This window comes from Pholis gunnellus (genome assembly GCF_910591455.1).
Source record: "Pholis gunnellus genome assembly, chromosome: 20".
In the NCBI taxonomy this organism is placed as follows: Eukaryota; Metazoa; Chordata; class Actinopteri; order Perciformes; family Pholidae; genus Pholis; species Pholis gunnellus.
This window is the reverse complement of record NC_136547.1, coordinates 5,516,375-5,588,463: the sequence shown is the minus strand read 5'-3', so window position 1 is coordinate 5,588,463 and position 72,089 is coordinate 5,516,375. Positions and strand designations below refer to the sequence as shown.

Here is a 72,089-nt window from a genome sequence, read left to right as displayed (position 1 = left end):
AATAAGAAAGTCAGCAAATATTCACTTTTCTAAAGAAATAGCTACAGTTGTTGATACATGTTCTGCCGATCGCCTCGACTGATCGACTTGCTGCGGCTCTATTCAGCAGCATATGAATCACAAACTATGTCGGCATCATAAATCCGTCATGTCTGAGGAATTTATTTACAGTTTCTGCTTCACGGCTCAACGTCGACTCTCTCTCTCTTTCTCTCTCGACGGAGGTCGTCGAAGGCAACAATGAAAACCTCCAGGGTCAACTTTTTTCTGACTCTGAAGAGGATAACACGTGTGCTCTTGAGGAGCGACCGTGGCCGCAACTCAACAATATGATTTATCGGCTCAACTGAGCTGTAACCAGGGCGACCTGGATTCCAATCAGTTTGTGACCTATTTTCTGCCACACCGACATAGAAACACAACAGAACACAACCCTAAAGAGGTCCCGGAGACGCTTTGAATCACGGTGATTCTCAAGTGGAATCAGCAGAAACCGTTAAAAAGGAGAGTTTAGGATTTGATTGCGCCTCGCTGTCGGGTCTGTTTATGTAAAAAGACTCTTTAATAATTCTGAGTGTTTTTGTGGCGTCGTCGGGGGAGCGACGAAGGACGTATGACTTGGTAATGATGCAGAGTGACCGAGCAGCAGCCCCCACCAACGCAACATGCCTGTGGCCCACTGGGAGTCAGTGAACACACACACACACACACACACACACACACACACACACACACACATGTTCCCTCAGGGCCTCCACAATCAGCCGAGGAGAAAGTGCACTCGTCCTCGCAGACAGAAGTTAAAAATAACCACCACAGCCAGAAGTACACACACATGCAAACACACACACACACACACACACAGCTCCACCCCGCTCGATATAATAAACTATGGAAACAGCAGTGGGGGGGGGGGGGAGTAAAACGTGTTCATTTGCAAACCCGGAGGTGGTGTGAAGCAGTGAAATGTCAACGAGTCGATGATGTCAAGGTGTGATGTCACTGCTCTTACGACACATCTGTTCGTTGTTGCAGCACGTTCACATGGAGCAGGTGCAAAGTCAGCTGGTACGACGTCAACTCAGCTGCAACATCTGGACGACATGTAGAGCCCGAGTGATCCCGGAGTACTAAAAACATACGTGCATGTCATATTTTAGTATTACAGTTTAAAAGATACAACACGTATCTATCAAGCGTTTAACTTTATACTTGACTTTGGAAACTTTTTTTGTTGGATAGATTTTAATCACAATTGTTTTCTTTAGGGTGTGGTTGAAAGCTCCGGGGGAAAAAAGCTAATAAGTGGACCTTGAGTTAAGAACTTCACCAGAAAATGACTTACTATAAATAATAAAATGCACAGTGTGAACAAAATATGACCACTTGAATAAAGCGATGGTTAATTCTACGTACATTATTTATTGCTGTTATTTACTGTCTTCATTGGGCCAAGAACAAACGCTGACACTGATGCAGCTGTGAAAAGCCAAAATCCTCTGATAACAGAAGTGATTGTGATAGAAATACTCGTCATTGTATATCGCTTTGTGTATTTCTGCGTACTGTACTTTTTACCAAATTCTCCTCAGATGATTTTCCATAATAATGAATAATAAATGTAGACGTATATATGGTGAGGCCGGGCGATGAAACAATCAAGAAATCTTCGACGATAACGATGATAAATAAATTCATGTGATTCATATTCGATATGTATTTCTGCTCCGCCGTTCAGAGCCTCATCGTCGCTTTCAGAATTTGATCAATTCGTTCCAATGACATTTGGAAAGTTAAGAAGAAACGCACCGTTTAATTACTTAGTATTTACTTGTTTATTTTGGTCTTTGTGTTCATGCCGCTGTGTTTTATGTGTGTTTAAACGTGTACATAACCAACGCACTGGGGACAAATTCGGTCTTTGATTGATTGATTGATCGATTCTTTCGGGTTCTGTCCTCAGGATTTATCACTATTATCATTAACTCAACATTGATCAATTGTGGTTTTTGGCAATATCATGCTGCCGTAGAGGACGATATTTGTTTATTATTTATTATCACATTCAGTTTGTCAATGTCAAATCTGTTCTGATCCCAAAAATAAATAAAGATGGAGGTTTTAATCCCCTTTTCACGACACATTTTTTTTCTCCTCTTGCAACCCGGTGCTCTCACAGACTTGGCAAGCCAGAGGTTGGAAATTTGGATGCAGCTCCTACCTGGTCATAATAATAAATCCTAATAAAAATAAAAAAAGATGGTTGGAGTGACGCCAACAGGTCCTTGGCTCACGGCCGAACATTCAACTAAACTTTATTGAAATCTGTTGGCAAGCTTTGGAGATATCTATAACAACCAAACACACAAATAAAACAGGACTAAAGATATCCAGAATATGCCGTCCTTTATTCAACTCTTTCTCACGCCATCGTTCCCTCAACAGACATTAAAACTGCAGAAAAGGTAACAGGATAAACCAGAAGCAATAAAAACTGATCTGCTCCATTTGGAGTCCCTCCGTGTGATTTGTGGCTCTCTCCATTTACGCCCCAATGTACATTCACTCATTTAAAAAAATGACAGATAAATGCATTGTGCTGTGACGCATGTGCTGACTTTATGCCAATTGCTTGTCACTTATGCCTGCTGAAGTATTAAATGAATCAGTGAATAAACGCTGACAGAACAGACATGTTTCAGCCATAGGGATCTTTGCAGCATCATAAACGTGTTCTCGTCTTAAGTCCTCACTGTGGGCAATGTGCTGAGCCAGCATTTGCATATAGATAGTTGCTGTGCCCGATTATCCTCAACCCACACACACATTTTGGAAGTGAGTCAACATTTCTTCCAGAGCAGATTTAACACAGGAGCCGCCGAGGCTAAAGGGCAACAGCAGCTGCTTTTTATGCAACGTGTGTTAATCCAGAACTCATCAATTAACTTTAAACTGCGGCACATTTCTCATACGTTTCATGTTAAACTGCACAGGCGAGAAGGACAGAGAACAGTCCTTGACTAAAGGTTACAGCGTATGTAGAATACTTTCTTCCAAAAGGGGCTGTGTGAGGATAACGTCGTGGTTTTAAGGTTCAGTTGAGGACAATTATTAGAGATTTGGCTTTTCGTTGTGGGTTAGGGTCTGAGGAAAGCAAGTACTGTGACCAAATTTAATTAATCATGGAGTCGTCGCAAAAGGAGGGGAGCGTATCAATGCTCTCCAGCTTAATATCCTCGTTATGTGACACATTAACGAGGTCTTTCAAAAGGGGTTTTATGTTCCCAGCAATGTTTCTCAAAGTCAAATGTTGAAATCACCCCCAAACAGCTCACAAACTCTTGATGTGACTCAGAGAAACCTACGCGTGTATATTGCACCAACATAGGACCATGGGAACACACATATAGGGATGACCCCAAAAAGGAGACGTCTCCGAGATCAAATCCACTTGAACCTTTCGCTTCGAGTGCAAAACATGTCATTACAAACTGTGAGCCGTTAGCTCTCTGTGCACACAGTCAGCTCAATGAAGAAATGTTTTCTGTTTACTGGTCTGCACAGAACCATGACCTCATCCCCATCCAGCAACACCTTTGGGTTGAGCAGGACCGACGACTGTGAGCCGGACCGGATCGCCCAACATCACTCACGCTTGTGGCTGAAAGGGAGTAAATCCCTGCAGCTTAGGCTGTGATAGCAGCAGATTAATGCTCCAATATCACACATATGTTCATAAAAGTGAGCGCTTTTTTTTTTGCATATTGATGCATTGTGCGTGTGTGTGTGTGTGTGTGTGTGTGTGTGTGTGTGTGTGTGTGTGTGTGTCAGCACAGATGGAGTCCCTGATAGAGACCTGTGCAGCCGACCACTGCAGGACACATTATGGCAATTTCCAGCTTGAGGAGCCAGCGAGCGTCAGCTCTGCCAGAATGTGACACCGACTCCTGCACCGTCCAACCGCAGGAGGTGAGTGGAGGACAACGGGTGTTTGTCCAGTACGTCTCTCCAGGTATTTGGTTTCATTCTCTAAAGCTAATATTGGACTACAGGAGAGTTACAGTTAACAACTATTCCACCAGGGAAGATAGGCAGGAGAGGCTAGTGCTGATTGAAACACCTCTCTGGCCAGAGTGTCCTCAAACACGCAGACAGTCACCAAAAAGGTAAACTAAAGGAATAAAACTGAAGAAGTTTAGAGTAGCGCCCACAAAACGTAGAAAAGTTGACTTCAAATGAAGAGTCAGATTCTCTTATTCTTCGGTGAGATTGTGATTCAACTGATCTTTTGCGATATTCAGACTGTAGCAACTTGTAGGCTAATTTATTCATTCAATTTGAGGTTGTATGTTTATACGGCTACATTTACTGGAAAATGTGTCTAAATAAACAGTAACCATCTTTCATTTGCTTCTTTAAAGTTGCCCTATTTATGTATATTTGTATATATTTTCCAGAGATTTGAGTGTAGCTTGTGTTTGTGTTTGTGTACTCACACACCTGTGTGCATGTGAAGCTCCTCCGCTATCCCCTCAATCCTCAGCGAGGTCACGCAGAGTCCAAAAAACTCTCATCAGCAAAACAAATCCCCGCTCTTTGATGAAAGGCATCTTCTACACTGAGAAAATTGTGCCACTTTCAAAGCAGATGAAAGAGGTGAACGCTGCGATTCGTGCCGCCGGAGGCCTGATCTCCATCTGCAGATTCAAATAAAGATCCCGGAGTCCTGAGATAAAGGCGAAGCTCGGCAACTCTGCCCAAAACTTCAAACAGCGCTGACACTTTTAATTAAGCTACGAGGCTGCTTATGGAGCCTATGTAAATGAGGATTATTGAAAAAACGGTGACAACGGCGCTGTCAACAGTCCTGAAAAGTTCAACCAATTTGAAAAAGAAAGACGACTCTTTCAAACATCTCCTGAGCGAAAGTGGTCTTCCTCATGACTCATAATGTAATGCACTTTTTTCCTCTCATGCCAGAAATCCTTTAAGAGCAGGTCTCATTCCTTCAAATGGAGTACATCCTGCTGGGGAATGAAACACTTTGATTCACTTATTAAATAAAAGACTTCACCTCAGAGAGGGTGATAAAAATGTGCTGCTAAGGACAGACATCAGGGCTCGGGTCCTCCAGAGGCTCGAAAAACTTGTCTTTTTTTATGGAGTATGTGAGTATGTCGACCGGGGCGTCTGATAGGAGGGCGGTAAATAAGAACTATTCCTGGCGAAGGCGGTTGGTTACCTGAGAAGACGGGTTTTAACATCGTGCATCTTTTCTGCGGCTGCTTCGTGTCTTTCTGACGCAGCGAACGCAGCACGAGCCCTTGCTCTGCCGACTGAGCGCGAGATCATTCGCACATCAGCAAGCAGCACAGAGGGAGTGTGTGTGTGTGTGTGTGTGTGTGTGTGTGTGTGTGTGTGTGTGTGTGTGTGTGTGTGTGTGTGTTACTACAACCAGACAAACTTGAGTTGTGAAGGAGCTGGGCAGGAAAACGTTCAGGGGGAATAAAGAAATAATAAAAGAAATTTAAAAACACTTTTAGCCCGATTAGAGATTTGTCTGTCTGCTGTTCAACCTGCACCTCAACTCGCACTCACGGCGACGCTGCGAGCGAACGCTTTCAACGGTCTCTCAGCCAATTTGAGATCTGGCATGTTGCTAGGAGACAGACGTTGTCATATCACTGCTGTTTTGTCGAAAACATCGCCTTGAGGAGCTCTGGGGTGAAAAGAAACGAGGTGCCGAAGCAGACACATTTTTAGAGTCGCCCCTCAAACTGTTTCATGTCTCCTCGTCAACCCCTCGACTCTTCAGAGTCTCTCTCTGGTCACTTTGGTGCGATAATTATGGGCAAACCCCCAACGAATGAGGCAGGGCGACATTGTTTACCGCTCAAAGCGATCTCTCCCTCACACGTCTGAATAACGGAGGCAAAGAGAATCAGTAGCACGCCTGAGGACAGCAGCTTCTTTTATATATAAAGGTGCCTTTAACGGTTTCTGACAACTTGATTTCATTTAACGTCTCGATTACTGAGCAACTTTTTACACGCAAGAATGTACTTCAGAACTGTGTGGAACAACTTCTGAATAAAGTGTCATTTAGAATATAACGCTGCACAAAAGTTTGAAGGCTACTTAGAAATCTGTTACACAGTTTGTATAAGTTTTAAAACCTTGACTTATAACTTTTAAAGGCACACTGTGCTCCGTTTTAGGAAATTCTAAATGTTGCAGGGAAAAAGAAGTATCTCATAACACAATGTGTTTCTTCTTCATCTTTCTAAACTAATGAGCAACTTTAATGAATTAATTTGTGATACAAATATATTTAAGTATGTCATTTAAAGGCCTTAATTCATCTATAGTTAGGCTACAGTTACTGCCACTCTGCTAAGCTAGTTAGGCTAAGGCTAGTTAGCATGTAGCAGGACTTCTTAATCTGGTGTTAGTGTTTGTTTGTTTCATACCCATTAGGTTTTAGCGACTGCTTTATTTTAGTGGTATAAAAACTCAATTACCGAAAAGTTTTGGGGATAAAATAGATATTTTAACAACAGGAAACAGGTAAAAGAGGCTAAAATAGCTTTAGCCAAGGCTATCTCACCCGGTAGCTTTTGTTTTCTGTACCTCTGTTTTATAATTCTTGAGAATTTTATTCCCAGTTAAAGGTTAGGAATGTTTTCAGAGCTGCTATATGTCATTTTAGAATTTAAATGTTTTGAAAACGTGTTGAAAACCTTTATTCTCAGGGTAAACAACTGGTTTCAAAGTGTCTAAAAACAATATTAAACAGAGCATAACATTAAACATACAAAGGCACCCAGACATAATGACTATTAGCACCATAATGCACATGTTTTCTTAGCCTTCATAGTCAGAAAGGAGCACATATTGAACATCTGGAGGACAAACACGGTTAACAACTAGAAAAGCCTTGAAATCCCACGAGAACACAAAGTCTAATGAGCTCTCAGAAACAATTAGCGCAGACAAGGAATGCATGTTTGAAATGATCTCATTAAGACGAACAATGTGCGTCCTTCAATACCAACAAACTATGATTTTACCCCCCGATGGTCCAAAACAAACTCACCCAGACTGGAACAAATTCAACAAAGTATAAATATATATATATTATCCAACAACGTGAGGACGGCAGTGTCCTGCCTTTAGAGCGTGAGCCTGACAAGCTCAAGAGACAACACACGAGACGACACGTCCACCATGAACGAACAGCCGGCCTCCTCCAGGTCGGCTATTGGAGGCCTGGGGCTGTTAGAAAATGTTCAAACCTGTTTTCTCTGCAGCAGAGTGATAATTCATTCAGCTCCGAGCGTCTCAGGGGCAGAAACACACACAGTTTAAAAGAAAAATCTTGGTGCAGGTTGCAAAACTCACCCTGTATTTTGATTTGTGTTTAATTAAATTGATTAATCAAGGAAGTAATTAGAAGATTAATCTAAAAAACGTGTAATTGCAACACTACCTGTGAAATTTTCAAGTCAAGAATAACACATTACTATTTACTTTAAAAAGTGACATCATATGGTGACCTTTCACTAAGAGACGCATGATTCATTAGAGCTCATGCATTCACTTCCTCCCTGGTGAAAGTAATATTTTAATCCACAAGCTTTGTCAAAACCCCACTAAAGCAGACTACTTCCCATTTAATGCACTTGTGTTTTAAAATGCAGATTAAACAGGAATATCATTCTTTGTAACATGAAAAGAGCAAAGTATGTGCTGCAGAGTTCAAAAAGTCTCACTACCAACACTGAAAACAAGATTTTAGAAAAGTAAAGCCACACAAACATGCAGCGTCCTCTCTCAATGACAGACGACGTGTCCAGTAATCCAAACTGTGTCAACACCGTCTGCTTATAGTCATTGAAAGGGACGCAGGAATCAGCACGGAGAATAAACAATCAGCCTGCTTACTTTCCCATCTGAGATAAGCCGCATCAAGAGGATGCTGGCGCACAATCTGAGGACGTTAAAGATGTCTCTCGGGGCTGTGAATACCTTATTGCCTCATTATTCAAGTAGATTGTGGTTTATGGTGTTATGATTTGATCAAAAATGTATTTTTATGCATCTAAATGATTGATTTACATGACTTTTGTTCATGTCTGTCACATATAAAAGGTGAGATTAACTTACTTCCACTAGTATTCATTGATATAACTGGTAGGCTGAGGTGATGCTCTCTGTTTATGACTCAGTTTAACCACCAAAGTGTGAAATAAAGTTGTACTGCCGATAGTTATCGGCTGATATTCACTCTAAATATACGATTGGGAGATAATCATTAATGTTCTTGGAAGTTATAATTGTTTGCTTTTTTTTTTACAATCTAAATGATCATTCCATATAATTTAATGTTAAGACTCCAACCTCATCTCATGAAATCCCTCTGAATTAAGATTTAGGAGCTTTAGCTGATTTGTTTAGGAGAGAATCCCAAAACATCTGAGAGCTGATTCTTCTTCTTCCCCTCATGATCAACGAGGCATCAGTGACATTGCTCCACATTTAAGACTCCACAATAATAATCTATCAATGGTGTTTCTTAGCAGAGTGATTCTGCGTTCGCTTCTTTCTTTGTCCTTATAATTGAAGAATTTTTTTCTTCTCATAAATCCATCTTTTAAGCAAGTTGAAATACTTCTTTATTATAATCCCAAATCATTTGAGAATAACCCAATTAAGAGCATTTAATCCCTCTTTAATAAAGGGCAAATTGAAATCTTAGAAACTGAAGGAAAGCAGGAGTGTAGATAGCAGAAATCATTAAGGAGCAGCTGTTGTTACAGTAAAGGACGTTTAGATGAAAGCCGGTAAAGCAAAGTATAAAAATCTTTTCTGTGTGTGCTGTAGAAGTCAGAATGGAGGTTGACGGCTGCCGGGCCACCTGCTGCTACACTTTTGACTTTGAGAAATGTCTTCCATTGGCTATTTACACTCTCTCCTCCCTTCCTCCCTTCCTCCCTCCCTCCCTCCCTTCCTCCCTCCTCATCTCTTTGAGTGAGACAGACAGCGGCGAGGCTGAGGACACGTTTGACGCTCGGCCCAGGAGAGGAATATTTCACAGAGACGGATGTCGGCGCAGACACCTCCGGCCGATGGAAACACAAACGGGTCGATACTCTGATTGGCGAGCAGCTCCAGAGTCACGGGTCGGGTCCTCTTCTGACGGACTGAGACGAATCCATCAGGACGGACCACATGCTGATACTGTATAGGTGCCGGCTGTCAGCCACCTATGCTAATTCACTTTGTCCACAGTGGTGACCTCACAGTCAGTGTGCCGCTCGGTACGGTGGCCCTGAGAGTTCAAAGCACCGCGGCTTAAGAGAATGAGAAAACACGTGCACGTTAAGAAAATATCTTCTACAGACAAAGACACAGCAGATGATGTTAACCATCACAGTGTAGATAAAGTTTGACTGACGATGGTTCTCCTCCAATATTCAGTAGAACATGTGTTTCTAGTCTCTGATCTCTGATAATGTTTCATTGTAAACAACCAATCAGTGTTTAACAGGAGGAGCGCTAGTAGCGTTAGCAGCACCGCTAACGGCTAACCAAAGGAGGTTCACTTCAGTTACATCATGATGCCTTCATATGGGGTCAGATCATTCTCAATAATTGCAAATGCACACAGATAGACTCACAAATGCAAACAGAAAGATTCACAAATGCGCACAGAACAATTCACAAATATATTCGATTTACAAATGCACACAGAAGGATTTACAAATATATTCGATTTACAAATGCACGCAGAACAATTCACAAATACATTCCAATGCACAAATAAATAAATTACGATTTATATAAATGTAAAAAAAAAAATCGCAAATATATTTCTGCATTTGTATGTATTTGTGTGTGGATTTGTATGTATTTGTGTGTGGATTTGTATGTATTTATTTGTGGATTGCACTGCATTCATTTGCAAATCGCTTCACATTCGTGTACGGATTTTTGAGACTGTTCTGCCGTCGCTGGATTCACAAATGCGTTTTTTTCAACATAGACCTGTCTGTAGCCAATCAGATGTCAGCCTCATTTTCAACCAATCACATGAGCGCAGCTTCATACATATTCATACATATTGTAGCCGTCTGTGTTCACCCAGAGCTCTACGATACCTCATATCAGTAGAGACCGGACCAAACTATGTGTGTGTAAACCATATGGTACAAACAATGAGGCCACTAGGCTGCTAGCGTAATGCTGCGGTTCACACCAAACACGATTCGCGCCGCGTTAATCGCGCCGCCGTTCTCGCCGGGGGACTATTTGTGTTCATTCGCGTGAATCGGTGAATCGCGCTGGACACGCCGGTGAGGGAGCGCGGCTTATCGCCCTGATAGCCGTTCAACTGTCCGCCGTCAACTGTGGAAAAAATAACCTCTATTTCTGCTTAGTATGTGTTGTGGAAGTCCCAGATATCACGGGGAACCAAACGCCGTCATGTCTGGTTCATAACATAGTCCGGAGGAGCTCCGTGGATTTCATCGAACTGTATTCTGTATTCCTCATATCAGTAGAGACCGGACCAAACTATGTGTATAAATGTTATTTCGGAGTTCCTTTTTGTTGGTTTATTGCCGTTAAATCATAGCCAAATCAGTTTATGTTGTGTTCATACAGCTATGGTAAACAGCCGACGTGTGGCTTGCTAGACACAGTGAATACAGTTCGATGAAATCCACGGAGCTCCACGGAGCTCCTCCGGACTATGCCGCGCTCCCTCACCGGCGCGTCCAGCGCGATTCACCGATTCACGCGAATGAACACAAATAGTCCCCCGGCGAGAACGGCGGCGCGATTAACGCGGCGCGAATCGTGTTTGGTGTGAACCGCAGCATTACGCTAGCAGCCTAGTGGCCTCATTGTTTGTACCATATGGTTTACACACACATAGTTTGGTCCGGTCTCTACTGATATGAGGTATCGTAGAGCTCTGGGTGAACACAGACGGCTACAATATGTATGAATATGTATGAAGCTGCGCTCATGTGATTGGTTGAAAATGAGGCTGACATCTGATTGGCTACAGACAGGTCTATGTTGAAAAAAACGCATTTGTGAATCCAGCGAGGGCAGAACAGTCTCAAAAATCCGTACACGAATGTGAAGCGATTTGCAAATGAATGCAGTGCGATCCACAAATAAATACATACAAATCCACACACAAATACATACAAATGCAGAAATATATTTGTGATTTTTTTTTTTACATTTATATAAATCGTAATTTATTTATTTGTGCATTGGAATGTATTTGTGAATTGTTCTGCGTGCATTTGTAAATCGAATATATTTGTAAATCCTTCTGTGTGCATTTGTAAATCGAATATATTTGTGAATTGTTCTGTGCGCATTTGTGAATCTTTCTGTTTGCATTTGTGAGTCTATCTGTGTGCATTTGCGATTATTGAGACTGATCTGACCCCATACCTTCAGGCTCTGCTCAGTGATGAGTATTGGGCGAAGGTACATTATAACGTTATCATGATGTGTTCACATGTAATCTGTAAAATGTAGTAAAATCCACTTGTTTCAAGGAGATGTTTTCACATTAATATTAAATAGATATTAGAGATGAACTGTGGGCTGTTTACACTACCTCAGTTTATAATTCATCATTAAAACTACTATTGACAACATTTGTTTGAATCAATAAAAATACAATCTTTTATTTCCTTATCATTTGAACGAAAGCGATAAAGTAGTACTCGTGTATATTAGATATGAGTTTACAGTTAATTATAATTCGTCCGCGGCATTTTGGAGTTTGTTTTATGGCGTTTTGCTGCTTACACTTGTTGACTTCTTCACAGTACATTTTCTTTGTTCGCCTTCTGGTATTTGGGAGAATAATGCGATGCAAATAATGCAACAGCACGTTGAGCATAAACTCCTTTGTGCGTGCTCGTAGCTGCCTCGCACCAGAATAAACAAAAGCTTATGTCTACAACAATGCACTGTGTCAACTAGTGGGTTTGATAGTCGACTAAGGACTATTGTGTGGAACCCCTGGTGTCCCCTGTGTGGTCTCATCACTTTCTACAAAAACAAACAGCCTTAAAGGCTCTTTCTCCAGACGAAGCTATAGTGTGAAACAAGAACCCGCTGCTCTGCGACGTATGGGGGACTTTTTAGCCTCTTTATAAAGAATTTAAAATAAGACTTTGAAGGATGAAACCTTGGCACTTTCAGAAAGGACCGCTTTCAATAGTTTCCTTTCCAATCATCCTCCAGAAAATGTCCCCAGATGTCGCCAAATAAATAAGCTTTGATATTCCTACATAACTCATCCCTGCGCTGGCAAGCTCGAGGTCTTTAAAGGGAGCGCGGCGGCGCTGCGTCTGACAGCTGAGCGGGACCAGGCGATGCTGGTAGCGACACGAGGGATGACAACAGAAGCTCCCACATCAAAGCCCTGCAGCACTGACACACATATACGTATATGTATGTATATGCAGGAATATGTGTAGCACATTACAGAGACCAGTTATTCATCAGCACTTACACCAGCTAGGTTACCAGTCAGAACACGTATACACACACAGAAACACACAGCTCATTCGTACACTAAGAAGAGAAAGAGAGCGTCTCTCAGCATCCTATCGACGCTCACTTAAGATAATGGGGCCTGTTGGGGAGGCTATGGATTGGAGAATGAATCTCGAAGCTTTGTGCGTTCGTGTGTGTGTGTGCGTGTGTGTGTCGGTGAATGGACAGGCGAGGCAGATAAAAGGGCTTTAGAAAGAGACTCTGCAGTAAATCGTGGTGGCAATTTGTCAGGATTAAAGCCGCATGGTGGCTGTCATTTGTGTGTTTGTGTGTCGCAGCGTCAGGTGTTTTCCTTTACTTATTTTTATAAAATTCTCACACTTGATAGGTACGTTATCATTTAGTCTTATTGCTGAAACAACTAGACGAGTGATTAATAAGTGATGGACAGCAAATTAATCAACAGCCATTTATATAATTCATTCAAATTGATTCATTGATAAGTCATTTACCACGCAAAACTTTTTCTGGTGCCAGTTTTTATATCATTTTTGAGAAAAAACAAGACATTTACTGATCATTGCTGCCGACGCAATAGTTCCTTCCTTCCTTAGCCAGTTTTTGATGTCATTGCAGGGTAAACACAGGTGTAATTGATCGAATTGATCCCGTTCTATTTTGTGTGTCACAGCCATTCCAGAGAGCTGCAATAACATGTCAAAGTGGCGGCTGTGAAAAGGGAAGATTTGGTATTTTGTTTGTGCTGGTCAAAAGGTAAAAAAGACCAAACATCAACTTCTCTTTTCAGAGTTTAAATCCTGGTTACTGCACAAATGAAACACCTTTCAGAGACTCAAGCATATCTGGTTTTGTGCTTATTGATGCTCACTTGCAGGAGTAAGAACATTTATCTTGACATATTTCTTTGATCAACGTGACAAACGCAGAATCAACTGCTCCGAGCAAACGCTACAGTACCAAATCCCTACTGGAAAAGACATCAGCGGAACAGATATGTCACTTTCAACTGCTCGGTTAGTGCCCCTTTCTTCCAATGTCAGCCTGAAATAGAAGACCATTTTCAGATTGAAAAGCTGTCTCTTTAATTTCATGTTCTAGTTGCAGGTTTCAGACAGTGCGAGGAACAACCTTTCCCTCATTATTTACACTTTTAAAAAGATGTTATTGTGTATATCTCTTGCAGCGAAAAAAGGATTGTGGTGGGTGGAAGCGAAAAAGAGGAGAAAATGAGAACAGACCCAGAAGAGCCTCATATGATTGTCTCTATATCCACACGAGCTGAATGATGCCCTTCAACCTGCACAGACATCAAACGCACACCATCACTGACAAACCAGTGATTACCTCCCTCTCCATCTCCAACACTACTCTCTCTCTTGTAGCATCTTCTCTCTCTTTGAACCTCCACACTATCATGTTGCCTGACACAAGAGCCCTGCAGCCACGAGAACGAGGAGAAAAAAATAAAAAATACAAATGTCAAACATAAACCACACAGACGCTCACACACACACTGTACATACACATCGGACACAGCTGACCTTCAACAGCGTCTCCTGAGGCCAAACATGTGAAAGGCTACCTGTGTTCAAGCAAAGACAGCCTTCTGCACATGCTCGCGAGTCTTCGCTCTAATGAAAAGCCTAAAAATATTCGCTGTATAATATGTAAATATTCTGGGCAGAATATCTGCCACCAAGCGCGGCTGATGGAAAAGCCTGAGGTAAAAGCCCGAGGTGAAAGCAGAAAGCAATAGATCTCCACAAAGACGTCAGACCTGCAGCTGACAGTGAGAGGTGATATTGGACAACAACATATGTAGCCAACATTAAAGAGACACATAGACAAAATAACACGCTGTCCTTCCTTCTGCAGGAGTTAGGACACATGTTATGCAAAAACATTGTAATGCATGCTTCCTCCTACACGCTGTGACACAGAGCCGCTGTGTCGGATGCAAATAAACACACATTGTCGGAGAAATCTTGTTACAGACCGAACAGCCATCACCACCACGTGTGAGAGTTAAAAACCAGCAAGGAAGAGCTGGAAGACAAACTTCATCTACTCTCTGCTACATGATCAGTCCAGGGTTAAAACAATAGTATGGCTGAAGTGATTGGTCGATCAGTCAGGTAGACAAATAGCGACAATTTTGATAATCATTTAAATACATTTTTGAGCAAAACATGAGAGGATTTGCTTCTTTACTCTATTTTATATCATTTTAAATTGAATATCTTTGCTAAACTTGAGCATTTTACTTTTAGATTCATGTTAGAATACATTCAATGCTAGAATAGCAAACTAATATGCACAACTTTAGCATATTAAGTGCTAAAAGAGCATTCGAACATGTTCAACTTTAGCATGTTTAATGAAGGTATAGCATAAGCTACCATCATGCCAAACTTTAGCATGTTATAGTAGCACACTAACATGTTAAAATGTAGCATGTTTAATAGCATACTAACATGTTAAACTTTAGCATGTTAAATAGCATACCAACATGTTAAAATGTAGCATGTTTAATAGCATACTAACATGTTAAACTTTAGCATGTTAAATAGCATACCAACATGTTAAAATGTAGCATGTTTAATAGCATACTAACATGTTAAACTTTAGCATGTTAAATAGCATACTAACATGTTAAACTTTAGCTTGTTTAATAGCATACTAACATGTTAAAATGTAGCATGTTTAATGATAGCATAGCATAGGCTACAAAAATGTTCAGCATGTTTAGCATGTAGCTTTTAGCTAAATAATAAGATAACATGCCAATATGCTTAACATTAGCATCTTACTTTTAGGATAATACTACAATAGCACAACAACAAGCTAAAGCTTGGATTTTTGCTTTTAGATAAATGCTAAAATATCAAAATAACATGCTAAACTTTCTCTTGTTTTTCGGTGGATGAATCAGTTGGTTACTCAAGAAAATAATCGTCAGATTCATAGTGAAACAACTGTTAGTTTAAAGCACAAGAAACACATTTAACCTGGCTCTACTTTTGCAAGAATGCCATGTAACATCATCTGGAAATGTGATGCATTGGCCAATCAAATATGTATTCTAAATAAGTGTTCATTTTCTAATGAGCGTCTTGGGGGTGACTTAGAGTTCCATGATGTCACATTAAGGCTGAAAGAGGGTTTGTGCCGTGTGGGTTTGATTGACAGCTGTCTCGGTCTATCATCCTCATGGTGGTTTGCCACTTACTGAGTCTAGTTCGGCTCGACACAGTCGCCAAATTTTGAGATTGTGCCAGAAGCAGCTGACAATAGTGTGGAGTGTAAACTCACACTCCAGGCTTCAAAAAGTGTTCACTGAGGCCTACGGGCGACGTCGCAGATACTACATCGATAGAAAAGACTCTGTCGGCCACAGCTGTGTGGTTAACAGGTGTATTATTTTTAAGATTTTCTTTTCACACTTGCACACTTGAACCTCTCAAAGCTGCAAAAGCCAAAACGCTGTCAAGCACAGACTTGACAGCGTCTTGGTTTCCGTCGCATTCACACATCACTCTCTGTTCTCTGACAGCAGCACAGGTGTGGATGAACTCCGGTGAGCGACACGAGCTACAGTAGCACCTGGCGGAGCATTTTTGCACAGTTGCCTAAACGGTAATGACTCGAGCAGTTGGTTGGGAAAATTGACAGGATAACAAGCTCTTGATGAGGCCTGTTGAGTTAATCAAAGCCGGTGACAAAAAAGGGAGCAGACAAACAAAGACACAGTCAATGGGAGGCGAAGTGCAGTCAATGAAGAGCACAATGCAAACTCAGCAAGTGAGAGCTGAACAGCCTCCAGCAACCGCAAAAAAAAGTAAATGCTGTTTTACAGTGTCAATGTCGAACAAAATAGAGCAACTCCCCTGTGCAAAAAAAAAAAAAGGAAGCAGATGGGAGAGGAGTTTCACAGCAGGAGCCTCCGTGTGCTACAGAGGTCATAAATCTGCCGCTTGGCATCGTGTGTCGTCAGCAGAGTCAGACTCCGGGCATGTTTCAATCAACAGGCCGACAGACAAGCTGAACAGCACGAGAGGCACGAGCGCCCAAGGACTACGACCTGCTTGATTAAGATATAGAGACGCTGGGAAACAACGACATATATCAAGCTTAAAAAAAAAAGAGGTTACACAGTGAATGAACTTGCATAATATGCAAATCAAGTCAGGGATATGGGTCGTATATCTCTCCAGAGCTGACAATCATGGCAGCTCTAGCATGCTGTCACACATACAATACAGTACAGAGGCACATACTCATGAATGATCTCTCGGGCATAACCTTCATCTCCATCTCACTCTTCAGCTCATCAGTTCCCCTAAAAAAAAAAAGCCCTTTGCTACCTCCATCTGAACTCTGCGACAACAAAGCAACTTTCATCATGTGGTCACGTCTGATCAAAGCACGAGAAACTGACATTGTCGTTAGAATATTATAAGAAAAAAAAAGGACGACCTCAAGAAATAAATGTAAATTCAAGCATAGGGTTGGACCCAGGCAGCAAGCTCTTTGTCTGAAAAACGAAGCCAATGCTTCATGTCTTAAAGCTGCATTATCTCTAATGTCCACCAGGGGGCGACTCCTCTGGTTGTATAGACGTCTATGAGAAAATGACTACTTCTCTCTTGATTTATTCCCTCAGTAAACATTGTAAACATGAGTTTATGGTCTCAATCTCTAGTTTCAAGTCTTCTTCAATACAGCATGATGTTCATTTAGTAAATGATGGTCCATTTAGAGTCAAACAGACCATGAAGCAGGGTATGCTTTAAAGGTGGGGCTACCTTGTGATTGACAGGTCACTGTAATGGCGTCCGGTCTGGGAGTTGTCTGTGTTTTTGTCTCATAACTTTAACCCTTTCATAGCGGGTTTTCAGTTCATGAACAATGTTTAGATTGGCTTAAAATCTTATTAAGTGTTCGGTTGTTCAGTCTACTCTTATATGCAGTCAGCATTGTGATTTGAAAACCCAACTCCAAAACCCAGTTCCACGCAAACTTTTCCAGTGAAAATATGTTTCCAAATTGCTTACATTTTCTTATCTCTGGCTAACGTTACACTCTCTGCAAGCAACTACCCGATCAGTACAGAGCCTGAGCAACTCTCAACAGAGATGACAGAGAAGCGATATGGCTCCCTTGTTTGCAACTTCCATCATCAGCTCCAGAAAAAAAAAAAGACGATTGCTGCATCCGAAATCAATGATGGAAGTAGCAAACAGATGAGCAGCATCGGGGAGGATGTACAGATCAGGTAGAGTGATAGGTGGTGTTGTTGTTGCCAATACCCAATCTACCATTGTATGCTGTATTGAAGGCAGTTCAGATACTGGTATCGGACTGAAACAGATCGGGAGACTATAATTGCATAAAAAAGCAAAACTAGCTATTTATTATAGGGGATCCAGCTCACTCAGTAAAACCATTATCCTGTTAACTCTGAGTAAACACACACCAGAATTTTATTCTAACAAAAACAGAGATCTCAAATCTCAATTAAGAAGGCTGGAAACCATCTTTCCTGCTGCAGTCCTACTGTGGGATTTAGTTTGATCTAATTGGGCATAAATACACATGAAAAGCCTGCCTAGTCCGGTATTAAGTAAACACAGCCACAGGAGATGCAAACACTCATTTTGAGGCCAAGTGTTGACACCCTGTAGATTCAATCCTGTAAAAATCCTGCCTGTGGGATTTCAAATATAGCAAGTGCACAAAAAAAAAGATAATTTCCTCTTAAGAGTTTACGAAAAGCCAGTCGATGCCACATAGAGATTCTGTGATTACCAAACCTGCAGCCCGCAAAATGAAAAACCCCACCTGTCCACCGGTTATCCACTGCTCTCCACCCGTGAATTTTTTTGGCAACAAAGCTGAAAAATTATTTATTTTCCAAGAAAAGTGGAGGAAGGACGGCCAGGAGAGGGTTCGTTTGATCGGAATGCCAGCTCGTGCTTTCACTCAGGGCCACCCGAGGAGTGGACAGATTATCATCGGCTGTCTGGGAGGAAGCAGAGCTGCGGGATCAGTCTCCCGACCCACCGGGGTTAGGCCTCTGGATGCAGATAAAGCTTTTTTCCCTTTTTATCAAACGCCTCGTGGAGAAAACCAATCCCAAAAGCTGCGGCGTGGCGCTGCAGAACTGTCAGACTTAATGCTACAAAGTGGTTGAATTATAAGAGAGGTAATGGCAGCAATTTTCAAAGGGCACCTTAGAAAATCATGCTTCTCTCGAAATAACCAAATTGCCCCGGTAATAATTGGAAAATTGTGTGGTTATTTCAGCAGGGCTTTCAAAAAGAAATCAAGTTAATCTCCCAAAAAGGGAAAAAGTGGCATTATTTTGTCATCACCTGGCGGCAACCAGGTTCTGCCGAGTGAAGCCGATGCTTCGTGTCTGTTTGACTCTAAATGGACCATCATTTACTAAATGAACATCATGCTGTATTGAAGAAGACTTGAAACTAGAGATTGAGACCATAAACTCATGTTTACAATGTTTACTGAGGTAATAAATCAAGAGAGAAGTAGTCATTTTCTCATAGACGTCTATACAACCAGAGGAGTCGCCCCCTGGTGGACAGAATCAGGTTTTAAGACACTTCTGCATCGGCATCACTCGGCAGAACCGGAGGTTTGCTGCCTGGTTACACCTGGTATTTCAGGGATGCACCAATACAGGGAATCGATATTCGGCCTAATACTGGGCTCATGTGCTCGTACTCAACCACGGCTGCTCCGGCGCACTAAAGGTGGGCTGAACTTTAGCGCTTTATATTTTATATTTAATATGTTGCCTGCATGTAAATAAACAGATTAATAAATAATGCTACCCGATAAATAGAGGGCTCCAAATGAACCCAATGATTGGTGATCTGTGTTGGGCGATATTGCTTCCAGCCCCAAACAATCCTAAATCGGAGCAAGATGTCTCATTTGGCACAAAGAAAAAGAAAAAGCCTTGTGAACTTCTTTTCAGCAGCTGGTGCAGAGTGCTGAATGTGAATCCGTCCCGGTGAGAGGGAGCAGCCAGCTCGACACAGATACCAACATGGACACCTGTGGGCCCTCCTGTTGCCATGGCCACCGGCAACAGAAAAGGAGTCGAGCTATCGTCACCGGTGTCGAGGAGGAGGGAGGAAGGGGGGAATCAACGCTTCCTAAACAAATTAGCCCCGAGAAAACTGCTGAGACCCGGAGCATTTAATTACATCAACCTGAAACCGAATTATAGGCCGACTCTGCTGCGCGTAATAACTAATCAAACACCCTCCTCCTCCTCCTCCTCCTCCTCCTCCTCCTCCTCCACCCTCCTCCTCCTGTCCCACTCCATCATCAGTTGGAACATTTATATCGGGGTATTCGTTCCCAGGAGAGACGGAGAGAAATGTCAAGACAAGGGAGACATGGCTCATCCTCCCTCACTGGCCTTTTTGCTTCTCGTTCTATCTCTCCCTCCATCCTTTTTCTTTTTGCTTCCCCCGCTCTCCCCCTTCCTCATTCATTCTCCACCACTCTGCTTCCCCCCCTTCTTTCTTTTCTCTATTTCATCCTGTCATCTACATTGTCTGCTTTCCGTTTCCACCGAGCTTCGTGCAGAGCAGAGCAGAGCGAGATGAGAGGCGGAGGTGCATGAGAAATGTATTATCAAAAACTCTGAAACTGGTTGTTGGCATTAAGAGAAAATTAAGGTTTTCTTAAGTTGTCAGTCTCACAAAGTGAGTTTCAGATGGAGGCTGGATGCTGAACATGGGGGCTGGGATACTCAAGGTGTCGCATGGTCGCGAGATGATCAGCCAAATAGGAAATAATTAAAAAAATATATATATATTTGAGATTTACAATCTTTTTTTATTATACAATACTGAAAAGTTTTACCCTTAAAACTACTATTTCTACTATAAGAGAGGCCGAGGAAAGTAACAAGTTAGTAAATAAATGTAGTGGAATGAAAAGTACAATATCTGCAAAGTACTTGACTAAATGTACTTTCCACTGTTAATTAATTACAATCATTTGAACCATTTGATGAAACAAAATGGCAAAAAAAATTGTTTGCTGGTTGCAGAATTCATCCGTTTTATATCATTGTAGATGTTTTTAGTTTTGGTCAACAACAAAAAAGACATTTAAAAGACGTCACGTTGGGCTGTAGGAACTTGTTTTGTAGACGGAATGATTAATGGATTACTACATTAAAAACATGGAGTGATGATGAAAAGAATCCGTTTTAATCATCAATTCTTCCTGTTAGATTCAGGACTTATTCCGAAATGAATCTATGAAACAGGAACATGTGGCGCTGCATAACCCCGACGCTCTGGTTATAAAAACATTACCGTTTGAACTCCGCTTACCTTCTTCACGTGGAAACACAAGTACAGCAGCACATTGTTTATCTCAGAGCCATTACAGAGCCATCCAGGCACCAAGGCAATTCATTACTGAATTACACCATGCTGGTGCACAATGAATGCAGTAGGCCCTCTGGGATTTTTTATTTTTATTTCTCATTACCAGGTACACACTGTCCTACACAGGCGAAGCAGGGGGAGGCTTTTAATAACATTAAGTATTCAGATTAAAGTGTTGTATGCGGCCAAAGCTCCCGGCTTCCAGGGGGTTTTTTTCGGCTCCAAAAGTAGGATCAATTTACAATCCAATTAATTCAAATAGTGTGGAAACATGCGCACAAGAAGGAAAACAATCGGCTTCCCCCGGTAATGGGGGTCTGGAGCAGAAAGAGAGGGGGACACCTGATGTGTCTGACATGCCTCCTTTGATGCTTCACACAGCCAATACAACAATAAACAGGCCGCTACTTAAATGTGTTGCTCTGAGTATCTGCTGTGTTTCCATTACCCAAAGAGTCAGATTTACTACTCAAATGTTGTTGCAGCACAGGTTTTTGTTTCATTCTCATTTTAATGCACGATAACTGATTAATTTATTGGTTTCCAAGCAGAAACTCTCCAATATGAAGATTTGTTTTCTCACTTTTACATCATTGTAAACTGAATATTTTTAGGTTTTGGAAAGAATCGTTCACAGTGCTATCAGTAGCTTTTTGACTTTTTGGGGAAAAAGGCTTATTTCACTTTCTTGCTGAGAGTTCGATCAAAAGATTCGTACCACTCTCATATCTGTGTGTTCAGTACAAAGCTAAATCCAGGAGGCGATTAGCGTAGCTTAGCATAAAGACTGGAAGCAGGGGGAAATGGCTAGCCTGGCTCTGTGTACACTCACCAACACCGCTAAAGCTCACTAATTCAAACATGTTGTATGCAGGCGACAACCTCCGGTTCTAAACGTGTGGTGTGTGTGTGTTTGTGTGTGTGTCTTTGTATACGTGTGTGTGTCAAAAGGGGTCAGACGCCGCTGCGCCACGTGACCATCAACCTCCCCGCTGGCAAACGCACACTGAGACGCCTAATGTAGCAGAAGGGAGAGGCCGGCTGGCCCGGTTTGTCGTTCAGTTCGTGTTACTTCTGGTCCAGACTTTTAAAAACAACAGGTGAGACATTAGAGCCCCGGTGGAGCACTGGTGAAGTAGATGAGATGCTGCTGAGATTTCTTTAGTTATCTTCTGAGGAACATGTGTGAATTCCCTCATACTGTTTAATACAGAAAACCATCTACAGTGTGTGAAATATGGAAGACCAAAGAAAAAGATAAGATTTCAACATTTTATCTCGTAATTTTTACTTCCATCTCATATTTATGACTTTTTAATGTTGTTATTATGACATTTTTATTCTTTTTAATATCATTAATATGACTTTTTATCTCATAATTATGACATTTATCTCATATCTTTGACTTTTTAATATCATTATTACTTTTTCATCTCATAATTATGACTTACCATGGAGATATTTTTACTATCAGACTTCATCTCATTTTTTTCCTTTTACTGGCGGAAATGGACTTCCATAGTAATATCCCCTTATACTGTAGAATACAGAAAACCCATTTTTAGTGTGTAGATTGCATAATAAAAGGGGGAATTCTCCCGTGTTACATGTGACAGACTCGTCTATCACAATCCAAGGCAAATCACACACACAACATCTAATTTCCCGTCCCGTCTCAGAACTGTATCCTTTCTGGATGAAAATGAAAAATCATTCATTTTAACACCTCCTCCATCTCCGCCACCCGCGGCTCGTTTTACGTCCAACAATGATCTGAGGAGCGGCTGCCAAGCATATAAATTTGGCCGCGAGGACAGGCTCGTTTGGCAGCGCTGAACAGAGTGAGCAGTGGCAAATCCAATAAGGCAGTACGTCTTTATTACGCTGTGAATGGAGGCAGCGGCAGTCGGAGATCTGATACGAAATGTGAAGCAAGTGGACAAAATGAGTAGGAGAGAGGGAATGTGTTGCATGTAGGGATGGGCGAAACATGGGCGATAACATGAAGTTATACAGGCCGAGAGGTAAACTGTTGATTGGACAGTTTATGCGATGGTCATCCTGCATCATCAAATTCTATGTAGCACTTTAATGCTTCTGATATTTATCTTATTTAATTATTAACTAATTATAAGCATTAACAGTGTTTTTTTTGTTTATTTATACAATTTTTTTGTTGTCATTGTATCGATTGGTTTTTATTGTTTGATCAATTGTTCCGTCTTGGTTGGTTCGGTTGAATTTTACAGTTTTCACTCCAGACTAACCGGGAAAAAACGGATCCTGGATCGTCTGACTGAACCAAACGGGAGAGGTGTGAAAGCCCCCCGAATGCATCTTGTTTGTAGCACTAAAACACATTCAGAAGCCCACTAAAGTCATGAGGATGCATCCTCTGGAAACCATGAATGCCAACTTTCCATCCAATCGAAGTTGTTGAGATGTTTAACTCAGAACCAAAGAGCTTTACTGACCGACTTTGCCTCCAGCATGGTTACAAATCAGATAAACCTCCCTGCTGCTCACCTGCCTCTGAGCCTCATGCTGCTTTTCCTTTTATCTGCCCTCCTTTTCCTTGATCACTCATCTTTCTTCCCTCCTCCTCCTCCTCATTTGGAGCTCACTGCCAAGGTTGCATCAAACCACATCGCTTTAAAAGTTGTGTGTCCTTGTGTATCGGGGGTCAGAAAAATAAAAAAATCTCAATCAGGGCAGGCGTGTGTTGTGACTCCTCTACCCTACAGACATGAGAGACGCTGTACCAGGTTTAAAGCGGGAGGTCACCCTGAAAAACAGAAAAATACATTTGAACAAAGACCTTCCCCTCCAGGGATAACAACCATACTAACAACTCTCCAGCCTGCCAGGTCCTGACATTTTAAAAAGAAATACACCCACTATACCTCGTCTGACTGCCGCTCAACTAGAGATCTGTACTTAAGAAGTTCCGGAGTGAGACGTCCTCGTCTCAAACGTCCTCTCTCTGTCTCTTTGTCTTTGTCTCTTTGCCTCCGGCTCAGTACAGCGTGAGACTCGCATCATGATCAGAGAGAGGGAAACATTTGAGAACTCTGGTCGTCTCAAACACAATAAAACCCTCACAAGTAAGAGAGGAAACAGCAGCAGTTCATCACAACATGTGACCAACAAGCAGAACAGAACATCTGTTTGTGGAGCAGCCGTAACGGTAGTGATGTCATACATCAGTGATGTCGTACGGAGTTTGATCAGAAGAACAGGATCCTCAATGAAAGAGCACTTAGATCATTGTTTCGTTGAGAATGTATTTCAAAGATTATAGAACTTCTATTGCTGCTCAAGAAAGACTATTTGTTTTTTTACGAGGTGAAACAGCTTTCCAACTTGATCCCCAAGTCACATCTGAGAGTAAAATTAAGACGTGTGGACAGCGACAAAAAAAAAAGGCATCAAGACGAGAAGATAAAATAAATGAATAACTAGTGGATTCATCCGTCATAGACTTCAAGCAATCGTTAAGCCACCGTACGCTGCTGCTCTTCTCTTCATGTAGAGCGGATGTCCCGGACTCTGTCGTGTAATAAATAATGAAGGCGTGTACGAGAGGCGGAGAGGCAGACAGCCCCAGATGTTTGACTGAAAGAAAAGTGGGTCAGGTGTCTGGCGGATGCCAAACCACACGGCTGCATGGCGAGGGAGCCGGCGGTGCCGAATATTCAAGCGACTCGGGGGAAACGGCAGTGAGAGAATAGATGTGCAATTTGTCGGGCTTTAATACATGTAATATATGTAAAAGTGTCTGGGGGATGGGTATCGTTAGGCGTCAACTCCACCTGAGGCGGGCGGTGTGAATTCTTGTTGGTTTTTTACAGTTCATCGTCTGCTTCCATTGAAAGGTGAAGAGGTCGGGTGCAGAGCCGTGCCACCTGTAAATGACTCCCGGGGCTCTTTTATGGCCCCGTCAACGCATCATTCACCGCGCTCCGCTGGGAGGTTATGTAGCGTTGGAACCTTCACAGCTCAATGATGATACACAAGCTCATCCATCTATAGCACCACACATCCATCACCCACCATACCTACCCCCCCCCCCCCCCCCCCCCTCCAGGGTCCAGCATCCCACTGGCATCTGATCAAAAGTGACACATGACAAAAATAAACAACAAGCGCTCCGCCAGCGAACGCGGGATCATCATGCAAATCCCGCCGTAAATTGACCGTAAAAAAAAAACAAAAAAAACACTTGCATCTCGTCAATCATATCTGGGTCATTTAGCGAATCGCTCGCCACGCCCTTGTCAAATTAAAAGCTCCTCATTCACCGGTGTAATGACAATAATTATCACCGCAAAGTTAAAGAGTCTCCTCTGGTCTCTGCTCGCTCATAAAACCCAATTACACACAAGGTTTATGAAGGAAAACATTTATTAACGCCTCTAAAAGGGTTTCGACGTCACGTCTGTGGCTTCATGATCAGTTTCATAACCAGAGCGACCCCGACGTGTTTAGTGTCGATGATTTGTCCTGCTCTCCAACACCGCACTGTACGTTTAATAAATACCACAGTAACTTGTGTGTGCATATCGTATTTCCCTGCGAGACCAAATTCCCTTTCGCCTCAGCCATGTTTATACGACATATAACAAAAACTAAAACTTCTGGAGGTATTAAGGGTGTAAATCACACGTTGTGATCAATACTCGACGACATCACTTAACCAGGCGGTTACATTGTAAACATGCCCTTTGCTACCTCCATCTGAACTCTGCGACAACAAAGCAACTTTCATCATGTGGTCACGTCTGATCAAAGCACGAGAAACTGACATTGTCGTTAGATAATTATAAGAAAGAAAAAGGGACGACCTCAAGAAATAAATGTAAATTCAAGCATAGGGTTGGACCCAGGCAGCAAGCTCTTTGTCTGAAACAATATATTGACTCGATATATTGTTACACAGCTAGCAGGTACCTAGTGAAATATAATCCAAGAAGTTTGAATAATGTCTCATTGAAACCAGTGAGGAAGATGAATTAATCAAGCTCCAGAAATGAAAGCAGCTCTGATCAGACAATCAAAAATCTGACCTTTAGATCTAAGTGATTGAAACAATTCTCTTTGCCACAAGGCACATTAATTAACTCTCGAAAGTTTCATTTCAAGTGTTTTTCAAATGATCGTTCTTAGAAAATCAAGGTCAGAATCAGAGTGTATTTTGTGTTATTTATGGATCCATCTGCAGTTTGAATTTAAGGAGCTCCGTCTGCGTGATGCCTCTGAATCTCTGGAGGAGAAGTCTTTGTCGCCGAGGTTGATGGATTTCCAGGTGCGTTGGAGGAACATAAAAACAATATAAAAACCCGGAGTACTCAGGTGTGATGGCACCTTGAGGGGGGGGATGTATGACCCAATGATGCATGTCTGACACCAGACTGCAGGTGACTCAGAGGAGCAGAGACCTTCATCCTGGAAGGCTGGAACATGTTTCATGCACACTCGTCATGCACTGAGGTGCTTATTCCCTGCAGATGGATCCGTTAACGGAGAGAGCTGCATTAGTACAGACGAGAAACACTGGAGCATGGACGTCTTATTTTTAAAAGAATCTTCTCCATCTGTTCGTCTTCTTGCAGCTGCAAGTATATTGTGCCACACACAGATGGCACGAACACAGACTGATTTCAAGAGGCCCGCAGCAATCGTCTTTGACATATTGCATGCTCACGCAATGACGCTGGAGACCTTTACACAATGACTTCTCTCACGATTAAACCTCTAAATATTTCTATCAGAGGTCTAATGCACTGAGGAAACACATATGACTAGAGGAAGTAGACGTTTGGACATGTCAAAGCAGGAAAACCACAGGTGGAACTACTGACATCGATAGCGGCTGCATTCCATTTAGCTTTGTAAGGGTCTTGGTTTTGGGCATGCAGAGTGGCATAACTTACTGACACACTCCAGTGGAAACCCAGCCGTCATTAATGTTTGACGCTAAAGACTTTCATCATATTCTAAAGCAGAAATGTCAAATATTCATATTCTTAGATGTGAAGATTTGCTGCTTTTCTTTGTTTTATATGATTGAAAATTAAATATATTTTGGTTTTGGGGCTGTCAAGATCACTCTAATTTTAACAGATTCAGAACTCTGAAACATGCATTAATGTCCATAACGGATCGTGTAAACTGCAGAAACATTCTGTCAGCGTCGAGTTCGGAAGTGAAACCACGCTCTGCAGATCCAACTTTTCTTCTTCTCAATGACTTAATGGATTGTGAAAGGAAGGTAAATGATTTCCCTCTTGACAAAAGAGGATGCATTACCCTTCACCATTCGTCCCCGTTTACAATCCATCCTGCGAGCGGAAAATAACGGCATCTATCATCGCGGGAGACACCCGCAAAACAACGGGAACACCGGGGGAGACGGTGATTGATTCCAATTGGATCCTTTTCAGGAATCCTGGACATGAGGAGGCAGCGAGCGGAGCCAGATGTCACAGGTTCATGCCCCCACCCCCAAAAAACCTACTTTAAATACCGCCACTAAGGGTAGATGGACAAGTCAGCGAGTGTATCAATACGCCTGTTTGTATGCACGCAAACCTCATTTCAGATACAGCGGCTAAACAAATGGAGAGTCAGAGAAACACGGCGGTATCAGCACACAAGCCTGCTGCAGAAAACAACAACTAAAAAACACAAGAAGTGCATTAAATTACACGCCTCCTGATGTGAGCAATTATCTGAGAGCAGCTCAGTTTGTGGGATAACCTTGGAGGTCTAACGCCGCCACTTACTTCTGTCATTTTCCCCTCAATAGCCACTTTAAACCTCATCTCTTCTTCTTCTTCTTCTTCTCTCCCGTTTATTTTTATTTTTTTTTTATGGCAAATTAAACCCAAGCAACGCAGCCCAGTATTTCAGTCTGCTCATCCTCCTTCTGCTGAGGAGGAAGCCCCGCTGGCAGATGTGGAGACCTTACCTCATTACAGAAGGTCAACGCCGGCACACCTCTCTCTCTCTCAGGAGGGGATCATGTGACATTTATCTTATTATGAATACAAGTGCGCAGCAACATGAGGGAGGAGAGAGGAAGGTCTTAGTGAAATATACGTCAATATACAATATATCCCCGAGAAGAAGACTAATGTAAATCTGGCACTGCAACTACTTTAATGTTTGTGGGACGCAGTTCAGTCTTACTGCAAGTAAGCTCTCTGAAGCTCTCTGAAGCTTTTATGTAATTTTTTATATATGAATTGTTGACACAAATGTGTGTTTTGCTCTTAATTAGGCAGATGAAATAACTAAATACCATAAAAACGTAGTTTTTTACATTTACTTCAATTTTAACGAAGGTTGCATTGAGCTGCATTATGATGCGTTCAGGCTACATTCGGTAAAAATGAGTATTAGGCAAAAAGTACATGATGGCTTGATCCTGATGTGTTCAAATGTAATCTTGTAAAATTTAGTTTTTAAGCACCGAACTTGTTTGAAAGAGAAGTTTTCACAGCAATATAGAAAAGAAACGAGAGAGGGAATTATGACCTGTTTTTTGTTTTAGTCTAATTTTGAAAATATCTTCAGATCTTGAGGTTACTGGTTTCTGATATTTGATGTTGCATGTATGAAAGTGGCCACACTCAAACAGTTAAATAATATGCAAACACTAGATATCAACAACAAGCTACAAACTGAACCTGGATGGACCTCAGAGACCAAACACAGCGTTCTCTGCTGATGCTGAATGTTATCTGCAGCAAATTGCAGTGTGGATGAGAGGCAACAGATGTTCTTCAGGTAGCACAGACGTCAACAAACCTTTCATGTCTGCCTGAAACAAGCATCTAAGTGTTTCCTGTCACTTCCTGTTTTTTTTTTTGTTTCCTAGGCGCTCGCTAGACCCTGACCACTTCCTCCTCTGAACCTTTATGTCCACACAGAATGGCAACTCACGCTGCAGATAAAGCGATTGTGAAATGTACAAAAAAAAAAAAAACTTGGCAGGAAGTGCACGCTTTGTGATCAGAGCATCAGCGAAGAGATGTAGCGGAGATGCTCAGAATGAAAGTGCATTTCTGTCGCTCAACTTGCCACAGAAGACTTCACAACTGGCAGAGTAACAGGATGAAGAGTAAATCATGCATTATGTGGGAAAACATATTCCAAGAGTGCAAGAAACTCTTTGTCCCGCATTGAAAAACAACCCGATCCCAGAGCTCAACTGCTGCGACAATATGAAGAAACCCAAGAGATACCAGCGTGTGGATTCAGAGGAGGGATTACACAAGATCCCGTAAAGGCCGCTTCCTCCCAACAGATGGGAACCAATTAGCCACCTGACTCCCAGAAAGCACTTGGGCAGCCGCGTGGAGCCGAGATGCAAATGAAGCAGAGGGAAAAGGTGGACGCAGACCTGCCAACTGTCTTGGGAGAGGAGAGAAATTAATGGGGGAGGCAGCGGAGGTGCAGTTCTGGAAAATGGAAAGTGGAATAAAGTGGGAAATGATGTATGGAGAAGGACCGCAGAGCTGGACTGAAGAGGTTACAGGGAGGGGGGGGGGGGGATATCTGTTGATGGAGAACGTCGTCTCATCCTGCAGGCGGCGGATCCTCCATCAGCCGACACTCAACGCCGGCTCGACACATTCAATCTGAGGCCGACATGAAATCATTGATCTAGTTAATGGACATCTTGTCATGTTTATTTAGGTGAAGCGCTGACTAGGCCCGAGGCTGCTGGCTCTGCAGAAACGTCACCACTTTCAATCACAGGATTTTTTTAGGGGTAAAGCCGGTTGTGTTCAAGAAATATTTAAAAAGTCTCGTTAAGTTGACAGTGTGTATTTGTCACATATCCAAAATATTTTAAGACGGATACATGAGCCTAAACGGAAGGATCGTGGTGAAATAGAAGCTTTTCTGAGTTCATAATCAAATCTGTGCATTCAATCTGAATTAGGAATGCACTGATATCGGGTCGATATCGACTCAAATAGTTGGATAGTGAATCAGTGACAATAAGGCAAATCAATGCATTTTAATTACGTTTATTTACTATATACATTATATACTGGAATTTAAATTCCTGTTGCATTTTTACTGCATTGAAAAAAAAGGTTAACACTTGAATTGTAATACCTGTTAATGTTGAAGATCTTTTACAGAGTTGCTGGATTTATTATTTTAAGAATAAATAACAATTCAGTGAATTCCCAAATTACCCAAAACGATACCCAAAGCCAAGGTATCGTATCGGTATCTGGACTGATGAACCTGGATCCTCAAAATGTTGAACAATACTTAAAAAAATGTCCATCATCCTCAGCTGTAGCCTACATAGTGTTTCGTACTAATTAGCGTATGTTAGCATGTTAACATGCAAACATTACACCTACAAAATATCAGCATGTTAGCATTGTCATTGCTAGCATGTCAGCATGCTGACATTAGCATTTAGCTCGGCTGCTAGCATGGCTGCAGACTCTTGACATTTGCATGATTAATGATGATTAATCTTGTACAGTGTACAGTGGTTTTTCATGTGTGCAGAACGCACGCTTGAAGACTACATCTACATCTTGTTGTTTGGCCACATCGCTCAGCCGTCCATGACATCATTCAACCTATTTGACAGCTTGAAAATCACCAAGGTTTTTTAAAAAAGCAGGTGCCTGTTTCAATTTGACACAGAATAAAGCTGCAACCTTTTCAGATGCCAAAACTCCCAACATCACATTTCAAACTTCTCACACTCCTCTAAAGTAAGAGAAAGATTAAAAAAAAGAGGCTGGAATAAGATGCCGGTACAAGTTAAGCTCTTACGGATAAATTAAATTCTGTGAACGTGTCTGAAGCTCCGTGCTTCAACAAATTGAAGGCAATGTTTAACTTCATTCCCTCCGACTGCACACAAGAGCTATCAGGCAGCTGTTAGATAAAGCCGAGTAAATATCGGTAAGTGTAGGTGATATAAGGTGACAAATTCCCCCCGGAGATTTAGTCGCACAGGCTGCAACAGCTATGAATCAATCTGCATAATCTGGAGTTCTTCCAAGAGAGGAAAATAAAAGCAGGGGTATTACACTGATCCGTTAACATATGTGCTCTTAATCCGTTATTTCTAACAATATACGGCCAAAAGTATGTGGTCGCCCGAATGTTGCACACATAGGTGCTTGATGAGCATCTAATTCCAGCCTCCACTCTTCTGGTTTCCACCAGATGTTGAAACTGGCTGCAGGGATTTGATCCCATGATGTTTGGTGCTGAACCAGGAAGTAGAAAGACTGCAAAAAGCCACACAGGGCGGGGGTTTTTGAGTAAATAAAAATAAATGTGTTTCACCCAAGAGACCGCGGTCTGTGAAACGAGAAGTTCTTTTTTTTTTTGGCATGTAACGTCTGTGCTTAAGTAACACCACTTCTGTAGTTATTTCAACCATAACCACCATCTTTTCCTAACCCTAACTAAGTCGTTTTGTTCCCAAAATCTAACTAAACCTTTTCCTGTGAGGACAGAACTTTATTTTGAAAAGATCGTATTCACTTAACGAACGCGTGAATTGACATGTCTTGCTGGATTTCGTAGGAAAACGCACAAAATGATATCATACAACCCTTTGTATGACAATACGATGAACATCAAGACAATAAAACAATACGTCCTGTCCACATACAAAAAGTGTATTTTATCTCATTTGTGTTCAGGGTTCTGAGGGCGTTGGAGTCTTTCCTATCACACTTATACATGTTCACAATAAAAATAACGCATCTAAATAAACCTTAACCTTCAAAAAGGTTGGATTTGTTGCAATTGTCATTGGGTTGTCATACTTTCTCCAGGTATTCATGATATTTCGACCACACCTTAATATTCCCCACATGCAAGTGAAAAGACTTCCTCCTAATTTTAAGGCCGGTTTGTTATCTTGTTCAAATAACTTGAGCAAATTAAACGAACTGATGTGAAGTCAGATAACCATTTAGTTTGCAGCTCCACACCTTTGCTCTTTCTCACATTTGTTCTACACTTTTGTTTACAACAAAGAGCACAATGCGTTAGTGAAACGCCTCAGCAGCTTTATAGAGTACCGTGAGCAGAAATCTATGAGAGGTTTATTAAAGCACTTATTTTGTTTGGAGAACGATGCAACATTGGACTTTGGAAAATGAAGAATTAGGAGCGATAACAGACAGAACAGGTTTCATGGGCGAAATCCAGCTTCTTCATTCTTAATCTCCAACTGTATAAACAAACTAATACCCCCCGAGTCAAATCCATCACGTTTCACTTAGAAGTGCAAAGTGCAATTTGTTTTTACTGCCCGTCTTCTTTCTCTTTTTACCTGGCAGGTTGACATGTTACCACAACTCCGTCCAATAAACAAGCAACTCATGTGACCGTTGTTTGGATATAATCGTCCGGTGCACATGTGAACTTTACCACAGCAAAAATGCAGCAATGTAAACCTGATCCACAGAATATAAAGTGTAGATGTGCACTGTGTGGATTAGACTGAACTATTGCATCCTGCTTCTCCTTATTCTTCTTGTTCCTGCAACATGCTTGTACCTCCTCTTCTACTACGTTGTCTCCTCCTGAGTCACCAACACTGATCCCTGTTCAGTTAACGCACGTGACAAACACAGTAAACGCCATGCACATACTGACATCAATCAGTTGTTTCACACTGGATTAGAGTGACAGAGGCTTGACTGAAAACCTCAAAAAGGCCACATCTAATCAAGGGTTGCAACCATTGTCTATGAGAAGTGGACGTCACTCGTGTTTCAGAGCCTTGAATATGTCGTTTTAGTCGTCGCCATCTTGGGTTTTTTAGCAACCAGTCAACGGAAGTGACTATATTTGGACCGAGGAGGAGTGACATAGAAACGCTGTCTCTGGTAGAGACCTGTCAATCACCATGTAGCCCCGCCCTAAAGCATACCCTGCTTTATGGTCTGTTTGACTCTAAATGGACCATCATTTACTAAATGAACATCATACTGTATTGAAGAAGACTTGAAACTAGAGATTGAGACCATAAACTCATGTTTACAATGTTTACTGAGGTAATAAATCAAGAGAGAAGTAGAGTCATTTTCTCATAGACTTCTATACAACCAGAGGAGTCGCCCCCTGGTGGACACTAAAGAGAATGCAGGTTTTAAAGGCAAAGCATTGTCCATTATTTAATCACAATTTAACCTTGCCCAAAGAGCACATTGATCTTGATGTGTGAAATTGGTGGAGTGCTTCTTTAAAGTGGATCCTGCTTCATTATTTAATCTCACAGTTCAATCTTAAAAATATGTCAAAATGAAGTCAGATTTCTTCATATGTTGCATATCCTTACAATGATGTGTGTGATGAAGAAAACCAAACACATTGACAATTACACAATGGTTGTCAATAAAAGCTGCCATCTACACAGCTGTAAACACACACTCAATGCTCATACATACACCACTTGCCATCTACTGCATGTCATCGTCAGTGTGAGACCAAAGAAACGAGCAGGAAATGGTTTTACAGACAAGGAGGAAACAGCTCACAAAGCCGTGAAGGTTTACAGGCTGCAGGACAAGAAATCAAACGGACATAAACTCTCATTCTAACACAGTAATCCTGCAGGCAATTAAGTTAGCCCGGGAATGAAGCGTGAGTTGAAACACATCCTAAATGTTGGATGAAGTCCAGCAGCAGCAAATCAGGCGTTTATAAAAAAGAAAAAAGGCAGGGGTGGGGATTACAAGGTTTTTAAATTCATGGAGGAAGAAGATTTATATACAAATGTAATGAGAAAAGAAAGCAGCGTTTTCAGAATGTGACCAAACTTCAAATTTAGATTACTGGAAATGCTTCTCATCCGACTCCCTTTTTATAAGCATTTCACAAAACTGAAACAACAATCTCTTTCTTCAAGCAGAACATGGATGCCCTGTGGCTCAGCTGGAGCGCTTATCTATTCAAATTCTCCATCTGAAAACACACACACTGGAAAGAGGGGAAAACAAGCCTTACAGATTTCATTATCGCCTCACACTTCCCACACCAGGAGGTGGCTCACAGGAAAGATGCTTTTTGATGAATAAAACTTTACATTTGAAAACTAAAACACCAGTTTAGAATGGAAGGAGGGGCCAACGTGTCTCCAAAGCACAAAGGATGAAGAAGTGAGGTAAATCTAGAAGTTTACTTTATTGGTTTGTAAACAATCACTGTAACAATGGGCCACAGTGACAGTAGACCCCCCCCACTGTAAGCAGTCCGGTGAAGGTACAGGGATTGAGATAAGCAACAAAGGGAGCCTATTGATTCAGATAAAGCACTGTGAATTTCTGTCGAACACTGACGAAATTAGTGCGAATAAAACTAAATCAAATCTTTAAGTCCATTAAAAACCTCTTCAAAAAACAGATGCACAAGATGACTCCCAAAAAATAATAATTCTTATGCCATTAAATCAACGCTACAATCACATATCAACGTTACATGTTCGCGGTGCACGACTGACTGGACCCCGATGCACATGCAGAAGTGTGCAGACAAAGCCAAACAAGAGAGATGCAGCTCCCACCTCTCACGGACAAACAAAGCAACACAACAATAAATAAATCCTCACATAGGAAATAACTTTAGTTCCCCTCAATGCTCCGTCAGCCAGACTCCATGCAATAAATGGAATTTGTCTTTAGAGAAAGGTGGAGCTCACCTTTTGTTAGTTCCTCTGTCGGATGGCAGCAGCAGCAGTCCTTCCCCTGAATGTCTGCCTGTCTGCGGGTGTCTGCTCTCCTCCGCTCCTCCGTGGATTTCTAATCGGGGCAGCAGCAGCAGCAGCAGCGGCGGCGGCGGTGGTTGCGAAATCGTTGATGCGCGCTTCGCCTTGTTTCAGTGGGCGGCGTGGCTGCTCGCTGTTTTCTTCCGATGTTTCAAACCAAAGCGAAAACACAGAAAAGCCCTCCCACTCTCTCTCTCTCTCTCTCTCTCTCTCTCTCTCTCTCTCTCTCTCTCTCTCTCTCTCTCTCTCTGTGTGTGTGTGTGTGTGTGTGTGTGTGTGTGTGTGTGTGTGTGTGTGTGTGTGTGTGTGTGTGTGTGTGTGTGTGTGTGTGTGTGTCTCTCTCTCTCTCTCTCTCTCTCTCTCTCTCTCTCTCTCTCTCTCTCTCTCTGGGAGTGGATAAGCCTTCTCACTGTAGGAGGAGAAGATAAAAAATGTGCGCCCACATTACAGGCTTCAGGTGACACTGAGGATAAAACCATGTCACCACAGGCTGGAGGGGGGGGGGGGTGAGTCTGGCTGCACCGCTGCATTCTGACTGCACTGCAAAAGAAATTTTTTTCTTGTGGTTGCCCAAATGCCCCACTAATTAGTCACCCATGTGGCCCTGAAATGCCCCTGTGGTTGGTCCAGGTGTGCCTCTTGTTGGCCTAAAAATGTTCCCTTGTTTACTCAAAGTGCCTTTCTTGTTGCTAGAATGCCCCTCTGGTTGGTTTAAACATCCCTCTGGTTGGTTAAAAACACCTCTGGTTGGTTTAAACATCCCTCTGGTTGGTTTAAACGTCCCTCTGGTTGATTAAAAACACCTCTGGTTGGTTTAAACGTCCCTCTGGTTGGTTTAAACGTCCCTCTGGTTGGTTTAAACGTCCCTCTGGTTGGTTTAAACGTCCCTCTGGTTGGTTTAAACGTCCCTCTGGTTGGTTAAAAACACCTCTGGTTGGTTTAAACATCCCTCTGGTTGGTTAAAAACAACTCTGGTTGGTTTAAACATCCCTGTGGCTGATTAAAAACACCTCTGGTTGGTTTAAACATCCTTCTGGTTGGTTTAAACGTCCCTCTGGTTGGTTAAAAACACCTCTGGTTGGTTTAAACATCCCTCTGGTTGGTTAAAAACAACTCTGGTTGGTTTAAACATCCCTGTGGCTGATTAAAGACACCTCTGGTTGGTTTAAACGTCCCTGTGGCTGATTAAAAACACCTCTGGTTGGTTAAACATCCCTCTGGTTGGTTAAAACATCCCTGTGGCTGATTGAAAAGCCCCTCCGGTTGAATAAAACCGGTGCTTTTCCTGTCACCCAGTTGCCCCTCTGATTGGTCAAGGGACCAATCCGAATGGCCCTCTGGTCACACAAGTGTGTTTTTAGTTTTTAGCCCCTCTGGTCTTCACAGTTGGTCTTTTCGTCACCCAGTTGCCCCTCTGGTCTTCCTAAAAGCCCCTTTCTTGTCCCCAAAGTCACCAAATTGTGTCTAGTCAAACCAAATGTCCCTCTTAAGTCTTTACTGTATCATAAAAACATATCGCTTCTCCTCTGAGCTGCCCCCTGCCCTTATAGGGGGGCAAAGGGCAAAATCTTTTATTAGCAACCCTACAAATAAGACCCTCAGTATAACCAGCACATTTAAACAAAGACTCCAAACCAATATAAAAGAGCACAGAGAGTCACAAATAAAAAGAAAAGAGGAGCTTCATTGGAGTTTCAGAGGGAATTGTGTTACTTTCAAACATATTTATTGCATTTCTTTTGCCCATAGAGAGAGTACTGCTTTTATATCCTCCATGTTTTTTATAACATACATCTACACAAGGAGGCCAGTGTCGTTGTGATATATTAAGAAGCCATTAAATACACTGAAATGATTAATTCATTAAGAGAAATAAAAAGCATTTGTATGTAAGCGCGTTGTAGCTGTCTTCATTTAATCCTCGGAGATAGTTATGAACTAAAAGTTTAGGAGGCAAAGTGCTTCAACAGCGACTCCAGCTGCAACTTACCAAGAAGAATTTAGAAGTTATTAAACTGCAAGATTATGTATCTTTATTTTATGTATCATTTTCAACAAATCATGTGACATCGTCGTGGTTATTCCCTTTAAATGAATGGATAGAAAAACATTTGTTTGATATACTTCACGTGCAGATTTAAAGCTTTTTCTCTTTAAAATAAGTTAAATATTTTACCGTGACTTTGTCCAGTGACAACATCTCGACACCGAACTACATTAACACGGAAAGAAAATTCAGACTCAACGCAGAAACTCTAAATTCCTCTAAAGGAACATCAGAGGAAGTGACATCGGTAAAACTAAAAGTGATATTTTAATTGTTTGCGGTTGATATTTCTTGCAGTGTGCAGCTGCTCAGACAGCTCTCTAAAGAGACTTCAACGTGTTTCCTCTGTAAAAAGAGTCACGTTTGGACAAAGTTGAACTGTTTATCACTCAACCCAAATACAAGGGCTTCATATTTGTGATGTTTAGATTGTTTAAAACATAAAGCACTCTGAACACAATCTGATACACAAGAATGATAAATAATATAAGAGATTATTGCAACGTTCCTCAAAGGAGAAGCTCAATTCTCCCTCTCACTGCTCCTCTGACAGCGTCACATGACGATCTTCTGTTGGTGAAGGAGCTCTGATTTTCCTTTAAAAAAATAATTTCACCGCCATCAGACTGTAATTAAATGTGGCGACCAGAGTCTAAATAAGAGCAGCGGCAATTACATTTAGCAGGAAAACGACTGAGACGTGTACACGCGGAGATGGCTCTCAGTATTTTGGGGGTTAAATTAATAAAGAGAACCCTAAGGATGCATTTAACAAGATGCTATATTTACATATGTGTGTGTGTGGGTGGGTGAATATCTTAGAAGCCACCTGGGCTTGCAGGCCTCGGTCCCTCCGGAGTCGACTGACAGTATCGCTGCAGTACAAGCGGTCTTTGATATATTTGCTTTAATTATCGAGGATAATGAATTTAGATTTGTGATGCATCGAGCCTCCGAAATGGCAACCAACCCCCCCCCCCCCCCCGGAGCCCGTCTAATGCCTGATACTGCTTCAGGCTCCTGGGGAGTTTTGGGGAAACTCATAGGAGAGTTAGCTGATGGAAACAGATAGCCCTCTGAAATGCTAATGTTGACTTTTTGGGGTTTAAATCTGGCTGCAGCCCATGGGACGCGCCGCGCTGCTTCTAATGCACACCCTTTTCCAGGGTGGGGGGTTAAAGCTAACCTTTGGCTCAGTTAAGTGCTGTACATTTCCTTCCTCACTCGCAGACAAATTGCTCTGCAGAAACCAACAAACCGTGTAATAAATAGAATAAAATTCCCTTAATTCTGTCGGAGGCTTCGCTCTCACTCTTTGTTTCAGGACGAGGCGCGAGCAGCTCTGCTCTCGGTGGACGTCCGTCCAGGTGTGGCCCCCGAGCCGCCGGCAAATTAATTAAAGGAGCCGCATGCACCGCTCGGGCCAGCTCGTCGGGCCCGCCAGTCATCAGCGGCGTGACAACGATCTGACCATCAACCGGCTTCATTGGCATTCAGAGGACGTTTTCTCTCCTCCTCACTGTCCGCTAAATAAACACACAGGATGCAACCTCTCGGTCACTCTCTTGATCAATACGTCACATCTGACAGCCATATACAGGAGCTTTTCTTTTTTAACCTTTTTTAAGGCTTTTAGGGTGACCCAGATATTGATTGATCAAAGTCATGCATAGGTACCGAACCTCGGGAAGTATCGATGTGGTCCTGAGTTATCGGTTCTATCGGTACATTGTAAGTTCTGGAGTGAGATGTCCTCGTCTCAAACGTCCTCTCTCCATCTCTTTGTGCTTTATACTCTGACACACACCCTGGAGTCCAGACACTGGTGATGATGATGAAGGGTGTTGCTGAAGATCCACTGATGGGATGAGGAGCAGGACTAGGATGGAGGCCGGAGGTGAATCGGGTGGAGGAGGGTTACATCGGTTCGTACTGAATGACAGCTGACAGAAGAGAGGAGAGCGGCTTTAAAAGTTCACAGTGACGGTTTGTGTAGGAATTAAACAAACAAGATATTACTTGTTCTTCAGTGAGCTTTTTAGAGGCTAGCTGTTTCCCTACGTTTCCAGTCTTTGTGCTAAGCTAAGCTAACTGGCTGCTAAATGTAGCTTCATGCTTTGTGTTGATCTTTCAATCAAAACTCTCTTGCAGGAAAGGGACAAAGATTACTTTATGGTTCCTTTAAGATCCAAGTTGAATATTCCTTTAAGATGAAAACTGCGCTATTCTTTATGCTTTATCAACATATTTATGTTTTTTACCTGCCTGCCATCTGAGCATAATTAGATTTACTTTAAGTTTTTCTTCTTCTGTGTTTGTTGATAACATGTACGTGATCAGATGAAGACGGACAGCGTGTCAACGTGCATCCCGTCAATCACGGGTCGAAGGCCTTTCTCCATGCCATGTCAACCTGGATCTCCTTTTCTCCCACAATGCACCTCCCTCGTTGCCTCGTATGAATGGGGGATAAAAACCCAGAGTGCGTCTACGTTCCTGAAAAAATTAGGTCAGCCATCGAACGGAGCAAAAGACTCACAAAGATGAAAGCCGGCACACTTTATAAAGCAGAAAAACATCAACCACCTGGTACCACTTCAGGGCGGAAAGAGAGTAATTGGGGGGGGGGGGGGGGGGGGGGGGGGGGGGGGGGGGGGTAGAGGGTTAGGGTTTTTCTTCTTCTGCACAATTTGAAGCATCAGATCCGAGTGCTTTCACTTTTCTTAAGCGAGTAAATAAAGGTGATTGAGTTTTTTTTCTCCTGCTTGGATCAGACTTTTCAAAGGATGCAACATCCCCCGTCTCCCCCGTCTCCCCCTGTCTCCCCCGATGTCCTCCCCTCTTTTACACAGTGTGTGCTGTGCCTCCACGGGAGCTTCTAATTGCCTTTTGTACTTGCTGCTCGTCTGTCTGGGTGATACGCAGTGACAAGCCGCATCCTCAGAAGAAGTGATGTGTTCTCTGCAGAGCTTTATCCGTCTCTCACATGATTTCTCTCCCACAATCCTCCCCCCACCACTCACACACTTGTGTCTCTCTCTAATGTAAAGTATGTGCCAAGTGGAAGTGTAATGTGTGTCGAGTGGAAAGTGAGCGTGCATGTTACCAGGGCAACTGGTAAATCAAGTTGAGCAATTTGTCAGAAGTTTGCTCAGAAGCTGTGAGATGATTCTTACTTTGTTTCCACTCAGATGAGCTGATCAGTCTGGAAGGGAAGACAGAAAGAGTGTTGTAGAAGCTCTCTGTTGTCTCTGGAAGGCTGTCTAGTGCTTTAACAAACAATTCAAATGGTCAAATCCAAATTTAGGGATGGAGCGATATGGAAAAGTTGATCGTGGTGAATATCCGTAATCGGGATAATTTGCTTGAAAAAGCTGTGTAGCTCACTATCATGGTGGAGAAGTGAATACTAGACTTAAATACAGCAATTATCATGTAAATAACAACAGAATCACACAATGTTGCTGTTGCTTTATTTATGCGGGGGGCCTTGGAATTCATATTTAGTTTAAGGATGTTCTTCTTTGATGCAACAAAAACATTTGTTTTCTTAAAAAAAGGTTTTAAGCATATTTAATCACAATTATTTTGTCTAGGATAGTCCTGACATTTAAGTTTTACCTGTAACAGTCGTAAAAACACAGGCACAGTAACATTTTGCGTACAATATTGTTGACTCATACTCATATGTGCAACATGTTTCATGTTGTTGACATATTAAACGGTTTTACAGAGGGAATTTGGGATATCTGTTTTTATCACTCCATAAATCAGAAAACATTGTCAACAGCTATAAAAACAAGTCCGTTTTCTCCATGTTGTTATTATTAAATGTAGTATAAATAAGCCTCTGAGTGATGTGTGAACAAACCCCTCTGTGTTAACCTTCAGAACATAGAGAGGAATGAAAGTGTAAAGTTTGGTGTATGAGCTGCTGAAGTGGAGATTTCTGGATCAGAGTCTGAGAACAAACTCATTTAGAGAAAACGTCCTTTAAAGAGATGTTTCGTAAAGGAAGACTTATGATGCATTTGATCTAAATGCAGACTCTGGAGGATTCAGGTGTTGTTTTGTGGGTCAATGTCACTGGTATAAGTCGCTGGTTTCATGTTGAAAGGGTCATGACGACCGTTTCTCCAATCATCTCATCCTCTTTTTTTAGGTCCAGCAGCAGCAGTGAGCTGATCAAAGCTGCCAAGAAGTTATTACAAACCGACGGGAAAATCACGCACTCATGCAACATAATAACAACATACTGAGAATTACATAATGATGTCAAACAGGGTCGGAGCCACCGCTGAGGACTCGTGAACAGTGTTATTTCTGGCAATCCGGAGGGTTTAATTGCATCAGTTTCAAGTGGTCATTCACATATTACACATGCTGCTACTTTCGTTTTGATATTCGTGTGACTCTGAATGTATGATAGGGTCTAAATGCCCTGAAGAAAGACCCACAGTAGCTGTTCTCATGATTAAGCCATTATAATAAAGGCTCTTTCATATTTTCTTCTTCGTTGGTCCAATGTGGACAGACCCAGATCCTCCAGCAGAGACCGCTCCACCGTGGACAGACCCAGATCCTCCAGCAGAGACCGCTCCACCGTGGACAGACCCAGATCCTCCAGCAGAGACCGCTCCACCGTGGACAGACCCAGGTCCGGAGCTCCAGAAGGAGGAGGAGAGCTCAGCTCCCGGCAGCAGCAGCAGCGTCGTCTCCTCCTCCTCCTCCTCCGGGAGCAGAGCTTCTCCTCTCTGGGAGCCAACACCGACACCACGCTGCTGGAGACCCAGGACGTATTGCTGCACCCGCTGGAGGGAAGGGAGGCACGGGAGAACCAGAACCAGGACTGAGAGGGGCAGACTGTCAGACCCTGCTGCAGTAAAATGAGAGGTTTTCTCAAGAGATTTCAATGATCCGTGGGAATCGTGTTAAAAAAGACCGGAGGAATAATTAAGTACCGCAAGCTAACAAAAACGCACAAATCAACTGAATGGAAATGGGAACAGCAGCTCCAACGTTCTTTGCAGCCTCACAACACAAACTCTCCATAAAACGCTACATAAAGTAAAAGATGAAGGTAATTCAACGTTGCTGTGACGTCGGGTGTGTTTGAGTTCATGTCGGAGGTCGTTTTGCTCCAAGTTCTGCAGCTGCAGTTACTCTCCTTTGTTTAAAACGTTGATAAAACACGAGGTCAGAACAACAGTAAATATGAGGAGATGAAAAAGGAAACAGTCAGGCAGCTGCACACACACACACACACACACACACAAAAGAACACTAACTATAAAATCCATGATTCGTCCTGTTTCTGGAATCCATCAGACTGAAATTACAGTTTTTTTCAATTGCTAACAAGCAGTGTTCAATACTGAAACCACATGTTCAAAACTCTTCACACGTTCAGCGAAACACAAGTGTCTACGGACCAAACTGTGAATCATTTTTCATTGCTTTCAGACAAAATGCATTCAATCACCACATTTTTCAAAATTCACAAACACTTTTGTCATTCATACTCCACAAACTGCAAAAAACTATGTATTTGCAGGACATTTTTCATATGCTAACACACTGCTTTCAAAACTGATAAAAGCACATTCAAATCAGAATGATGGCAAATTTCAAACATTTCTGCAGTAATTATTTTGAAATATAGAAAATGAATGAAAATGAAATAATAATCATTCCAAGCTAATTGCAATTTCAGCTCAAAGCCAGCCCAGGTGTCTTGTTTTAGTCTAATTACCGGTAGCTTGGAAGTGATTTTGTTTGGAAATATGGATCACAGAAGACAGGTTGGTGGGGAAAGAGGAGTGGTACGAGGGAGAGTGCGTGGAGGACAAAGGAGAGGAAGACCAAGAGCGGTGATATCGGATGAAATAAGGGCCACAATTATTGACCATGTTGTAAACCACGGTCTCATTTTGAGAGAGGCCGGTCTAAGGGTGCAACCTAATCTGCCCCGCTCAACAGTTGCGTCAATAATACAAATTTTCCGGCAAAACAACAGGTGAGATGATACATATTACAGTACAATAGGAGGAGTTTTCTCTGCATGGAGGTGGAAGGTTTATGACCACCATCCACATGATCAGATGACTTTACTGGAGGTAATGAATGCGGAGTGTGGAGACATTTCTCCTGAACACTGCCAGGGTTGGGTTAGACATTCCTAAAGATACTTTCCAAGATGCATTGCCAGAGAAGACATCAGATGTGATGTTGATGAGAACATGTGGCCTAATCCAAGAGAGAGGGAGGACTAGAACCATCACAGAACTTCACAATGAGTGATTAGACTACACGTGTTGTTGACTTTTTCTTTTTTTGCCCTGGAATTTCAGGATTTTTTTTTTCTTTTGTCACCTATTTACAGTATTTTCACAAATGAAGTACTATATTAAAAATATATATATATTTCTGATTCATTCTTGTTACATACGTATGCTTTAGTACAGGGGTCCCCAAACTTTTTCCTGTGAGGGCCACATCACTGAACATATCGTTTGACCATCGTTTAATCGGGGCGGAACACCGCCCTGCGCGATACAGAGAGCAGGGGAATTGAAAACGCGCGACCATGTAGTGACAGACATGACATGCCGGCGTGTAAATAAATTAAGCACAAGTACTCGTCCTTCAAGCTCCCGTCTCTCTGCTCTTCTACTTCTTCTACTCTTCTACTTCTACAGGGTGCGCGCATGACAGCTCTCATCTCGTTCGCCCCCTGGTGGTTGGCTGATTCAGGAAGCGTTTGATTTGATATGTAGCAGAGCACGTATTTTAAACGTTAATATCGCAGACGATCATGCTCATTTAATCGTGGCAGCCAAAATCGTGATCGCGATTAAAATTCGATTAATTGTGCAGACTGAAAAAAAATCATAATGCGTCTCTGGTATTGTTCAGGGGGCCGGACCAAATGTGGAGGCGGGCCGCATCCGGCCCGCGGGCCGTAGTTTGGGGACCACTGCTTTAGTACATTCAATAAATTAAAAATCTGTTATTCTATATTGAAATACTGTTTATGTGAAAATTCATTCTAACTAAATAAAAGTTCATGATTTATGTAATGCTCCCTGTTGCTGGTGTTTTTTAGGTCAGTGTGTTCTGAGTGACATGCATGTTTTCTGAATGAGAATTTGTTGCCAGTGATCGGTGGAACGAGCTTATTTTGAGACGTGTATGAAGTGTTTTGTTGGTCTGAGTGAGTTTTGGAGGTTAGATTAACTGTTTGGCCAAAATGAATCTTGGTAATGCAGACTGTGTGAAGAGTTTTGAACACGTGGTTTCAGTATTGAACACTGCTTGTTAGCAATTGAAAAAAACTGTAAACTCATCCGTTAAATTAGTGTAATCAGTGAACCTCTCTCAGTGGCTCATCAGAGGGATCCACTCCGTCCCCCATCTGCTCCCTGCCAATTCCACTCCGCCGCTGCCTCGGCCCGCAGACTGATCGGCCCCCGCAGGCCTGGCACTGGGTTCAGCCACCATGATGGGGACATTTACATTTTAAGCATTTTGGCTGGCGCTCGTATCAGGGAGTGATTTACAGTCAGCCGGACCTGAGGGAAGAGGATGACCTTGAGTGAATCGCTGGTCCTCTTTGTTTTCTGAGCTCATGTTGTGTGTTCATTGTTATCAGACTTCAGGAGAGGAGCCGGAGTTTTTTTTTCCCACAACAGTATACGTTTTAAACACTTTGTATCTTGGCACAAACACAATGATGTTTGTTGTTGAGGCCTGAACGTGAATGTAAACTTGGTGTATAAAGTGTTATTTCAATGACGTTCATTCTTCAGCGACTAAAACACATTTTAGTCTGTACAAACGTTTTTTACCTTTTATCATAATTACATAAACAATGTATCATCCAAAGGGAATCCTTACTCCAAAGTGGTGCCGGTTTACAGATTTCTGCAATTACAACAACGACTACAAAGAGACACAAAACAGAAACAAAACAGCTACAAAGAGACACAAAACAGAAACGAAACAGCTACATAGAGACACAAAACAGAAACGAAACAGCTACAAAGAGACACAAAACAGAAACGAAACAGCTACAAAGAGACACAAAACAGAAACGAAACAGCTACAAAGAGACACAAAACAGAAACGAAACAGCTACATAGAGACACAAAGAGCCACGAAGAGAAACAAAACAACTACAGAGAGACACAAAACAGAAACAATACAACTACAAAGAGAAACAAAGAGCTACAAAGAGAAACAAAACAACTTCAAAGAGACACAAAACAACTACAAAGAGACACAAACAACTGTAAAGAGAAACAAAACAACTATTATTACTGTTACTACTTTATTGTTTAAAAATTCAACTTTTCAAGAGTTCAATACTCCTGCAGCTAAATTGTTGACATATTTTATAAAAACTTTACCAGCTATTGATTATTCTTGTTTTCTTTTACAGTTTTTTTCAATTGCTAACAAGCAGTGTTCAATACTGATACCACATTTTCAAAACTGTTCACACATTCAGCGACACACTAGTGTATACGGACCTAACTGTGAATCATTTTTCATTGCTTTCAGACAAAATGCATTTAATCACCACATTTTTCATAATTTATGTAATGCTCCCTGTTGCTAGTGTTTTTTAAGTCAGTGTGTTCTGAGTGACATGCATGTTTTCTGAATGAGAATTTGTTGCCAGCGATTGGTGGAACGAGCTTATTTTGAGACATGTATGAAGTGTTTTGTTGGTCTGAGTGAGTTTTGGAGGTTAGATTAACTGTTTGGCCAAAATGAATCTTGGTAATGCAGACTGTATGAAGAGTTTTGAACATGTGGTTTCAGTGTTGAACACTGCTTGTTAGCAATTGAAAAAAACTGTAGTTCAGTGTGGCTTTGTGGCACAAAGGCAGTAAAACTGCCTGTGCCAAAGCACACTGACTGTAATCCTGCGGGCTTAATAACTAGAAAATGCATTTCCTGCTGAAAATGCGTTGGAATGCTGAAAGCTGAAATGAATTGCAAAAACTTTGCTGAAAATAAATATCCAATTCAAACAAAAAATTGCAAAAAGCTTAATAATTCAAAAGGTTTAAAGATTAGAAATATGAAGAGACATAGCACACGTGTCCTTAACGAGCTGAACATTTTGATATTTGAACGGTTTCTGTAGCTTAAAATATGAAGGAGCAGAAGCCTTTGAAAAAACGTACGAAAGAAATATAATATAAGGAAGAATAAAGAAACAGGATAACAATAATAAAATACTCTCATAAAAACGAATATAGTATTTAAATATGTATACATAATATGTAAATATTAAACAATTAATTATATATAGACATGACTGTGAAAACAAAATGGATGTGAAAGATTCCATCGTTGCTAGGTTACATCTCAGTGCATCATTCATATACGATGATCATTTAAACATAAACAACGCCTCAGATGGTCAAGAAACAGTGTTTTCTCAACTTTCTCGACGATTTGTTGCAAAGTTTCACTTCTACAGACGATTTGGTACATCCCGAGAACAACTACAGACTCACAGAGACTGAAAGAAGAAACACAACTGACTTCCACTATGGAAAACGTGAGATTTAAACACTTTGAGTGGTTTTTATGTGTTTTAGTGTCGAGACGTTTAAAACGTTAGCTAAGATAACGTTTAGCTAGCTTAAAAGATAAGTTTTAAGCTAGCTAAACTTCGATCGGCTCTGCCATGAACACTCCCTCACTGAAACAAAAAACTAATAAAACTAATTCATATTATCATAAATATGATTCATATCATCATTATAAACATTGTAGAAGATGCTGTTTTTTACTGTAATGATACACACTGGCTAATGGATCAGGTAGACGACAGTACTGTACCGACTCAGTTCATCTAGTCATTATAAATACATTCAAATCACTGCCTGACTTACTATAATGTTTTATCATATTATTATATGTCTTTTATCAAATAATTCTTATCACAAATTCATATCAACCAGCTCCAAGCGAACACATTTATATTGGATGTTTAAATATAGCCTATTAAAAGTAGGCTCTCAACTATAAAGTACTTGAACTTTTATATTTTTAATATATTATAATTAGATTTTCCTACAGTATGGAAATACTAGATATATATAAGGAGGGTCCTGCTTTGTTATCAGACCTCGAGGTTCTGTCTTTGAGGAGGTTTTAACTCCTTCACTCTTTCAGTTTTATGAGAATATGCTAAATATTCCTGTAATCATGTTAATCAGGCTACTAGCAAATCTGAAACCAGCTCAAATAAAGCACAGAAATCCACACTGTGTAAGAGTGTGAGGATCAGGGGTCAATAGGGGGAGTAGCTCATTGTAGCCCTGGGGCCTCTTGCTAACTTAATCTGGCCTCCATGAACTCTTTCAAGGGTTGAATGGACTGATAGGCTCATTATGTTTGTGACAATAAATGTTATTATTCACTTTATCTATTGCCAGATGTTTCTTTGACTGTACTAGTGAAGCCTCATTATAACATGAGTGTGTGTCGTTGCAGTGTGATGTTCCCGTCCACCTCCAGGACAACCAGAGAGGAAGGAGAGTCTCCACTCGCAGACAGTGTCCATGCTGCAGGGATGACCAGGTAACACATTTAGATCCTCATATTCAATAATGTGTGACCAATATTATGTGTTTTAAAATGTTAGTGTATAGCTTTCTTTTTTATGATGATTTTAATGTAAAGTGTCTTTGACAATCATGAAAAGCGCTCAATAAATAAAATGTATTATTGTTATTATTATTAAATAAGTCACAATGTAAATACTCCAGAGATTATTATACAGGTTTTAGTTTGACATCCTCTAATGTGTTGCTCACCAGGTGCAGACTTTGACCCGCAAGCGCCGGTGCTCTGCTGCTACTGGAGACCCTCCCCAGAAGAGGAGAAGGAAACAAAAATAAAACTGGGACGTCTCATCAAGCAGAAGCTCTGGGAGAGACTGGACCGTCCCACGTCAACAGAGACGGTAGACAAAGACAGACGGGTGCATGTGGACGTCTCATACGGGGTAGGTGTTCAACCTCCGCATTATTTTGTGGACACTTCGAAAGAACCAGAGTGCTAAAACAAAATAATGAGCCTCTGCCAGCGACCTGCATTTTCCGCCTCCACCTGCAAATTCTGGCAGACAGTTGTAACCTTAACCTCCAACTCTAGCCTCCTCCAGCAACCAAGGCCGCTGCCTCCACCTAAGGATCAGGTTACATTCTTCTGCCAGAATCTACAGCCTCCTCCACCTGCACATTCTGGCAGACAGTTGTAACCTAAATCTCCACCTACAGCCTCTGCCAGCAACCTGCATGTGCTGCCTCCGCCTGCAGATTCCGACTGACAGCTTAGGTCAAACATCCACCTAAAGCCTCTGCCAGCAACCTACATTTGCCGCCTCCAGCTGCAGGTTGCTGGCAGACAGTTGTAACCTTAACTTCCATCTCTAGCCTCCTCCAGCAACCAAAGCCTCCGCCTCCACCTGAGGATCAGATTGCAGCTTTTTCTGCCAGATTATACTTCCTCCTCCACCTGCACATTCTGGCAGACAGTTATAACCTAAATCTCCATCTAAAGCCTCTGCCAGCAACCTACATTTGCCGCCTCCACCTGCAGGTTGCTGGCAGTCAACTGTATCCTAAATCTCTGCCTTCGGCCTCCACCTAAAGTTCATGTTGCAGCCTTCCGGAATCTGCAGCCTCCTCCAACTGCACATTCTGGCAGAATTGTAACCTAGACCTCCACCTACAGCCTCTTTCAGCAACCTGCACGTGCCGCCTCCCTCTGCAGATCCTGGTCGACAGCTGAGGTCAAACCTCCACCTTCAGCCTCTGCCAGCAACCAGCACTTGCCACCTCCACCTGCAGATTCTGGCAGACAGTTGTAACCTTAACTTCCATCTCTAGCCTCCTCCAGCAACCAAAGCCTCCGCCTCCACCTAAGGATCAGGTTGCAGCTTTTTCTGTCAGAATCTACAGCCTCCTCCACCTGCACATTCTGGCAGACAGTTGTAACCTAAATCTCCATCTAAAGCCTCTGCCAGCAACCTACATTTGCCGCCTCCACCTGCAGGTTGCTGTCAGTCAACTGTATCCTAAGCCTCTGCCAGCAACCTACATTTGCCGCCTCCACCTAAGGTTCAGCATCCTTCTGCCAGAATGTGCAGCCGCCTCCACCTGTACATTCTGGTCGTATGCTATAACTAGAACCTCCACCTAAAGCCTCTGCCAGCAACCTGCATTTGCCACCTCCACCTGCAGGTTGCTGGCAGTCAACTGTATCCTAAATTCTGGCAGACAGCTGCAGCTAGAACCTCCACCTACAGCCTCCTCCAGCAGTCTACAGCCCTGGCCTCCACCTGTTGATTCTGGTAAACATCTCCAGACTCCTGCTCCACCTTCATCCTCTTCCAATTCCATCCTGCAGCCTTCGCCAGCGACCAGTAGCTTCCATCTACACCTACGCCTCACCTCAAGACCCAACGGATGAATTCTTTCTGCAAGATCTGAGCATCAGAGATGCCTCTTCCTCCTCCTCCTCATCCTCCACGTTCACCACCAACTCCTGCGCTTCTCAAAGTTAAATAAAGTCCATCAATCTCTGCCGTCATCAGATCAGATCATTTGAGTCCACAACAATTAGCATCAAACAGATTCCTTCATATTTGAGATCTCAGTGGATTTGTGGGATTTTTAACACAATTTTCTCATCAGACACTTTTCTCATTTTTATTATTTGTTTTGCAGTTTGCCTGCAGCTTTCTGTTATTATTAGTTTAAATGAGGAATGCTAAAGGTTTAACATAGATAAAGATCACAACTTCTGCAAACTTAGAAATATCAATTATTATCATTCAAAGTAAAACCTTCAGTTGTAGCAACAAACCAAGCCAGTCCTCATACTTCACCGACAGTGATCATTCATAATATAAAACGTCTCGTTTTGATTCAGTACAAAGTGAGAAATAATTATTGATAATAAAGCTGAACTAAACAGTTGTAGGTTTAACTTCATATCACACATTTTTCTACATTAATCTTCCAAGTCATGCACTGTTGATATATATCTTTAAAATATATAATATATATACAAAATATAGAAAAGTCTAGTTTTTATTCAGCACAAAGTGAGAACAACGTGTCAGAACAGATTGTAATTTCTACGTTTCTGAAAAAACTAGAAAATGCATTTCCTGCTGAAAATGCGTTGGAATGCTGAACACTGAAATGAATTGCAAAAACATTGCTGAAAATAGATATCCAATTAAAAAAAAAATTGCAAAAAGCTTAATAATTCAAAAGGTTTAAAGATTGCAAATATGAAAAGTTAGCATCACCCCTCTCCTGAAAGAGCTGAACATTTTAATATTTGAACGGTTTCTGTGGTTTAAAAAATGTCAGCAGTAGTGATATTTGTTGTAGTAGTAGTTGAAAGCTGAAATGAATTGCAAAAAGATTGCTGAAAATAGATATACAATTCAAAAAAAGAATTGCAAAAAGCTTAATAATTCAAAAAGTTTAAAGATTACAAATTGCTGAAAATACAGAAATGGGAGACTACCTGCCTGAAAAATGTTGTAGCCTGAAAGCATTTAATTAAACTGCACTGCTGAAAACCCTTCTAGTTGAAATGTTTAACTATGGTGTCCGTAGCTGAAAGTATGAGAAAGAAGAAGGCTTTCAAAGTTGAAGAAGTTTAAGAGGATTTGAAGATTTTCTCCATAGATATCCAATTAAAAAAAGATTGCAAAAAGCTGAATAATTCAAAGTTTAAAGCTTACAAATATGAAAAGTCACATCACTCCTCTCCTGAAAGAGCTGAACATTTTAATATTTGAATGGTTTCTGTGGCTTAAAAAATGTCAGCAGTAGCGATATGTGTTGTAGTAGTAGTTGAAGTTGTAGTTGTAGTAGAAGTATTATAAGTAGTAGAAGTATTAGTAGCGTTAGAATAAGTGTGTGTGGGGGCGTCCTCTAAAAGTATCCAAGACCTGAATGACTGAATGAGAGAGATGCACACAGAGAGATAGAGATAAGTGTATGTGCACCTGTGTGCCAGCAGCCTGTTCATGGAGAACAGACAGGCAGACAGACAGTTAGATGGACTGAGTGAATGTGAGAGAGAGACAGACAGGCAGACAGACAGTTAGATGACTGAGTGAGTGTGAGAGAGAGACAGACAGCCAGACAGACAGTTAGATGGACTGAGTGAGTGGGGGAGAGAGACAGACAGGCAGATAGACAGTTAAATGGACTGAGTGAGTGTGAGAGAGAGACAGACAGGCAGGCAGACAGACAGTTAGATGGACTGAGTGAGTGGGAGAGAGAGACAGACAGGCAGACAGACAGGAGGTCTAACAATCCCTCCATGTCGTGTGCGTAGAGAGACAGACAGAGAGAGAGTGAGACACAGACAGACAGAGAATACCCATATTTGATTGGCTGAGCAGCATCATTTCCAAAGGCTTCTCAAACAAAGATGTATATGTCCAGTACAGAAATGACGGGAGCCATTTGTGGACTGTCAATCCAAGAGTATGAATCTAAAATGCAGAAAAGAGAGTAGCACTATCTCAATTGAACCTGAACGACACTACCGGTAACATCGGCGTGTGTGTATATTGCGACGTCTTCGGGCAGTAGAAGCCACACTGTCAAAATTTCTTGCGAAATTTTCTAGTTTGTTTTACTGTTATGTCATTTATCTGCCTTGTTTGTATTGTTATTGCTTTTACTCTTTGTTTGTTTGTTTTGTACCATGTAGTGTCTTTCAGTACTTTGTATTATTATTATTTTAAAAGCTAGAAAAACCCTTAAACAATCCTTTATTACTAATAATACTCTCCTGACTAACCTGCTGCCAGGAGTTCCAGCCCTGCAACAAAAGAAAGTACTTTCCACCACCTTCCATCCCCTTCAAGATCAGAGGACGATAAGAGGATAAAGAGTAATGTCTCACTAAATCATCACTTTTCAAAGAGTGCCACGTGACCCTCAATAAGACAGAAAGTAGCCTCTCATTGATGAGGACACTGGTTGCTATAATTTCTATATTTTGTTTAAGTAGAAAACTCACAAACGGACTGAAAAGTGATAAAGTGATAAAGCATCTGCTGACTCATCCCTTAACTGACCACCCGACAACCTTCACTTCTCACTCATATTGGCCTCCCGTCTTTACCCACAAAGCATTTCTCTCCAGAAAGATGGAAAAGGAGGGTTGCTGATGAAATTGCAGCTGATATGTCTTCCGACTCAGCCGCTATCACCCAATCAAATCCCCCTTTCAACCTCCTTTCGATGAGGAGGAGATAGGAGTTAAGGTGACCTTGTTCTGAATGCGGCCTGCGAGGCTGTATAATTGGATACACTCTGACGTGAGATTGAGTTTATCGCAGGCAATAAAGATTTTTTTAAAAGCTGTGCTCTGCTTTCTGAATGGGAGTAATCAGTCTAGGAGCTCAGAAGCAACAATCAGTACCAACGGATCCTGCGGTTAAAACACCCGAGGTCGACTTCTTCTTTTCTTCTTCTTCTTCTTCTTTTCTTCATGTGTTCATAGATAAGGACAGCTGTTAGCATCTGTATTGTTAACCACACATGGCTCCGTCAGTCCACCACTTTTGGTCCAGGCTGAATGCGCCGTCATTTTGTAGGAAATCATTAAATCTCTACGTCACTCGTCCACATTCAGAATACAGTAACTTCTGTTCATTGGTTGCAAAAACGAAACCATTGCGACGGCCGTAATCCAAGAAGGCCTCGTCGTTAATCGAATCGTCGAACTTGAGGCTTACGGTTCAGTTCACAAACCAATGGGTGACGTCACGATGACTATGTCCACTTCTTATATACAGTCTATGGGTGGTCGCCACAAAACATTTTAATTTGAAAGATTTTATTGTGTGATATTTTGGGTTATGACCAAAAACCTGAAAAACTGTCGACATTTGCATCTGCATCAACTGAACTTTGTTTAGTGCAAATTTTAGCATGCTAACACGCTAAGCTAAGATGGTGAACACTGTAAACATTATAGAATCTGTACTTTTCTTCAAATATTGAGCTCTGTCCCAAATCTCAGCAGTTTTATTTGGCTTTTTTATGATCTTATAAGTTCATATTTTGTGTTTTTTGCTGTCCATCTCTTCTACTTCTCTATAACTCCTCTTTTGAAAGTTCTATATACATGAAGTTTACTTCATGTATATAGAAGTAAGCACTGGAAAGGGTGCTCTGACTCTCTTCGATTACAGGGAATTACAGATAAAACGACCTCTCTTTAATAATTCGTTAGCATTTAAAATGATCCCTTTTAATTGCATCTGATGGATTCTAAAGTTTGGTGTATTTCCTCAGTACCACGCTCTCTGATGTAGTTTTGAACCAGCAGGTTCTTCTTTGTCTTTGAAGCCAAGTTGAAATGATTTCAGAGGATATTTCAGTTGGTCCGATCAAACACACACCTCCGTGAATTAGTAAGGTTGGAATATGAAGCTTCTTTCCACATTGAAATAAAAGATGAATAAAATATATCTCATACATTTACAATCTGTGTCCGTCTGTGGTTAAGCTTTTTCCTGAAAGTCACATCTCAGTGATGTTTGGCCACAAAGCAGAAAGCACCAATATACTGTAACAGCACTTAAATCTACATTTTGGTCTCTTGCACGTTTGAAGTGATCGGAGACAAAGAAGAAAGAGAATAATGAACTCTACTTAACATGGCACAGAGAATAAAAACAACCGTTTTAAGAGCAGCAACTGCAATTTGCAGTAAAAGGCAACATAAACTCTACAGTCTGTAAGGATTGCTTACTCACTTGTTGCAGAATTTGGCTCATTGGGTGAAAACTATTCTGTTTGTAGAGCAACGGCTCAGACCGACTGGTGTTCAATTAGTGGGTACGAGTTTTCATGTGTTTTCCTAATGATTGCAGCTTGTGTCTGAGAAACTCCACCACGGTCACATGACTTCACGTCTCCTCCACTGAGCTAAGGGAGGACTAGTGTTCTGTGAGGACGTTTAGTCGTCTCATTTACACTCTTTTTTTTAGACACTGTGGCAAACCAGGGGGAAAAACTGAGCAGACACAGCCCAGGAGGCGGATCCCCAACCTCAGGTTGGGGGAGGTGATCGAGGGAGTGTACTACCCAGTGCAGGTGCTGCAGCCACTAGGCACGTGGCAATGGTCACACCTGCAGCGCATGAGCTGATTAGAGGGAGTATATGTTCACAGGGCTGAGCAGCAGCGGGGAGAGAACAGACTGGGCAGAAGAAGGAACCTCTGGAGAGGAGCTGCAGCAGACAAGAGGTAAACTCAGCGGACTCACCTCTCTCCTCTGCTCTGCCCACACAGGAATCGTCTCCCACGGGGTGTAGACGAAAGGCCAAAGACCCCGACCGGGAGGAACCTTTTTGTTGAGTTTGACCCCTTTACCCCTGCCTGTTTATTAAAGGACACTTTTTGTTAAATGGTTACTGTCTCTGAGTCACCTGCTTTAGCTCTCAATCTTCCCTCCACGTCCCCCGGGTTGCCACATTTGGTGGAGAATGTGGGCATCGCGATCCGTCGCTAAAGATTGAGAATAAAATAGGTACTCAGAGAGAGAGACACGCCGTGCTATGGAGAACGCAGTAGCACAGCTCATACACACCCAAACCCAGCAGGCCCAGAGTCTGTGCGCATTACAGGACGCAATGACTACTCTGGGCCAGCATCTGATGAAACCTGAGAGGCCCACGGAACCCAGTAAAGTGCTCACCAAACAGACTGGTGAAGATGACATTGAGGCCTACCTAGAGGTTTTCGAGAGAACTGCTGGGAGGGAGCGGTGGCCTAAAGCAGAGTGGGCGGGGATCCTAGCCCCTTTTTTAACGGGTGAAGCGCAAAAAGCCTGTCGGGACCTCTCCCCTAGAGAAGTGGATAATTATGAGGCATTGAAGGCAGCCATTTTAGCCCATTACGGTCACAACCTCCAGACAAGGGCCCAACAGTTCCACTCCTGGACCTATGACGCCACGGCCCCAGTGCGGCCGCAGGTTGCAACCCTTGTGCGCCTGACACGTAGTTGGTTAACCACGGGGGATGGACCCTCAGCCATGGACAGAGTTGTAATGGACCGTTGTGTTAGAGCCCTACCAGGGGATGCCAAACAACATGCCTCCCAAAGTAGCCCAGAGACAGTGGATGACCTAGTGGCGCTATTGGAAAACCACCAGGTCACAGTGGAACTGATGCGGAGCAGTCGGCAAGAGGCCTTACGACCCAGCCGCTCTGACCCCAGGGAAGACAAGCCAAGGCTGAGGAAGGGTGACCTGGAGACACCACCCCACGGCCAGATCCCCCAGGTGGGCCAGCCCAGGCCACCCCTCCCCCGTCGACCTCTTGTGAACCAGGACCGCCGGAAGTGCTTCACCTGTGGCCAAGAGGGCCATTTAGCGTGGAATTGTCCGGTGGGTGATGTAACGATGCCTACGGCGGGCTCAGCAGATGCACAACAGAAGGCCGGCAGCTACCTTACCACTTGCTGGGCCCATGAGGGAACAAGGGCCCCAAAGCTTCCCGTCAGAATAGGGGCCCAGGATGCAGAAGCCCTACTGGACTCTGGGAGTGCTGTCACTCTCCTACGGCCAGGACTCACAACTGGGTCCAGAGGGCCCCCCATCCCAGTCTCCTGTGTCCATGGAGATTCACAGAATTACCCCACCACCCATATTAAGGTTCAAACCACAAGGGGCACTTTTGAAGTCATGGCGGGGGTGGTAGAAAATTTGCCGGTACCAGTGCTGATTGGGCGAGACTGCCCCATATTTTGGAGGTTGTGGACCCACAGGACGGCAGGCCACAGGAGAAACTGTTCAAACAAGAAGCCCCAGGGCAACTGGAAAGCCAAGGTGGTACATGCCTGTGCAGCACCATCTAGCCCAACCGTTTCATCTGAAGTGGAGACAGATGAGGATGCCCTGGCCCCAGTGGAGGTCCTGGCGAGGGAGGATTCACTGCTGGACGAGGCTTCGTCAGCCGAAGTTTTTTCTGAGTTCCCCCTGGCAGAAGAGGAAAATGCTGTCCGTCCAGGCCGGTTTGGGACCGCCCAGTTGGAAGACCCCAACCTGGAACAGCCAGATGGAACCTGGGGGTGGTCGAGGGGAAACCGGTAGAAGGGGTGAGTGTTACCACGTTTCCACATTTTTCTGTGAAAAATGGCCTCTTGTATAGGGTAGCTAAGCTGGGGGAACTTGTTGTTGAACAGTTATTAGTCCCTAAATGCTATGTTCCAAAAGTGCTGTACCTAGCCCATTCACACCTGCTGGGAGCTCATCTGGGAGTAGAGAAGACCTACGACAGAGTCCTGGGTCGCTTCTACTGGCCTGGGGTGAAGAGGGCGGTCCAGGATTATTGCAAAAGCTGCCAGGAGTGCCAGAAGACCGCTCCAAAGGTACACTATCAGAATCCCTTGATCCCGTTACCCTTAATTGATGTCCCCTTCCAGAGAGTGGCCATGGATATAGTGGGACCCCTGCCGAAGTCCAGTAGGGGGCATCGGTACATCCTGGTCATCATGGATTATGCCACCCGCTACCCAGAGGCAGTCCCATTACGCACCGCAAATGCGAAGGCAGTTGCCAGGGAATTATTCCTGCTCTTTAGTCGAGTCGGCATTGTAAAAGAAGTCCTAACCGACCAGGGAAGCTGCTTCATGTCTCGGGTCATGAAGGAGATGTGCAAGTTGTTGAAGGTGAGCCAAATAAGAACCTCCGTGTACCACCCACAGACAGATGGCCTCGTAGAACGGTTTAATAAGACCCTAAAACAAATGCTGAGAAAGACTATTGATGTGGATGGGAAAAATTGGGATCAACTAATCCCCTTTGTCTTGTTTTCAATCCGAGAAGTTCCCCAGGCTTCCACAGGGTTTTCGCCGTTCGAGTTGCTGTATGGACGGAGACCCAGGGGCATGCTGGATCTGGCTAAAGAAGCATGGGAGCAACAGCCATCACCCCATCGCTCCGTAATAGAGTATGTGGACCAGATGCAAGGGCGGATGGGTAAGATATGGCCCCTAGTGCGAGAACATATGCAGCAAGCCCAACACGCTCAAGCCCGAATTTACAACCGAAAAGCTCAAGTGCGGGAGTTCCAGCCCGGTGAGTTTGTCCTGGTCCTGGTTCCAACGGCTGAATGTAAGTTCCTGGCCAAGTGGCATGGGCCCTATGAAGTAATCGAGAGGGTGAGCGAGGTTAACTACAAGGTGAGACAACCGGGGAGAAGGAAAGCCTGTCAAGTTTATCACATCAATCTTTTAAAGAAATGGCATGCCCCAGACGGTGTTCCAATGGAAACATTAACCGTTGAAATCCCAGACCCTGTCCCGTCACAGGTACCTCTAGGCCCCCAGTTGGGCCCGGCCCACCGGCAAGACGTGGTGGAACTGAGCAGTCAGTTCAGGGATGTGTTTTCTGACCTGCCTGGACGCACCGATGTGATTCAACATGATATAATCACCGAGCCAGGAAAGAAGGTGAGGCTCCGGCCCTATCGCATCCCGGAGGCAAAGAGGAAGGCCATCAAGGAAGAGGTGAGAAAGATGTTGGAAATGGGGGTTATTGAGGAGTCACATAGTGCCTGGTCCAGCCCAATTGTTCTGACTCCCAAACCGGATGGCACTGATAGGTTCTGCAATGATTTTAGGAAATTGAATGAAATCTCAAAATTTGATGCCTACCCCATGCCGAGAGTTGACGAGCTAATCGAGCGATTAGGCCCGGCCCGGTTTGTGTCCACTCTCGACCTCACCAAGGGTTACTGGCAGGTTCCCCTTACAGAAGAGGCCAAGGAAAAGACGGCCTTTGCGACCCCAGAGGGCCTATATCACTATAAAGTCCTGCCCTTCGGAGTCCATGGAGCGCCAGCCACCTTCCAAAGGATGATGGACCAGGTGCTCCGACCTCATCGGGGGTATGCAGCAGCCTACATAGATGATGTGATCATCCACAGTCCTGACTGGACCTCCCATATGGGCCATCTGAAAGCTGTCTTGGGAAGCCTACGGCAGGCTGGCCTGGCTGCCAATCCAAAAAAGTGTCACCTGGGTCTGGAAGAGGCGGAGTACCTCGGCTACACTATTGGGAGGGGAAGTGTGAGACCCCAACTCAGGAAAGTGGAGGCCATCACCACCTGGCCTAAACCAGCAACGAAACGGCAGGTAAAAACGTTCCTGGGACTAGTGGGCTATTATCAGTGTTTTATCCCTCACTTTGCTACCATTGCAGCCCCCTTACACGAGATGACAAAAAACAGCCACCCACACCATGTCCTCTGGAGTGCCGAAGCGGAAGAAGCGTTTGCAACCCTTCAGAAGGCCTTGTGCACCGAGCCGGTCTTGAGTACACCGAACTTTGAGGACACGTTCGTCGTCCATGCAGATGCCTCAGGATCGGGGGTTGGAGCGGTGCTGTCCCAGGTGAGGGGAGGGGAAGAACACCCAGTGACCTATATTAGCCGTAAGTTGCTGAAACATGAAAGAAACTATTCAACTGTAGAGAAAGAATGTCTGGCAATTAAATGGGCGCTAACCAAGCTACGATATTACCTCCTGGGCAGAAAATTCACGCTGGTAACGGATCATGCACCATTAAGATGGATGTCAACAGCCAAAGACACTAATGCACGAGTTACACGGTGGTTCTTGGAATTGCAAAACTTTACTTTTTCTGTTGAGCACAGGCCTGGAAAGGCCCATGGAAATGCGGATGCCCTGTCCAGGAGAGAGGAATGCTGGTTGGTCGACGCTCCTAGCCCCCACCTGGAGCTGGTGGAGGGGGTGTGTGGCAAACCAGGGGGAAAAACTGAGCAGACACAGCCCAGGAGGCGGATCCCCAACCTCAGGTTGGGGGAGGTGATCGAGGGAGTGTACTACCCAGTGCAGGTGCTGCAGCCACTAGGCACGTGGCAGTGGTCACACCTGCAGCGCATGAGCTGATTAGAGGGAGTATATGTTCACAGGGCTGAGCAGCAGCGGGGCGAGAACAGACTGGGCAGAAGAAGGAACCTCTGGAGAGGAGCTGCAGCAGACAAGAGGTAAACTCAGCGGACTCACCTCTCTCCTCTGCTCTGCCCACACAGGCCGGAGGAATCGTCTCCCACGGGGTGTAGACGAAAGGCCAAAGACCCCGACCGGGAGGAACCTTTTTGTTGAGTTTGACCCCTTTACCCCTGCCTGTTTATTAAAGGACACTTTTTGTTAAATGGTTACTGTCTCTGAGTCACCTGCTTTAGCTCTCAATCTTGCCTCCACGTCCCCCGGGTTGCCACAACACGTAAAAGCTTCTAAAGTCGTAGAACTAAACGTTAAAATCTCTTCAGCTTGTGTTAACCAGAGACCTGATTTAAGACATAAGACATTGATTTTGAGGCGAGGGGAACCGGAAGTGCAAAAACCGCAGACTCATTTCTGGGTTTGAGGACTCATTCTTGCAGCTCTCTCTTTTACTTAGACTCTCCCTTTAAACATCTACAGCTGCAACATGCAACCTGCACCTTGATACAGGATTCAATCTGTGTATTCTGACACCAAATCGGACACATTCTGCATCTCCAAGAGACACTAATGTCCGGTGCATTCTTCCACCACTTTTGGCAAAGACAGCCGAGCAGCTGCACTGAATGAAACAACAGCAGGAGTCACACTATTAGACGTCCCTTTAAAAACAGAAAAGCTGTGAACCCACACAGTTGTCTGTCTCCCACCAGCCGGCCGTATCTCACTCACTCCAGTACATATTTTCTCTCACGTTGTCTCTCCATCTTTGTCTCTCCGCCAAATATCCTCTCCCTCTTATCTCACTGTCTCTCTGCCTGTGTCTAATTAATTCTCTCATCTCTCCCAGGCTGTGGGGTGATCAATGATCTCTCACTAATTTAGTCAGCACGGCGGACGTTATCTTGGGGGGGGTAGTTGGCGGGTGCGACATGTAAGCAGGCGCCCGTGTGGAGTGTATGAAATGAAGGTATAGGAGGCCGTATTAACATCTCAGTCGCCGCCTGGAAATGAAGCAGAAATTGAATTTTTGAGGCCGAACGCTTCTTATTTCAGAAGGCTGACCTTCAATTCGAATACTAAGTGGAGATGGGGGAATATATTAAATGTTGTGAACGCATAAACAACACACACACACACACACACACACACCGTGCATCCCCTCCTGCAGAGTTGTTTTTTTTAGTTTTTTGCGAATTTCTGCCTCCTGCAGCGTTTAATGACCTTATTATGAGACGATATCCAGGAAGAGATTTCATGCATTTTGAGATGAACCAAGCCATGACAGTAAATTTATGCACTTTCACACCTGGACGGCGCCTCGGCCCATCGGCTCCATCTCCCCCCCTTCACCTCTGATTCCAATTCAGCTCCACTAATCCATGATGGAGTCTCCAGAAACCAGTGGCCTCGGTCAGATACTTCCTATCCTCAAGGGATTATCTGAGCCAGAGAGAAAAATACTCAATATCTGCTGTTAACAGGCACCAAAAAAAGAAATCTTGCATGTGTCCCTCATAGTTAAAGGGATAAGCTAAATTTATGGGGAAAGCGTCAAATTGAGGTTACCTTGACAATCTATGCTCTAATAAAGCTTCACTTTAAAAGCTTTACATCACACCATATCTGCTGAGAGAGAAGCCTGTGAGAGATGAATCTGAGCATAATGAGGTTGTGAAAAAGGGTTGTGGAAGTATCGATGCTGGCGCGATTGTTCACAGCGTGAATATTTTTAAAAAAAGAAAAAGAAAGAACAAGAAAAATGGGACAGTGGAAGTCTGGGAAGAGTTTTCTGTGCAGCTCTGTTAGCGGACCACATGGCAGAAGCTCTGGTGCCATCTGTGATCTTCAGTTTCATCATCTTTAGTGGAAATATAACAGAGCTTATCACGAAGAGAGCTCAGCTTGAAAAGAGGACACTGTGGTATCTGAGAAGTCTGAGCAGCAGTTTGTTGTCTGATAATACTCAACAAAGAGAGAGGTTTTTTATTAAAGTTACAGGTTTGTTTAAGAATGAAGATGTGTGATTATTTTTTCAGCTTGAATTCATCATAAATAAATTCAGCTTCTGCTGGGCTCCACTTTCATTTATGTTGTGCTTATAGACTCCATAGATATTTATGTGTATATATATGTATGTATATGTTTTCACCGGTACCATGGAGAGCCTATAAAGGTGAGTGTTATTTCTTGGTGAAATATTCCTTTAACTTTTTCTACAATACGAGCAACAGTCAGAGGATAAAAACGGTGAGTGACAGGAAGCAGCAAACCCTCTCGTGTCCCAGGATCATAATCAGCTATCAAACCTGCAGAGGCGATGATGGTGGAAGTCTATCTGCAGCTTCACAGGTGGCGTTTCTCCTCGGCTGCATCTCTTCTCTCCACCACAATCAGGATTATCTCATTCCTCCATCCTGCATGTTATTGTTTGCTATCCTGTAATTCTTTTTTTTGTGTCTGCAAACGAGGGCTCAGCACTCTGAGCGCCACATCTGGTGCATGTTTCTGACAATTAGTGCCTGTAGGGGGAACACGGCGTTTCCTTTTTCGCTCCCCTCCGAGGGCCCCAGCTACATGTGTCTGCAATCCCCTTCTTCCTGAATGTGGTCATGTTGGCATTCCCCCGCTGTGTTTGTTTGGGTAAAAAAAGAAACGCCCTGAGTGCAGGCCCGTCCCTCTGCAGAGCTCAGGCTGAAAAGGCCCTGAAAACGGCACGCTGATTACCTCCGGGTGGAGCTGCAGCGCTGCCAAGAGCAAAACAAGTCTGCTGTTCACAGAGTCTCACGACAGTGATCTGCTCAACAAGTCAATGTTGTGACTTTTTTTAAGCAGCTCTCTTTATCTGTACGCAGATCATTTACTGTCTGCTGCTGAATATTCATTCCTTGTGTGAGGAGAACTACTGTGGCCGACTCATTCTACAGGTGTGTAATATACACATAAGAAAACAAACGTATTAATAATATATTCCCTTTCTTCCAAAGGATCCCCCTAAATGTTACACACTGGCCCTTTAAGGCTAGAGAAAGATTGTAGCTTTGGTCAAATAGTCCTTACTTTTATTTCAGATCTTTGAGTTGCCTATAAAGCATTTTTCAAGCTTAAGTTAGCAAGAGTGGAAACAAACCAAGCTTGTTCCTCATCATGTTGATACAAAATGTAAACTGGAGCAGCCGTACTGTGCATTTCTTGCTAAATGTAATTGTAAAACATTATTTTTCAGAGGCTGGTTGTGCCACACTGCTGTTTTGTTGGAAAAAATCTTTTGAGGGTATGCAGAAGTACATTAAATCTGACCACAAACCAGATTTGCATTCATGTTTGTAGCAGGGAACTCACTTTAAAGCACATGTTTGCATTACCAGCATTAGAAAAACACCAGACGCATGTCGAGCCTCCTGCTTTCGCCATCACACCACCAACACCCCCCTCTGATACAAACCCTGCTCCATGTAATTATCCTGTAAAAAGGAGCACATTCTCTCAGGGTTCACTGCCGCTGGCTGCTCCACCGGTCTCGAGGCCTGTCGGCGGGCGCTTCATAAACACAGGTCATTTGTCAAGTGAAAGACATTAAAGTGTTAAAGCCCCAGGTATTAAGAGCGCAGAGGGTGAGCCGATCCATCCACCGGTGGAGAGAAATGCTGAGCCTGCGGCGAGGAGGCGCGTGATAGACCTGTTTTACAGCTAACAAGCGGGCGCGCTGAACTTATCGGCGTCCGCTTCCCTCCGGGCTCGCAGCCATTTTCAGAAATGTGCCGCCTGGCGACCTGACACCAGATTCCTCTTCACAGTACACTGACTCAATATCCGGCAGAGGACGGAGACCGGGTTCTGGTGCTCTCTGGTGGGTCTGAATGGGGGCTAAGAGGGCACCAGTCCTCCAGCTGAGAGCTGCATGATAGTGTGAATCATCCCAATATGGTGGGGGGGCATGCACCCTTGACATTTAAGTGTGGCGCTCATGAGCGGCCATGCATCACGGTGCATTTGACCTTCTCAGGAAACACTTGTGAGTGTTTTGAAAATAATAATAGTGTGAAACAAGATGAGCTCATCCATGGAAGAGATGGAATCTGATGAAACGTATACATTAATTAAATGGAAACAACTGAAAACCATTTCATTAGTTTTTTTTGTTGTTTTTATCTCATTTGTTTATTTTTTCAACAGGAAGTAAAACAGTAAATGCTCGTTCTTTCGCTTCCCGGATGATTAAAAAGAGCCTCTGGATAAAAACCCATCATCTAAGATAACGCTACATTTGGAACATAGCTAGGTTAGCCGGCTAGCTGGCAAGCCAAGCTAACGGCCATGTTGGTGACGTTCACTGTGGGAGACGAGAGATGAAGTTCGCTGATCGTTTTCACACAAAACTAAATGATTCTACGACAAATATATAATGAACCGCGACCTTCTTTACGTGTGAAATTATCTTTTAAATTGACAAACATCATATTTGTAATTCATGGCACAATTCAAACAGAATCTAAATATTTTTTACATATTTAAATCTTAATGCATCTTGAAGCTTAAATAATATAAAAGTGTTCCAACTTCGTAGCATCAGTTGGTGTTTGTCTTTTTCCTGTTTCAACCTCACAACACTATCGTGCACAAAACCAGCTCCGTGAAGAAATGTTTCTCCGTTTGCACTGACCTCAACTAACTGGAACACCGACCCATCGTCAGTGTTGGAGCAAATCCCTGCAGAGAGGTCCAACATCTGGAGGAAAAAGACAGTTACAGCAACCGATTAATGATTAATGGTTTTAGTAATCACGTGTGGTGATAAAATGCAAGTGTCCACATACTTTACTGCATTAGAAACCATGTCTTTGGAGCTCCTGTGTAAAAAGCAGTCAGCGTTGCGTAAAAGCAGTAACAGTCAAGGTCGTGTTTCCCTGTGGCTGCTGCCTGATCTACTTTTCCTCCAGCTGCAGCTCTCTGCTGCCAATAAGTGCAGCGTGCCCTTGACTGTGTTATTGCTTAATTGAGTGCGTACACCTGAGCGTGGAGTGGGGGGGACCCAGTGGAAATCAAACCCCCAACCCTGCCAATGTTGGTGTCACTGAGCCACGCAGGAACACCTCAGTGCTGAAAAATGACCACACACACACACATGCAGAAACACATTTTTCTGCAAATGCTGCACTCTTTTCCTGATAAATTGTTTGTTTTGCTTTCTCATGGGCCTATCAAGAATATATGAAAATATTGCAGATATGGATATACAAACCCAATATCATGGCAGGTCGGGAAATAGTCACAAATTGTAATCTATTGGTTTCTTGTTCATGGACACAAATTGTCTGTTTTTTTGTTGTTCGGACAAAAATGACGTCAGTTAGGAGCCTTGTTCGTGGTGGACGCATGAATTAAATATCCAAAAGATGACTAATGGTGGACGGGAGGGGAGGTGGACGGGTCCAACAAACCGGACTTTAAAACGGTTGTTTAACACAGTTTTGGTTTTATAGTAGTGATTTTGTTGCCTAAACTTAACTTTTTGTGGTTTTCTAGCTAAACCTGACTGTTGGTTTTGTTACATAAACTTAACTGTACGTATTCATTTAAGCCAAACCATGATGTTTTTTCCCAAACCTAACTAAGTTGTTTTGTTGCCTTAACCTAACTTTTTACCATATTGTTATGGTTTTCCGAGCAACACAAAAAAAAGAAATACAATGTGTGTCCCTGTACACAAAACCAATATATTGCATCATGCGAATATTATCAAGAGCTCCCGTGAGACAGTGTTGGACAGACTGTCTGCTAAAGCATTGCCGTGTACTCTGGAGAGGACATCAGTCTCCTCTGGCCTCACAGAGTCGCTTTTGTTTCTGCGTCAGGCGACCGATGGGCTGACCTGCCAAAAAGTCAGCGCGGTCCACTGAGTGAGTGATGCTGCCCTCCTACCTCTCAGTCCGGAGTGGCCAGCCGTGGCCGGCCTCTAATTGGGCGTCTGGATGACAGAAGGGATCCTTCAAAAGAAGCATCCATCATGTCCTTCAGGAGCCTGCAGACTGTCGGGACACCGGCCGAAGGGAGGAGAGAGGAGCTGGAAACGTAGACGCAGAGACCTTCACTCATGGACTCTATCGAGGCTGAACCAGTGCTCATGTGAAGTATGTGGTATTTTAGAGAGAAGTGATCAGAACAATCAGCTTTTTTTACAAGAAAACTGTACACGTTCTATAATTTCAGCTGGTTGTGTAATCTGATATTCATTGTTTATTCATTGTTATCTGTTATAGACATATTGACTTACATATCTTAAATCCAGAAAATGCTACTTTTTAATATTTGTGGTAAAAACTAAATTCCAAACACTACATCCTGTAATATTTTCTTTGCTGTTCTTTTATTCAGGGTTATTTCTATTTCTGTATACAGAGAGCACTCCTCTCTTAAGTAATCCTGTGTCCTGATATCACTTAGTCATCTCGGAGACGTCGGCAGATGATGAGCATTTCAAAACACTTGAACCGTGTGGCACGAGCTCCGCTGTTCTCCAGGAAAACATAAAAAAAAAACGCCTTGACAGCTTGACAGAATCCCTCCAAACAGTTAAGGAGGCAGAATGGATGCTCTTAACCTCCCACAGCTTTTATAGGCATCTCAGCTACATGCACCCCCACTCAGACTGCACAGCAGCTCACACTGACACGAACACAAGCAAACACCCGAGAGCCAAAGATCGAGGGAAGCATTTCAAACAAAAATATTTCAGGCCTCAGCACTATGTTTTTACATATATATCTTATATTTTTAAGTATTTTGGATGCTATGCAGTTATACTCATCTTAGTAGTGTAACAAACACACCAACACACATTGGCAGCGTTGTCTGTCAATATTTAAATATCATTAATGCAACAAATATTTTAAAAATACATATATTTTGGGGTGCATGTTTTGCTGTTTGATGTCCATTTTTTATGTTAATAAGTGGTTTCCACTAATGGCATCCAAAGGCCAAGAATTGGTTGCCAATTCTCATAATGATCGCCAATGATGTCGGTCAGTTAGCCTAGCTTAGCACAAAGACTGGAAACAGGGGGAAACAGCTAGCCTGGCTCTGTCCACATACACCTGTAAAGCTCACTAATGAGTGTTGTATCTCGTAGAGCAGGGGTGCCCAATACGTCGATTGCGATCGACCGGTCGATCGCGGAGGTAGTGCCGGTAGATCGCATGCCATTCAAAATAAATGTGATGTCCTCATGGCATTTGACACTTGATTGACGTACAGTGCAGCCAGTGTGAGATCACGTCTTTTCTAACACACGAGTCACCACGTATGCGCGATCAACAACGTGAGCTACTGCAAAACTCCGCGAGCTAATTAGTTAGCCTTCCAATTTATTTCTACTAAAGAAGCTAAAGCTGCATCGCCATGATTTGGGGAACTTCCAAAACCTCGCGTCAGAGCTGGAGACGCAACGGAAGGCGTGTGCGCAACAATTCTGTGAGAGTTTGACAAACGCTTTCAAGACTTTGCTTTACTCGAGCCAGTCGCTACATTTATGTGCTGCACATTTCAGGAAGATATTGAGGTTGATTCACTCGCATTAAAAATTGCAACGCTGTCATGGACAGTTTTAGTAACCAAACATGAGGAAATGTGCCACCTTCTTCACTGCATTATTCGGCTCTACTTATTTATGTGAGTCAGTCTTTTCCCACATGAAGAATATTAAGTCCAAATATCGTTCCACCATGACTGATGATCATAGAAGTCTGCTTGAGGCTGGCTACCAGCAGCTACTGTCCGGAATATTTAAACCTGGTTGATTCCATTCAGTGCAAGTCGTGTAAGGTAATGACCAAAAATGTACAGAATTGTATTGTGCCATAAGGGTTCATGCAGTTATGCAAGGTGCGCCAACATATATTGTAAATATAAAGTATACTCAGTATATATATATATATATATATATATATATATATATATATATATATATATATATATATATATATATATATATATATATATATATATATATATATATATGTATACACATAGATATTTAGCATTTTTAATGTAGGTAGATCATTTTGACTTGGTCATCTTAAAAGTAGCTCGCAAGCCGAAAAAGTGTGGACACCCCTGTCGTAGAGGATGAAAATGTTGAATTATTCCTTTAAAGGACTATAACGGTGGTTTAGCAGTTTGCATGATCTTCATGCATTCTTACCTTCTTTCTTTCCAGGAAGCCATTGTTGTTCATTTCAGGACCTTTTTTTCTGTTCTCTCTGTTAATAGATTCAAGAACAAAGGAGTCAACTGAACAGCTAACTTTTAAATGACAATAATAATGCTTTAAAACTATGTTGATGTAGCATCTTTGTAACCAAGGTTGCAAAGTGCTTTCACAGAAGAAAAACATGCTTTAAAAATAAGATAGATGTAAATAGTACAGTAGAAAACTACCTCAACACAAAATAATTAAATATAAACTTAACAAGAGTAAAATGTTAATAAAATAATGATACCAAGACTTTAAAAACCTAACTGATATAGTACCTTTAAATCTGCATGGCTAGATAAAGTATGTATCGCTAACGCTAAGCATGGAGGATTTACTGAGCGGGCCGACCAGGCACAGGGGCCCCCCTGGCTTTCACCTACAAAATATAACTCAAAGATACATGTACCAACCAGGAAGGGACTCAAAAGAGCACACAGAAACACAAAACAACTACGAAAGGAAAACAAAAAAACAGTAAAGAGATCAGAACAATTACAAAGAAACTCACAATGGCTATGGAAAGAGGCAAACTACAACACAGAGACTCAAAATGACTACAAGAGACTCAAAATGACAACACAAAGACAAAATGCAACTACAAAGAGACTCAAAAAGACTCAACGCAACTACAAAGAGACTCAAAATAACTTCAAGAGACTTCAAAATTACTACAAGAGAAACAACCAAACTACAAAGACACACAATGCAACTACAAAGAGACCAAAACCACAAAGAGTTGCAAAACAGCTGCAAATAGACCCAAAGAGACTCACAACAACTATGAAAAAGGGACAAAACAACCACAAAGAGACACAAAATGACCACAGAGACATAAGTAATGACTACAAAGAGACACAAAACAAAAAGAGTCCAAACAACTATAAAGTCAGTGTGTCTTCTTGCTGCTAGGTAATAGAGGTGATGGGGCCTTTTGCATGTCTGTGCCGGGGCCCCATTGTCTCATAATCAGCCCACGGTGGTAAATGAGAATGTTTTGGGGAGAGATACACAGTCATCTGCGTAAACGCAGTGCGGATGCCCTCCTCCATGAAGAGAGAAGCTTTGAACGTGTCCTTCAATCTGAGGGATTTTTCCTCATCTTTCCATCTTTAAGAGGACATGTTGGTGTTCATGCATTGGAACACATCGAGCTGTAAAAGTACATCATCGCTGCAGGATGTTTTACCCACAGAGACCCCCGACTGTTTATATCGTTCTGTGTGAAATATACGTGCCTCCTCCATCAGACCGCATACTGTAATCCCCCCCCCCCCGGGAGCCAATCACGCTGACGCCTTCCACATTTACCCATAATGCCGCCGTCATGAAGATGGAACTGCGGCGCCAGAGCGGCGTCGATGAGATATGAGCTTGTGAGACCCGTCCAAACCTGAGCTGTCCAATCTCCCGCCTTTAAAGAACCTGACGAATCTGAGGGGAAATCATGTGTTGCGCTCCAGTGCCGCAACTTCCCTTCATCCCATCTGGGGCTTCAAAGAACCTCTTAAATCGCTTTTAAAAAGGGTTGTTTCAAATTGCGAAAGCTTTTTCGAGTGTGTCCGTTTCAAACAATGCACAAAAGCCTTTTATTCCCCCTTTTTGAAGGCTGCATGCTTTTCTTTTTTTTGTGCAGATTTCTCTGTGGATGATGAGGAGGAACTCCCACATGGACTCCCACATGTTCACTCCTCATCCGGGTGTTTACCTCCCCCCCTGTAGCCAGGAAAAGCTATTACTGCTGCACATGTCATTACATGTTTCATCGGTAAAAATTGGTTTCATTACCTGATCCCAAAAGGCTTGCTGCGTGAACTCTAATGGTCGGGCCCACGATTCATTATTAATTCAATACATTTGTGTATTTTCTTTTTCCGCCTTGGGGAGCGACATGATCGGTCAATAATGGGGTTCACAGTCGCCTTCACACAACAACTATACGACTCTAATACTCTAATAAAATCCTTCCTGACTATTAATTCAGTACAGTGTTTTTCCGCTGACGTAATCAGAAACAGGAGAAACAGTCGACAGCCGTGCTAGCAGGCCGCACTGAGAAACACTAGCACTTTGAGCTAAATGCTAACATCAGCATGCAAACATGCTCACAGTGACAATGCTAGCATGCTGATGTTTATGCCAGGTGTGAGAAAATATTGTAATTTATTATATTTTTGTGCTCCATTGTTCTCCAGAACAGTCAGGGTGTGTTGTCCGACTAATCCGAAATTAAAAGTAGTTTATAGTCAGTGTTGCCAGGTCACAGTTAAGTTAACACCCCAATCACAACTTAATAACCTCACCAGAGACCAGTGTGAAACCATAAAACCATTACATACGCATTAGACAACACATGAGAAAAAGTAGGTCCTCCGTCATCCACAACGCTTCAATACAACTCGTCAATCAAGAATCTTTCTAATTAAATGAGTCGATACTTTTCTATCTGTGTTTTTACCATAAAAAGGCTCGTTTGCTGTTATTATTTTCACACACTCGCTAAATGTTGACAAAAGCAGCCCAGAAGCAGATTGATTGTTTAAATATGGAGCTCAGCACAAACTGTCCCGTGATACCGACCCCGTCAGACATCAGACCTCATTTAACAGCACTTTATGCAAATCCGTTGAACTGCGACGGGTCTTATCTTAGTAAACATCCCACTAAATTGAGCACTTGCTGTGATACAAAATTATGCACCTTCAGTTTAAACAATCGGGGGTGTTAAAACAGTTTTAGCAGTTACATTACAACAAGCTTAGTAAAGATCCAGCACGCAGACAAACTGATGACTTATAATTTAAAAAAGCCAGAAGGAAGTAACAGAAGAATGGAAACACACACACACACACACAGAGAGTGTGTCTGGGAGGTACTGAGTCACATGAATGACACACACATACACACACAGACACATACACACACAGACACATACACATCCCAGCTTGTGTTGTTTCTTCAGCAGTCTCATCATGGACGTCCGGTGGGTCTGCAGCACTTTGAGTCTGTTATCAGCTATAGGAGGTGAGCTCACACACACACATACACACACACACGGTCTGTGTTTATGTGTTTTTATATGTGTGTTTATATATTTATACATGTGTTTGCATATTTATACATGTGTGTCTATGTGTTTATATGTGTGTTTGTATATTTTTACATGTGAGTTTATATGTTTATGTATGTGTTTGTACGTGTATGTTTATATATGTGTGGTTATATGTGTGTTTATGTGTTTATATATTTATTAATGTGAGTGTAAAGACGTGAAAACCTGCATAAATACATGGAGAAACGTAACAATCTAGTCTAGAAGGAGAGCAGAGTCTGGTTCATGTGAGTCATGAACTCCTGAGCGTGACAGTAAAAAGCCGTCTGCTGCTGCAATCTCTTGGGGGGGGTTATGATCCTAGACGTGGTCTGGGTCCGCAGGTCTGATGTGACTGTTAGACACCAACACCATAAAAAACACAGAAGAACAGCTGTTTTAAGACCTGTTTGTGGTGGATCGATGCTCGAAGGTGCAGCAGTTTCTGTCTGGAACCTTTTTAATGTTTAGATAATAATAACTACTAGGTTTGAATAATAACTACTAGGTAACATTATGTTTTTGATCGGCAGCGCTCGGCTCCGGAGACGACGGCTGGTACACGAAGGTGCAGCCGGAGGTGCGAGCCATCGAAGGCTACCCGGTGGTGCTGCCCTGCACCTTCAGCCACCCGCAGCACTCCCAGCATTCCTCTCTGCAGGTGTTGTGGCGTCTGGGCCACGGTCAGGGCTCCACCGTCCTGTACCGCTGCTCCAGCGGGCCGGGGGCCCCCACCTGCGAGCCGGGGCCCCAGCAGGACCGGCGCTACCGGCTGGAGGGAAACCCGAGGGAGCACGACCTGTCGCTGCGGATCAGCGGCGCCGCCCTGCAGGACAGCGGGCGCTACTACTGCAGGGTGGAGGTCCAGGGACGGGAACACATCAGCTTTGAGGACAAGATGGGGACCCGGCTGAGAGTGGAGGGTACGTCCAAAAAACTACATTCACACTGAGACGCCTCAGTCTATCTCTGTCCTTCAGCCTGTCTTCACCTACTTCCTGTCTACACATACATCCTGTCTTCACTTACGTCCTGTCTTCTACACCTACGTCCTGTCTTCACTTACTTCCTGTCTTCTACAGCTACTTACTGTCTTCTTCACCTAGTTCCTGTCTTCACCTACTTCCTGTCTTCACTTACTTCCTGTCCCCCCTTCCTCCCCCAGCTCCTCCTAGGATCTTGGATCTGTCAGTAGAAGGTAGCGATCAGTCCGGGTACCGAGCCCTGTGTCGGGTTCAGGGTTCCCCGCTGCCGGACGTCCAGTGGCTTGGCCCCGACGACCCTCTGGAGGGTTCTCCGGTGATTCCGCTGGCTCAGGGCTCGGCGGCTCACTTCCAAACCGTCAGCCAGCTGAGAGACGTGGAGCCGGACCGGCGGTACGTCTGCAGCGCCTCCAACCCGCTGGGCAAAGAGCAGGCCGCCCTGTACGTCCTGCACCCCCGACCGCCGCTCTACGTGGGCGGGGCCTCGCCTCCTCTGCTGCTCCTCCTGTCGCTGTCTGTGGGGGCCAAGCTCCTCCTCCTCCTGGTGGGGGTGGGGGTATGGATGGTGCAGGGAGGAGCTCTGCAGGGACTCGGCTGCAGGTGGAAGTAACCTGATTAAGTTATGACGTTTAGTGTGTTTGTATGAGTTTATTCGCCAGTCAGTGTTTTCCTACACAAGTATTTTGTACACCAAAAGGATCAATATCAGTGTACTTGTATGACATATTTAGTGTATTTTACACAGAGAACTGAACTGGAAAGAAAAATATTCTAAACCACACTTCTAAACATCACTACTAAGATATAATTATAATTATTATCATGCTCATTATTCATCACTTGACCTAAAACCCAATAAATTCCTGATGAAAACTCTTTAAATGATGAAGACGTTCATTGA

The 72,089-nt window shown here is 42.9% G+C and overlaps 1 protein-coding gene across 1 annotated transcript; it reads left to right on the top strand.

Annotated features, from left to right (window-relative positions):
- Positions 1 to 34,910: 34,910 nt before the first annotated feature.
- Positions 34,911 to 71,798, top strand: LOC306712028 (sialic acid-binding Ig-like lectin 15; the record flags this gene model as incomplete). The annotated part of the gene is made up of 3 exons (XM_079181124.1): positions 34,911 to 35,022; positions 70,739 to 71,128; positions 71,371 to 71,798. The coding sequence occupies 3 exons, from the start codon at positions 34,911 to 34,913 to the stop codon at positions 71,796 to 71,798; spliced, it is 930 nt and encodes a 309-aa protein (XP_079037250.1).
- Positions 71,799 to 72,089: the final 291 nt, after the last annotated feature.